Source organism: Canis lupus, chromosome 16, assembly GCF_011100685.1.
Source record: "Canis lupus familiaris isolate Mischka breed German Shepherd chromosome 16, alternate assembly UU_Cfam_GSD_1.0, whole genome shotgun sequence".
Lineage (NCBI taxonomy): Eukaryota > Metazoa > Chordata > Mammalia > Carnivora > Canidae > Canis > Canis lupus.
The window spans coordinates 40,147,028-40,218,612 of record NC_049237.1 but is presented as its reverse complement, the minus strand read 5'-3'; the positions used below and the strand labels follow the sequence as shown (position 1 = coordinate 40,218,612).

Below are 71,585 nucleotides of genomic sequence, written 5' to 3'. Positions count from 1 at the left end.
TATTTGGGGATTTGGTTAGTTTCCAATTGAAATCTATCAGACAGTAGTGCCGAGAACATCATTTCTGTTAGCTTTTTATGAACATGTGTATATTTTGTTATAACATTGCAGCTATAGAATGCATCTATTTACTTTTTCTGTATACTTCCAAATAGTTTGCCCAAGTTTTGTACTAATTTACACTAACAACAGCATATCAATGAGAGTTGTGGTTGCTTCAAGTATTTTTCAGGACTTTTTATTATCCATTATTTTTTGTAAACCATTCTTGAAGATGTGTAGTTGACTCCTATTACTTCAATTTGCATTTCCTTGAAAAAAGATGAAGTGGAGTACATTGTCACATGTTTATTGGACATTTGAGTATCTTTTGTGAACTTCCTATTTCCTATTGGCTTAACTGGCTTTACTTATTGATTTGGGGTTCTTCATATGTTATGAATGCTTTGTCAGATGTATTGAAAACGTCTGCACTCACAATATTCTTTGCCTTTTCAATCTCTTAATTGTGACTTTATTTTTTTATTTTTTATTTTTTTTAAGATTTTATTTATTTATTCATGAGAGACACAGAGAGAGAGAGAGATGCATAGACACAGGCAGAGGGAGAAGCAGGCTCCATGCAAGGAGCCCGACGTGGGACTCGATCCTGGATCTCCAGGATCACACTCCGGGCTGCAGGCGGCGCTAAACCGCTGCGCCACCGGGGCTGCCCTAATTGTGACTTTAGAAATAGTTTCTTAATTTTAATATACTCCACTGTATCATTTTTATGGTAAATATTTGTGTCCTTTATTTTTTTAATTTATTTTTATTTTTATTTATTTTTTATTTATTTGTGTCCTTTAAAGAAAATATTAGCCTACTACAAAATCACAGTCTTCTTTCTCTGAATATTTTCTTTTTTACCTGTAGGTCTACAAATTATCTAAAATTGACTTTTATGTTTGGTATGAGGTAAGGGTCAAGATAAATTTCCATATGGATATCAAATTATTCAGCACTGTTTATTGAAAAGATAGGCTTTCCCCCACTGCATTGAAATGTTATGTTTGTCATAAATCAGATCACCATGTATGTGTGGGTCTGTTTTCAACAGCTGGCTTACCTGTCTTTGATCTAATACTACATTGTCTTAATCATCATGCTTTATAATAGATTGGATTCTTGATACTTGATATTATAAGTATTCCAGCTATTAATTCTTCAAGGTTGAAGGTCTATTTTTAGTCCTTTGCATTTCTATATAAATTTTAGAATTGATTCATCAATTTCTTTAGTACAAAGACCTAGAATTTTGATTGGAAATGCATTGAACATGTTGAGTACATTTTGAAGAAGTAATATTGAATCTCTCCTTTTAGAAACGTGGTATATTCATTTATTTGCTCCTCTAATTTTTCTCAATAGTGTTATGCAGTGTTAAGTAAAAATGTCTTGCACATCCTCTGTGAATTTATCCCTAAGTATTTGATTTTTTAAAAATTATCATTAATGGTTTCATTTTAGTTTTCTTTTCTCTTTGTGGCCAGCATATAAAAACACAATGGTTTTTTGTGTTGACATATGCTATAACCTTGCTAAATTCATTTATTCTAATATTGTGTTTGTACATTCTTTTGGATTCTTCAAGCACTCTGTCATGTCATCTGTGAATAGTGACAAATGAATTTCTTCTTTTCCAATTCTAATGCCTATTTCATTTTCTTGCCATATCATACTGAGATCCCCAGTATAATGTTAAATAGAAGCAGTGATAAAGGATGTTCTTGTCTCATTCTTGATCTCAGTGAAAAGTTTTTAATGCTTTACCATCAATTATGTTGCCCACTGAAGTACTTTGTAGTTTTATTAAATGAAGGATCTTCTTTTCTATTTTTGAATTTGTTTTTATCATGAAAATTGGTTTTATCACAAATTTGTGGTGAATTTTATTAAATGTATTTTCTGCATGGATCAAGATATTCAATTTTTTCTTATGTAAACTTGGTTAATTACACTGGGTATTTTTCTAATCTTTCATGGCCCTTGCATAAAGTATATTCCTCTTGCCCCTGATGTATTATCATTTCAATATTGCTAGGTTCAGTTGGCTAATACTTTGTCATGGATTTTCCGTAAGGTATCTTTGCCAAATTCTTTTATTATTATTATTTATTTATGTTTAGAGAGTAAAAGAGAGAATCAAGCCCTATACAGGGCTCAGTCTCACAACCTTGAAATCATGACCTGATCTGAAGTCAAGAGTTAACGAGCTGAGCCACCCAGGTGCCCCACTAAATTCTTCTTTAAACTGAAGTGTAATTGATGTACAATATTATATTGGTTTCAGGTGTAACAACATAGTGATTTGACATTTATATAAGCTACGAAATGATCACCATACAAGGCTAACTCCTCTCTCACCATACAAAGTTAATACAATGTTATTGTCTATATTCCCCATACTGTCTATCATATCCCCATGACTTTTTTTTTTATAACTAGAAGCTTGTACCTCTTGATACTCTTCACTCATTTAGCCTCCCTTCCAACTTCTCCCCCATTCTGGCAACCATCAATCTGTTCTCTGTATTTGTCTTGTTTTTGTTTTGTTTATTCTTTGGCATATTTTTATTTTGTATTGTTTTTAATTTTAATTCCAATATTGTTAAATACAGTGTTAGTTTCAGGTGTATAATGTAGTGATTCACCAATTCCTTACACCGCACAATGCTCATTATAAGTGTACTCTTAATCCTCATCACCTATTTGACCCATTTCCCACCCAGTACCACTCTAGTAACCATGTTTGTTCTCTGTAGTTAAGTCTTACTCAGTTCACCTTCCCCCTGCCTTTTTTTTTTTTTGCCACCACTTTACTCATTTGTTTTACTTCTTAAATTCCACATATGAGTGAAATCATATGGTATTTGTCTTTCTCTTACTGACTTTACTTAGCATTATAATCTCTAGTTCGATCCATGTTGATCTACCGATGGACATGGGCTACTTCCATAATTTGGCTATTGTACATAATGCTGCAATAAACACAGGGGTACGTGTATCCCATTGAATCAGTGTTTTTGCATTTTTGGGGTCAATACTCAGTAGTGCAATTATTGGGTCACAGGGTAGTTCTATTAACTTTTTGAGGAATCCCCATACTGTTTTCCGCAGTGGCTGTACCAGTTTGCATTCCCACCAACAGTGCACGAGTGTTCCTTTTTTTCCATATCCATGGCAACACCTGTATCTTGTGTTGACTTTAGCCATTCTGACAGGTATGAGGTGATATATCATTGTAGTCTGGATTTTCATTTCCTTGAGGATAAGTGATATTGAATATCTATTCATGGGTCTTTTGGCTATCATTTATTTTGTTTTTTTTTAGATTCTCACGTATAAAGAAATCCTATGGTATTTGTCTTTGACTTATTTCACTTAGCATTCTACCCCCAAAATCCATCCATGTTGCTGCAAATGGCAGGATTTCATTTGTTTTATGACTGAGTAATATTCTATTATATATATGGAAATATATAACATACAGATATAGATATGCCTCACAGGTGTGAGACAATATTTCATTATGGTTTTTATTTGCATTTACTTGATTAGTGATATTGAGCATCTTTTCATCTTTTCACATATGCCTGTTGGCTATATATTTGTCTTCTTTCAAAAAATATCTATTCAGATATTCTACCCATTTTTATTTTTATTTATTTTATTTTTTTTTTCTGCCCATTTTTTAAACGGACTTTTTTGCTGTTGAGTTGTAGTTCTTTGTATGTTTTAGATGTTAGCCTGCTAAATTTTTTAAGGTTATTCCAGTATCATATAATAATTAGCTATTGTTTCCTGTTCTCCAGAAAAGTTTGTGTGCTATTACTATTAACAGTTTCTCATATGTTTGGAAGAATTCAGTAAAGCCATTGGGCTTAGAGTTTTCACTAGGGGACGTATTTTAAATAATCAATTTCTTTAATAGGAATAGACATTTTCAGATTTCCTATTTCTTTCTTTCTTTTTTTTTTTTTTTTTTTAGATTCTATTTATTTATCATGAGAGACACACACACACACAGAGGCAGAGAGAGAAGCAGGCTCTGTTCAGGGAGCCTGATGCAGGGCTCAATCCTGGGACTGCAGGATCATGTCCTGGGCCAAAGGCAGACACTCAACCACTGAGCCATCCAGGCGTCCCAGATTTCCTATTTCTTTTGTGACCTATTGTAATTGTATTTTTCAAGGAATTTATCCATCTTATTTACACTTTCAAATTATCAGCATGAAGTATTTATAATACTTATAATCTATATCTCTATAATATAGAGATTCTAAAAATGAAACTATGAGTGTATCATTTCTCTGCTTAGAAATTTCAGTGATATTTCTGGCTCTTAGTTTAAGATTCTACTATTGTGGGTTTTTTAAAAAACATTTTATTATTTAATTTATTTGAGAGAGAGAGAGAGAATCTCTAGAGGCCTCCCCACTGAGCATGGAGCCCCACTAGGGCTCAATCCCAGGACCTTAGATCAAGACCCTGAGATCATGACCTGAGCCCCAAACCAAGAGTCAGATGTTTAACCGACTGAACCACCCAAACACTCTAAAGATTGTACTGTTAAATTTTGTTCAAATTAACATGCCAATATCACCCTAATTCTTTCCTTGATCTTTTCTGGTGCTATGCTCTTTCCTTCATTCATTACTTTCTAGTCAAAATGAGCTTTTTTTTTTTTTTAATTTTTATTTATGATAGTCACATACACAGAGAGAGAGAGAGAGGCAGAGACACAGGCAGAGGGAGAATGCAGGCTCCATGCACCGGGAGCCGGATGTGGGATTTGATCTCGGGTCTCCAGGATCGCGCCCTGGGTCAAAGGCAGGCGCCAAACCGCTGCGCCACCCAGGGATCCCCTCAAAAGGAGCTTTTATCAGTTTCTTAAACCTCACATTCCTTATCCCATCATAGAGTCTTAGAACACTCTTTTGTTTCCACCAGCATGTTTTTTCTTATGCCACTCCCTTTATGTAGACAGTACTTATAGTTCTCTTGCAGGGCCCATCTCAAATATCACTTCTTCAAAAAAGTCTTTCTTAACACACTTAACGGTCCCCCTCTCCACCAATAAATCAGATAATCTGGAGTTGCTTCCTAGAATTTGCATTTTGAATATTCTTCAGGTATTTCTTAGGTATTCTGAAGTTTGGCTCTTAGTGCTTGAATGGAATAAAGCATACTCAGAATGAGATGGGTTCGAAAGATGAATGGATAAAGAAGATGTGGTCTATGTCTACAATGGAATATTCCTCAGCCATTAGAAACGACAAATACCCACCATTTGCTTCAACGTGGATGGAACTGGAGGGTATTATGCTGAGTGAAGTAAGTCAATCGGAGAAGGACAAACATTATATGTTCTCATTCATTTGGGGAATATAAATAATAGTGAAAGGGAATATAAGGGAAGGGAGAAAAAATGTGTGGGAAATATCAGAAAGGGAGACAGAACGTAAAGACTCTTAACTCTGGGAGACGAACTAGGGGTGGTGGGAGGGGAGGAGGGCGGGGGGTGGGGGTGAATGGGTGACGGGCACTGAGGGGGGCCCTTGACGGGATGAGCACTGGGTGTTATTCTGTATGTTGGTAAATTGAACAAGAATGAGATGGGTTTTAATATTGCATATGGAGGAGAGTAAGATACCTTATTTGTAGTGTAAAGAAACATGTGCTTTCTGGGCTTTCTTTTTTTTCTAACCCTTTGAGTGATCCCTTTTATTTTTTTTACTAATGAACACTATGTCATAGGGAACCTGACACAAGGAATAGAACATACATAATTCATTTAGGATCTTTGAGATATATATATATGCTGGAAAGAACACTATCTTTAGATTAACGAGAACAATTCTGCATCAATAGCCTTACTTTGCCAGTCTTATGGGATCATTGTTAGAATCAAATGGAAAAAAAAGCATGAATTAACTCTGTAAATTACAAACTGAAAGATCAGCCATAGATGGATAAACTATAGCATAACTTTTCTTGAAACTTAGAGAGCTGAGATTGTAGAACAAATTGCCTGAAATCTAAGGAAGGACAGGACACAGCCTCAAACAGAGAAATCATACCTGTTTGCAGGCTCTTCTCCATGGACCCAATAAAGTACTTAAAAGAAAGACTGAAGATAGAGTGAGACTCAGTTCCTGGCATATATATGGAGGGGTGAAGCAGCCTCTGAAAGAAGGACATGAATGCCCAAATGGGTCCTTCTTAGCTATGCATCTCCCTAGCAGCAGAGCTGCCTAACCGGGCTCACCAAGATCAGCTCATCTCCAGCTGGCTGCGCTCTGGGGCCAGGAGATGATTAATTGTAGCACTGTATCTGTGATATAATAATAATAAGTACATTTGGTCTTTGTCCCTGATTCCTGTCACAGAGCTTCAAAAACCCTTGAAATATCATAAGTGATAGCAATGTGCCTTTTGTTATTCATAACTAGTCCCTTTTAACCATACCTGAGTTTATGCTAACTAGGTAACTTATAGTAGGCCCCTAGATAGCATTAGGATGGGGATACTCACCAGAAAAACAAATGACGTGGTTAGAGAGCTGAAAGTATCAGTCCCAACTCCCTCCTCCGTGTATAGGGGAGGAACTGTATTTCGAATTTAATCTCCAATGAGCAAAGACTTAGCTATTCATGCTTATATAATTAAGCCCATATAAAACTGTGGGCCTCAAGGCTCAGTGGTGCTTCCAGCTTGGTGAACACATTATGCTGGGCAGGTGACCTGGCTGGATTCCACCTAGAGAGGGCTTAGAAGCTCTATCTACCTCTCTCTGGACCCTACCCTCTGTGTTTCTTCCACTTGGCTGTTCATGGGTTAAAATTTTTATGATAAAACTATAATCATAAATATAGCTCTTTTTGTGAGTTGTATGAATTCTTCCAGTAAATTATTGAACGTGAAGGATGGTTGAGTTTGTAGCCAGTTTGGACAGAAGTGCAGGTAAAACCTTGTGTTATGGATTAAATTGTGCCCCTGCTCCATTCATATATTGAAGATCTATCCCCTAACATGATGGTTATGGAGAAGGGTAGATAGTTAGGTTGAGAGGAGGTCATGAAGTGGGCCCCTACGATGGGGTGATTACTCTAAGAAAAGACACTAGAGAGCTGTGGGCTCTATTTCTCTGATTGTCTTTCTCCCCACACCTTTGGAACACATAGTGAGAAGATAGTCATCTGTGAACTGAGAAGAGAGCTCTCACCAGCAACCAAAGTTTGGCTGTCACGTTTATCTCAAACTTTCCAGCCTCCGGAACTATGAGAAAATAAATTTCTGTTAAGACACTCCGTTCATGTCATTGTGTTATGGCAGCCTGATCAGACTAGGATTCCTGAGGACCCCACTTGCTGCTGGTATCTAAAAGGAAAGTCCTGTGAAAAACTGCCCTTGATTTGTTGGGTTTTCACTATTTCTGAGTAGTTAGTATCAGAATATGATTAAACTACAATACGTATGCTTGATATCAGAGAATTGATGTTGAAATATAGTATTAAAAGTGTGAAAACCTTAAAGTGACTTTCTTTAGAATTCCTGAGGTATAAAACAGGACAACCAATGGTCTTGGTCTCTGAACTTACCTTCTGCTAAAGTATAAATACTTGTAACTTTCAGACTGCTTTAAATTCCATTGTGTGCGTCCTTAGCTCTATCCCTAGCGTATAGAAAAATGCTGGCACATAGTAGATGCTCAATAAATCCCTGTGGAATAAATAAATGAATAAAACAATTGCCTTTTGAATAAACCAATTGCCTTTTTTCAGAAGACTGGAGTGTAAGTGCTGTTAGTTTTTCAATGAGGGCAGTTTCAAACTTTTGAAATTTTTCTAAACCAGATTATACACTTGCTAGTTAGGTTTAATGCAGATGTATTATGGAGTGTTCTTCATAATATCTAGCTAGAATTTTCAACATAGAATAGTTTTTGTTATATTGCATCGAGCTTTATACAAAGCTTATTCCAGTTTATCAGTACACATACATATACACATGTACACACACTCCTATATCAAGCATTTTGTAAACTTAATAACTTCTAACAGATTTGGGGGTAGAGGTAAGTGGGAGCACATGCTATAGATTATTCTTTCTCCCCTGCTGCTGCTCCTTCAGATTCTCCTTTCTCTGAAGTCCTAACACCAGGTCATGCCCATGCCCTGTGGAGACTCATTTACTCAAGTGGGCTAATCAAGGCATTTTCCAAACAAAGGCAGCTTCATCCCTGAGTCACTTTTTCCCACCAGCTATGAGAACTCAATTTTCTCCCTCATTACATTCTCCTGCGAGCAAAACAGTTATAGCTCCTAGCAAATTTATTTCATAAATTCTCTCCCTGAACCTTAGGTGAGTAAAAGTAAAGAAGCACAATGATAGAGAGATTCACTTACTTGGCCCAGCCTAACTCCTTTCTTCCTAATCTAGGGCTGTGCAGGGCTCTTCTTTGAGGCCCCAGAAGACTATCCCTTCCAGAATTTTCCCTGTTGTTTTACTAACTACCTCTTTGGGCATTAATTGTCCATAAGGGCTCTTCTGTATTCAAACCCAGCGACTAGCTCCCCTGCTCCCTGAAGCAGCATTAGTGCTTATAGCCCTGAGGATGGACAAGAATTGTTCTGTGTGTCTAAAAATTTCTTTTATAGAGAGCACATGAGTGGGAGGGGGGAGGGGCAAAGGGAGAGAATATTCAAGCAGATTTCCCACTAAGTGTGGAGCCAGTCCAGAGCAAGACTCAATTCCATGACCCATGAGATCAGGACCTGAGCTGAAACCAAGTATCCAATTCTCAACTGAGCGAGCCACCCAGGAGCCCCCAAGCACCTTTAGATGTAATAGAAAAGACAAAAATTTACAAAGACGGATTCTCATTCAGGGTCTTGGAACACACTATTTCTATTCCCAAAACAAGGCCCAAACCCTTTGTGTCCAACCTCTACATATATGCAAACTATTTCAGGAATGTGAGCCTCCAGCTCAAGGGGGCCAGCAAAGGGTACTTCTCTCTAACCCCATCTTGAGTTTCTAACCTGTCCAATTCAAGATCATGGTGGAGGGCTACGACAGCAGCCCCATCATCTCTGTGACCAGAGCCCTTGGTAATATTGTGCTTTCCTTACCTTTCCCCCATACAGGCTGTAGTCTCCTGGATGCCAGGATATATGTGTCCATGGTTCCTAAGAATTCTATTTCTCATTATATTCTCCACATGAAAGGTAAATTGGTGGGCATAATCTCAGATGAAGTCACAGGGCTTATTCGAGGGAGTTGTCTAACTAGAGGCAGACGTCTCCTTCCTTCTGTTACCTATGAGCTTATCTGTTGGGTATTTAACCTCCAGAGACTATACGCACCCAACACATCCAGACCAGCTCTACCTTGGGTCTTTCCCCGATGGATATTCATGCTGCTTTCTTTTCTTCTGCCCCGTGAGATGACTTTCCTAATAGTGAGCCTACATGTGGCTTATTATAAAAGTTTATTTATAAATGTTTTAAACACACAGCAATCTTTTCTCCCACATGTAAGAGACTATCCAGTACTATCTAGTATCTAAGTCTCCATGCTTCTCCATATCGTTGATACTGGAGGATTATGGTCAGGCATTCTGTTCAGAAAGAGCTTGATATGTTGCTAACTTTGTGACCACATGATTACTTTTAAGAAGAGTGTCTAAAAGCTTTCTACCGATCATCTTTCCTTCTCTGCCTCCGAAGCTGGACAGTCCTGTAACATTTTCTAGTATATTCTTCCCAACTCGGAATCTTTGTCTCCAAGCTTTGACACAGCCCTGAATGCAAACATCTCTAGTTTTTCAGAGGAATGTCCTAACAGCTCTAAAAACTAAGAACCATGATTGGTATCTGTTTTCCAGGCCATTCTATCTTGCCTTTAAAGTAGGACAGGGACCGTTTGGGAGTCTCATATATCAGCCATAGGTTTTCTTTCTTTAATGAAAACTAATTTTTAAAGGAGATAATTACATATTTCTTCCTCTGATGCTTCTTCAAAGGGAAGCTTCATGAATTTTGTCACTCTTGTAAGCTTGTGCAATGTGGACCTTTATAATAAAGTCTCAAAAGCTATTAAGTCTGATACCAGATATCTTTGATTTTGAGGTAGTATTTCCAAAACTGTAATGCCTATGCAGGGCTGTCCTCTCTTCCCTTAAACCCGTATATCCAACTGCTTTGGAGGCATGACGTCAATGTATTTCTGTATAGTGTGGGCATTTCACTCAACAAAAAGTGAAGATGTGTACTCTAAGTTGATTTTTTTCCTCTAGGAGAGCTCCCAGACACAAGTAGGTGATCATTGAGATCACCAACCTTGAGATCAGAAGACAGTGCCTTGAACTACTAATTCTATAAAGTGCAGAGTCCAATCTCCTCCGTAACCCCGCTTAGTTCTCATGCTCTCACAGGTCGTCTTTACTCTTGGATCCCATGGCCTCAGGTATTTCACTTTTGCCCGCTGGCCATCCAGATGCAAAACCTCTCCCTCTTCGCCAGTCTCTCCACAGGCAGAACTTCACCAGTTTGATGACTTTAAAGTTCTGAGAATTTTTTTTTTTTTAAGATTTTGTTTACTTATTCATGAGAGACACAGAGAGAGAAGGCCGGGACCTAGGCAGAGGGAGAAGCAGGCTCCATGCAGGGAGCCCGATGTGGGACTCGATCCTAGGACTCCAGGATCACACCCTGGGCCAAAGGCAGATGCTCAACCTCTGAACCACCCAGGCATCCCAAGTTCTGAGAATTTGCAGGGAGGCTGATGCTGTAGCGTGTGTGATCTTCTAAGATCACACTGACCCACTCTCCCCATCCCTCACCCCTTGCTCTTCCTTCCCTTCTAAAAGCAAACAAATGGCACATTTTCTACAGCTATGTTGTTTTATTCTCTTACATGACAACCAGGTTCAGCAAGTATTCTAAACATAGCCTTTTCCAAACTCCGTTTGTTCTTAAATTTAAAAAACAATAATCCTTTTATAGTTAGAAAATACATTTATTATTTACAGAAAAGCACAATGAGGTCATTGTTAGTCAAAGTTCCACTGACGAGCAATAGCTGCTGTTACAGTAAATGGGTGAATCTAATTTTGATCTTTAAAAAATACATCTTTTTTCATACACACATATACACATACACGTCATAAATTACACAAAATTGTTTCTCCTTTTTACCATTTAACATCTGTCTTTAGATATTCTTACATAAACTGTTAGTAAGCACATAGCATTGGACTGCATTAATATTCCTTTATTTAAGCAATATTAAATTCCTGAACATTTATGGCTTTTTCCTAATTTGTAAGTTGCTATTAACAATGCTATGAAAAATATCTCAAAATTAGAGATTTCACATAGAAAGATAGGTTGATGCCATTTTAAGTTTAAGCAGAAAGATCAGTACACTCTGTCTACTATCAAAAAGAACAGAGTTAAAAAAGAAAGTAAGAAATAGATTTACAGGGACGCCTGGGTGGCTCAGCGGTTGAGTGTCTGCCTTTGGCTCAGGGTGTGATCCTGGAGTCCCGAGATCAAGTCCCACATCTGGCTCCCTGCTTCTCCCTCTGCCTGTGTCTCTGCCTCTCTCTGTGTGTCTCTCATGAATAAATAAATAAAATCTTAAAAAAAAAGAAATATATTTACAAATTGAGTATCTGAAATAGGGACTGAGAAAGTGTTTTTAAGAAACTGTTCTCTGAAGGGATTATGCTAGAACCTCTCTTTTTAAAGTAGAGCAGATAAACTACCAGAAAACATGATGGATTCACTGACAGAATTTATTTGAAGTATGACAACTAAACCACCTGTAGATACTCACTTGTAACGAGTGGTAGAATTTCATAATCCTTGTTTAAATAAAACAGGAGATCTGATCCCCAGAAGCAATTTTTTTCTAGACTTAAAAAAAAAAAAAAGGTTCTAAGGAAAATGATGTTTCCAAAGCCATGGCCACCAGAGAATTCCCCTTTTTAAAGAATCTAAGCATTGAAATCCTGAAGAATCTGAACATTGAAAGAATAGGCCAGCCATGATCTGTGTTTTGGATCCACGAAAATGTCAACACTTGTACAAAGCCACTGAAGAATAGCTTATCAGTTACGTCAGAAATCTTCCTGTATCTTATTATCATTGACAGATGTAAAACTACTTTCTTCGATGTGGGAAGACAGTAAAATATAATGTAATGTGTGTGTGCATCCTATTCTCAGAGAGAAGACCTATCAAACAGTCACAAGAGTAAGTACGATAACAATAAGAGCTATATAGGAAACTTCAAGTATAAATTCTAACTTATCTAAATTCTCATATATTTATGGACAAGTAAGAAGTATAATATGAAATATGTAGAATATTTTAATAAGTATCATGCACACAAGTACAAAGATACTTTGTTTTTATAGATTAGAGGAATATAATAAAGATCAATTCCATATTAAAGTTTTAAACTAATTTTCACCAGGCAGGAAATAAATTTCAAAAATATCCTAGGGAAGTTTTATATTTTCCTAAAAGATATGGTTTGCTTTTTCTCTTCCAAATAGAAAACTGTATAACAAATCAGGCTTCTCTTATAATAATTTTGAGCAAGCTCAGAGTCAAATGTAAAATTATGTTGAATATAATGGCTGACATCTGTATCATTTATCTTTGTTTTGATTTTCTATTTCTGTTGCATCACCTGTATTTCTTTTATTGTATACCACTTAAGGGATCTTTGCAAGAAAGATTTGGAAAATATAAACAAATTCATTGAACAACTAAAAACAGCTGTAACTAGGTAAATATATATAGATATAGATATAAAACAAAAGTTTCAGTTACTCATATAATACTTATTAACCAACTATTTTGAAAATGACTATGACTACAATAATTAAAAGAGAACATCTATGATAACCATCCTCCTCTCCTCCTTACCATTATCATAGGATTCATGATAGAAACATTTAAACTATCAATTATCAATAACTGGTATTTTCCTTCAATCTATAAATATATCTGAATATTCTACATAATTTTTATGAAACATGTATTCATACACTTCTCATTTGTCCATAGATCTATAGTCTAAAAGTCTACATAAATAAGAATTTGTACTTGAATTTTCTTTTTCTTTCTTTCTTTCTTTCTTTCTTTCTTTCTTTCTTTCTTTCTTTCTTTCTTTCTTTCTTTCTTTTTTTTTTGTACTTGAATTTTCTTACATAGTTCTTATTGCAATTGAATTGATTCCTTGATTGTTCAATACCTGTTTCTCCTCTTATAAGGGCAGGAATTATGCTTACCTTTTTCATCCATTTCCGTGTTCCTATATCGTCAATAAGTATTTTATTTTTATAGGGCTAGATGATAAATATTTTAGGCTTTGCCAGCTGGAAGCTCCCTGTCACAACAACTCAGGTCTACTCTTCTAGTGTGAAAATCACCATCGACAATAAGCAAATAAATGAATGTAACTACATCCAATACTATTTAGTTGATAAACACTAGTGACAGGCCATCATTTGTTGACCCTTGCTATGGAGTAGAGTTGGCAGGCAATATTTTTGAAACTGAATGGATGAAAATCTTAAACTTAACATGATGAGATCTAGGGAAAGGATAGACTTCATCTTTCACAACACTAGAGGAACAATTGTTTCTTTTTTTTTTAATTGTAGTATTCCTGAGTAGCAAACAATATTAAATATTGCAAAAGAAACTAAGTCCAAAGTTAATGTAATCACTGTTGACCAACTCTGGATGGTAATATAATCTAAAGAAATATTTCAGTGTTTTGCAATGTAATTTCAGTGGTTTGCTGTTACATATTTTCCCTAAAAGGAAATAAATTAAAATTGTATATCATTAAATATGTCCAAATTTGAAATTTTTTATTCATTTTTGCTTTCAATCATCTCCTCAAGCTATAAAGATTACATTAAAAAACAGATTTAGGGACACCTGGTGGCTCAGTGGTTGGGTGTCTGCCTCTGGCCCAGGGCGTGGTCCTGGAGTCCCAGAATCGAATCCCACATCGGGCTCCCACAGGAGGCCTGCTTCTCCCTCTGCCTGTGTCTCTGCCTCTCTCTCATGTCTCTCATGAATAAATAAATAAAATCTAAAACAAACAATCAAACAAACAAACAGATTTAGGGGCACCTGGGTGGCTCAGTTCGTTAAGCATCTAATTCTTGGTTTCAACTCAGGTCATGATCTCATGGGTAATGGGATCAAGCCCCACATCAGGCTCCATGCTCAGCATGGAGTCTGTCCGAAAGGTTCTCTCTCTCTGCCCCTCCCCCTGTTTACTTGCTCTATTTCAAAATAAAAATAAATAAATAAATAAAAAACAATTAGTAAGCTCCAAGTGAATAGTACTTCTCTTAATATAAATCATCTAAGATAAAATCTATAGTTGCAAAAGTATAGAAAAATAGAAAAGCTAAAGTTGTGATCACAAGAATTCAACCCAAAACAGTGTCCAACCACTTTATGAGAAAGTATTGTTTGGCCTGATTTCTCAGTGTGATTAGTCAGTAATGGCTATCTTCATTCAGCTGTATCCAGAGATAATTATAATAGCCCAATAGCAAATATAAAATATATGTATATTAATGTATGTGAAGAATGTCACCATATCAAGAAATCACAATATTGAATGAGTTGAAACAGTTAAAGCTTCTTGAAGTACTTGCCTCTTGATCTGTGCTTTTGGAGAGGAAGAAATGGATTGCCGGAAATCTCAGGGAGGGCCATTGCAGACAAGGCATAGTGGATAAAGGATGTATGGTAGGGCAAGCCTTAATTCTCCACTCAACTTTCCTAACTTAGGCCTCGCCTAAGTAAAAAAGTATTAAATGAATCCCTTCAAGTCATTTAGCTCTTAAAAGTAAAGCTAATTTGTCCTCAGACACAGCTTTCCAATAGTTAGCCTAAAAGTTGTTTCTGCTGCTTTTCACACAGACTATAACACACTATTGATTTCTGTAAGCTTTGCAATTTCTATTTTTTCAGTCTACCATCTCTTTCATGCTCTGGCTTAGAATTTATCTCACCTGCTGGGCATACTGCTGGTGGAAACATTTAATCTGAACTTCAGCCATTTTCCATCTGGGCCTCAAAGAAAAAGTTTTTTGATTTCTGTTCATTTATTTACTGGGGAAAAAATGTAACACATTGCAGAAAGAATTAACTGAACCCAAATTATGTTGAGATAGCAACAGATCTTGATGAGATACCTACCATGTTGCTGGCTTAATATGCTCTATGGTTTGTGTGCACAGATTGGCTCCTTTGCAAATTGTCCTGTTGGACTTAAAAAGTAGAGAAAACCTTAAGACAAGATTTTTGAGACTAAAACATTTAATTTGAAAGAAAAATTGTATAGAATTAGGAAAGAATTGTGCAAACCAGTCAAAGAAAATCAGAAAATAATTTTCAGTATTGATCTAACCTCTGAAGTTTGGGGTGGAAAGCAATACTGAAAAGAATCACCTAAAACTTTTGCAAATATGAGAAAACAGACTGGAACATAACTTTGTAAATAATACAAAAGTGAATTTGTATTCTCTTCTCTCTAAAGAGCTATCTATAGAGTCAGAAACATGGTAAGCAACCAATATATAAGTTTTAAAAAGGAAATAAAAAATATACAGGAGATGAATAGAACTTGGATGGCAAATATAAGGACACATCTCAACACTTATAAACAAAGATTGTCATATGGCAACATTTTGATCAAATTCATTAATCTGTTTTAGGAACACTCACCAATGTTAGTAAAGGTAGAGTGTGAAGCTGGCTGGGATTGAACATGCTGTTGGCATGAAACCTTTTTGGAAAACAATAATATATTTGGTAATATCTGCCTAGGGGTGAAAAAATGTTTACATTTGGAATAAGTTAGTCCTCTTCAGAGCACTTGTGCTGAGGAAATAGGTACCTTTGTCCAGTTAGATTGTCATCTGAAAATTTTCATAGTATTTTAAAATTAATAAAAAGCCATAAAAAACCCTAAGTGTTAGTAATGATGCCACATCCAGACATTTAAAATAGCATTTGCTAATACCATATACTGCAAGAAAAAATGCTGCTAACAGTAAATAAACTCTTGATTAAAAAAACATGTCCAAGGTTCTTGCATATATCTTAATCTTTAAGGATTAAGTATGATGGGCCTAGCTCCATTAACTTAAATTTATTTTTCTGTTTTTAGTCATAAAGTAAAAAAATTAGAAAATAATGATAAAATTCCCTGCCCTGATAAGCAAGAGACCTGGTTCTTATCCCATGCCTGTTAGAATTTTCTAAATGTGTACCTCCTAGATACCCTGTTTTAGTCTCACTTGATCTATGAAGTGGGACTAGTCTGGATGAGTTACTGAGGTTCTACTTTATTGTTCCTTGAAAGTGGGAATTATGGAACCACATGCATAATTGTAATTTTTTTCCATACCTCATTTTAATAAAAGTTTTACTTTTATTACTAGGAATAAAGCTTTACTTTTATCACTAGGGATATTTGTCTCCAATTAGGAATATTCTCAAACCTTAGATTTGTTACTAGAATAGAACTCTGAAGGCACAAGATATCTAGCTAAAAAATAAAAAATAGCCACAGCTTAGATCTAGTTTTGCTTTTGTTTGATTATTAAACATAAGTCACGGATATGCTGAATCAGCTTGGATTGTTCTAAATTAGCTGAGATTGTGCTAAATTTCCTGGGACTGGGGTGAGTCTGCACAAAGTATGTGGAGTCAGCATGGACTCAAAGGTAGAGATGCATGTAAGAGACCCTTGGCCACTCCCCCAAATCTCCCAACTCCATCAAAATTGTGTTCTTTATTTATAACTATTGATTTACCACATGCTACAAATAATATATCTACATCATGATTCGAGTTGTAATTGAAAATTCCTCTAGGGGCACCCAACTGGCTTAGTTGGTAGAGCAGGAGATTTTTGATCTCCAGGTCATGAATTCAAGCCCCAAATAGGGTGTAGAGCCTATTTAAAAAAAAAAAAAAAAAAAAAAAAAAAAGAAAAAGAATTTCTTTTACATCATCATGTTAGCATCTTGGAAGTCTCAATAGCCTTAACTATTCCGCCCCCGGGTTTTGATGACAAGATGATTTTATCTGTCTGTAAACACAGGATTGTCTTGAACTGAAAATAGAGGAGAAAACTGAAAGGAAAGCAAAATCCATTTTCACAGGAGAGACTCATCAACATGAGTAGTAAACACTCAAGCTCCACTTGAAAGTCAGGCTTTCTCTTCTCAGTGGGAAAAACAAAGATTTGAAGGGGGAATGAAATGTAAAGAGAATACAGAAAGGAGAGAGCTCAATCAGATGTCAACAGCATGGAAAAAGATCCAAGCTGACCTGGTGCTGTGTGTAGCCATGTGACTGCATCCTCAAGCCAGAGCCCCTCAAAGAAAGCTGTCTATTATAAAGCAGGATATGGATTAAGAACTCCACAGAAGCTTTAAGAACACTCTCCATGTTGGCGAGAATGTGATTAAAAAATAAGACTGATGCAAAAGTGCAGATGGAAATGACAACAAGGAGGATTCCATGCATTGTTAGTAACCTTTACAAGCCTGTTTTAGGGTTCGTATCCCTGGGCTGGCAGCCTTGCTGCAGAAGACCTGTCAGTGGCAAGGTTTTCCAGAGTGCACAATATTACATTTTTTATGGCTTTCTTTTTTACAGCAGATATTACCTAATTAGGAAAAGTTTTACTGCAGATTTCATTTTACTGTAAAAGTCAAAGCATTTTCAGGAAATGAGGGTAGCAGTTTCCCATGGTGCTCAGCTAAATGAGAATTTCAAAAATGGCCACTGGCAAAATCCTTTCCCTTCCTGTGAATGGACTGGTGAAAAGAAAAATAATGGAACAATTGTCTGCCTGAAAAACATAAATACTTATTAATGTAGATTAAATCTCTAGTATTGTAAAGTTGTAAAATTCTTTAGTAAATTTTATGCAGTTATTAAATATCATGGGAATGACAGATTTGAACTCACTTATTCCTTCAGTTTTGATTATCTACTATGCACAGCATTATGCTGGATGTTACAGATTCAAGGTGGCTCTACTAAGACCATTCCTCTCTCCATTTTCATTCTGAACCCATTAAGAAATATGTTAAAACAGAGACCTATCCCAAGTCACTGATCCCTTCAGAAATCCCAGTAAGTCTCCTTACATGATTTATAGACCACCGATCCTCATGCAGATTACTAGTTAACAGTTCTTCCATAGGGAAGTATAGACTACAAGTTTTTCATAAAGTTACTAATAAAGCAACATTAATACAATAGGAAAGGTTACAAATAAGGGAGGAGATTTTGTAGGTAGAGTAGTAAACTGTAATACAGGTCTGGGAAAAGTTCTTGCTAGGTTGATCTAGAGTCCTTCCTGCCCATCAGAAGCCCAGCAAATAGGCCTATACAGGTTTGCCCACTGTGCTCAGTCATTTGCTGGGACCAAGCTGTATAACAAAGGTTCAAAGCAAACCCAGTGACACCCAGAGAGCAACAGTGGGGATCTACTGTCCACTATGCCCCCAGCAGCAGATCAGGGTGTTGTGTTTCTGCAGCCACCACACATAGTATGGTCATTATGACTTTTTTTTTTTTTCCTTTCTGACTAAAGTCCAGTCAATATAGTTAAAATATTGGTGGAGAAGTCTGTTTTTCGTCTTTGGTTTCACCTGCTTTGAATATAATCACTGTGCAACAATATATTGACAAATATTATGTCTCAGTCCTTTGAAAATATCATTTCCTGGCTTTCTAGCTTTTGTTTTGTAGTAAGAGGTCAGATTTAAGTCTAATTCTCTATTTTAAAGTGTATGTTTCCTTCTGGTTACTTTTAAGATTGTTGTCTTAGATGTTCTGCAGTTTCAGTACAGTGTGCCTACAGATCATTTGGATGTATGTGTACTGAGACTTGCTGGCATTACTAAATCTGGGCATTTATTTCTCCTACCGACTCTAGAAATTTTTTTTTCCTTCCACTTCTATTATTTCTTTCTGAAACTCAGCTTAGAGTTTTATATTCAACTCCTTGCCCAACTGTTGGTAGGTATCTGAAGATGGATTTTGCTCAACTGAAGGAAGAGCTGATTAAAAATTAGATATTTTTAAAGATATCCTACGTTGACTAAAGAAGTAGTGAGAGCTTTGTTTTTGGTGTTAGAAATGAATAAGAATCTGGGCATAGTTGAATATCTTTTTGCTTATATTCAGATGTAATGGGGGTGAATTTATAAGATCTTTAAGTGCCTTCACATTTTGAAATACTATTAGATTTAATACTATTTAATAAAATAATCAAATTTTCTTTCAAAAACCTTCAAGGATTGTTAAATATAGTACTTTAAACTGAATCCCATAGTGATATGTGCAAATAAAGGATCCATCTTGCCATTCTTTCAATAATGCTGAAATTAACTTAAAATGTTCTAGATAGTTGACCTTGATGCTCACTTTACATGGATTAATGTTGACATGAATAGTATAGTTACCTGTCAAAACTGTATTTTAGATTGCCTCACTATTCTTGTGAAGCTTTAATCAATTTAAAAGCATGTGTTAAAGAAGCAAATCTTCCTTCTTTGGCTATAGTTCCTACTTATTGTTCTGTATTTCTTTTTTAAAAAAAATCTTCCTTAGGGAATGCCTGAGCAGCTTAGTCAGTAAGCATCTGGCTCTTGATTTCGACTCAGGTCATGATCTTAGGTTTGTGAGATGAAGCCCTGCCTTAGGATCTTCACTGGTGTGAAGCCTGCTTAAGATTCTCTCTCTCTTTCTCTCTCTCTCTCTCTCTCTCTCTCTCTCCTTCTGCCCCTCCCTCCCCCTCTTTCTCTCTCTAAAAAAATTTTTAAAAATTAATGCCTATAGGGTTTTGATAAAAGAAAAATGAAAAAAAAAAAGAAAAATGATACTAAAAGCTAAAGAAATAGAAAAACAATTGGAATTATGGAAATGAACTATTTAGTAATTAGGAAGAACAAATGCTTCTGTTTGTCCAAATGCTTGTCTTAAGAAGTCGTTTCTATCACCACCACCCCAGATTTCTTATAGTTGTTAGGTTCATAAGGTAATTCACATCAGCCTACTCCACGCCCCCCCACCCTGCCCTGAGCCCACACATTACTAAGCTGCTTTATTATCACTTCCTTATAAATCAAACCAAAAAAGTAGATATGCATATACATAGAACATTTAAAATGGTGCCTATAGGTAGATGCGGAAAGAATATGTCAGCATGTGGGAGCTCATGAAAGAAGAGCTTATGATACCTTTTGCCCTCTCTATGAACATTTGGATCGTCTTTTACAATGCCTTCCACTGTAACTGATGATGTACAGCCCCCACCTGCTCTTTGTTCAGTCCAAAGGACCCCCTTAGTTATGGCACAAAAACATGATTGTAAAGGCACCCACCCAGCCACACGGACCCTGGAAGACCCTTGTTTCCTAGCCATGAATCAGTATGTTGGGTGGCAGTGTTTTCTGCAAGGCCTATGACCTGAAACTTTTTAAAAAACCATCCACTCTTTGGGGAAGCATTTCTGAACTGTCCATAACAAACCATTTCTTCTAAAATATCTTCATGAAATACCCATTTGCTAGTTGGAGCTGTTTTCTAATTTGATGCATGTCTGGATCTGGATGAAACATTAAATTGTCTTTCTCATTTTTTTTTATCAGGTATACAGTTTATAAACTATCAGTGCCATTTTAAGTTTTCTGAAAACAATTTGGCAGTAAGTCTGTGGTTCATAGCATAGAATAAGTGACATCTAAACCAAAGCGGTGTCTATTATATAATGTTTTCAGGTACTTGGATAAATCAAATCTTTAACTGAAAAAAAGTGTGTTCAATAAAGGTTACTATACCACTTTTTTTCCCACTTTTTTAAAAAAGATTTTATTTATTCATGAGAGACAGATAGAGGCAGGGACATAGGCAGAGGGAGATGCAGACTCCTGACAGGGATCCCAAATGGGACTCTATCCCCGGATCTTGGGATCACACTCAACTGCTGAGCCACCCAGGCATCTCATTATTATTAGAACAGGTGTCCCTGTTACTATTCCACTTTAACAAAGCTGCCATATTGTACAACTCCTGGAAGCATCTATGTAAACTGCACCCATATGTTTATATAGTACACAGCTTGTATGGTTGTAAAGTGGCCATGCATAGCAAAGTATCTGGCAAAAAGTTATAACATTTTCTTGCAGAGTTGGGAAGAATGTTCTCATTGCATTGGTCATAAAGAAACTCAATAACTATTATGATCACTCTGAACCACTTCCCAGTAACATTAATTATTAATGTACATCCATTTGAATCAATATATTTATTGATTTATGTGTGTATGGTAATTTATAACTTTCAAAAAGTTAAAACTGAAATCTCATGCAAATATAAAATACATTCAGCAATTTTATTCAATTGGGGGATTAATGAACAAACTATTAATAGGTAAAGACTAGTTAAAAGAGAATTTGAAGAACATATATATGTGTGTGTGTGTGTGTGTGTGTGTGTGTGTGTGTACATGCTGAAACAAATGTGCTTAATGATACTAATCAAATCAGGTTAGTATCTCTTAAGGCAATAAAATGAAATCTTTTGTACATGGCAGAAATTTCTTGTATCTCCACAGAATGAAATTCATGTGTGTAACTACAGACAAATATTGTTTACATTTCCAATAGCTGTGTGCTAATTAATTTCTAAGTCACAAAATTATAAAAATAGCCTACAAATAGAAAATCAATTAAATGTGTACCCACATATAGAATGAGATAATCGCTGGAGGGTTTCTTAGGCAATGCTCACTGAAATCCTTTGCTCATTTCCAGGTCTTAATGCAGAGAACTCCTGAATACATTAGGGATATGAAAAATGTGAATATGGTTGAAAACACATGAACTGTATTGTCCTGGAGCTGTTTTCTCTCAACATATAAATGAAGGTTGAGTCTGTTTAATTACTTTTCATATAGTTACATTTATCTTGGAGCTAAGAGTACTATTTATTCTTGAGAAACATTTTTTTTTTCTGTCATATAGTCTTTCTGGGTTAGTACTTCGTGTGTGTATTTCTGTGTGTATATACTTTCTGTATATGTGATTACTTTTTTACACCCAACATATTAAAGCTATAACATCAATGAATATAAGTAAAACGTCTTTACCAGCAAGCGCAATGTTATGTTCACTTTTTAAGCAACTCCAAATAAGCTTATTATCCATTAATTCCATCTGCTGTGACACTTTATATAATGATTTAACTGAGTGTTATCTCATAAGAAGGAAATTTTTCTTTCAGATAACTAAAGAGTAAATTTATTTGTAAATTCTTCTCCTAGAGTTTAGGTATGATCCATGCTAGTATATTGCCTGCCTAACAATTGAGCTTGAATTTTTTTTAAGCTATCTTAAAGTGTTGATTTTTTTTGGTAGAGTGAGATCCCTTCTGTTCCTTCCAGTTTTCCATTCCTTGATCATATTCCATGGCACTGATTGGCCCATATTTATCAATGAGCAGAATTACTGCAGCCTGAAATACACACCTCTGTGTGCACCTCTCACTCCAGCTTCCTGCCGCCTCCAGCTGAAATCAGTAAGCCAACTAGTTCTTTTTGTGCTCTTGCTCTGTACACACAGCTAAAGCAGACTGGTTCTCACTCTGGATTGTTCACCCCTGTAGGGGGAAGCATATTAATAAGATTAGGATTTAGGCTAATGGAAAGGAGATGCTTTGTTCACATCCAGCACCCTGCATGCCCCAACAGTACTTTATCAGAACTCTGCCCTTGAGGTATTCGACTCTAGTCCAGGTAATACTATAGTGGCAGCTTCTTACCTAGCATTGTTGCCATGTTTCTTTGTGTACTTAGTTCCCTTGGGAAAACTGTGTAGAGAAGGAATGATTGGTAACTTTACTTACACACCTAATGATTGTGACTATTGATTTTTTTCCCTACAAAATGCATATATTGGTTAATGTTTGATATATAGATGCCTGTACTTTACATTAAAGTTGTTTGTGTGACATAAGAAGACTAATGTTTTTCATTAAAAAATAAGAATGGAAAAGAGGTTTTCTAAAAGCATTTTTCTCTATCTCTCCCCACTATAGCAGAATGTCATCAAAATACTTAATATACAAGAAAGAAAAGAAAGCAAAGCAAAATAAAGAGAATTTAAAGCAAAAGGGAATTGTGAGACTTTAGTGAGTTTCTTTTATGTATCAGGGGCTCTGGCACTCCTTCAGAGGCAGTATATTTCTATAAGGATAGGATTGGACTGTGAGATCAAATTCCCTGGACTCCTACTCTTCTGCCTCTTACTGGGCTAGGTAACCTTGGGCAAATTCTATCACCTCTTTGGTTCTCAGTTTTCTCATCTGGAAAATGAAAATAATAATGGTTGATTTTAGGATCAGGTCACACACTATCCATAAAGCACAAGTTAGATGATGTGATCGTGTCCGGTCACCTTCATTTTTCACAACCATCCTGTGAGAAACACATAGCATTTTAATGAGAAAAAGTTACCAACATGGAAGATCATTTCTAAATTATTAACACTGCTTCTTTCTGTAATAGATAGTATAAATATGTGTCTGCATTTTAAATTCGTTACAAAGAAATTAAGAGGTTTGGCCCAATTTGAAGGTCTTCAAGAGTTAGTAAACAGTAGTCTCTAAACATTTAGTTTATCTGTTTATCTCATTCAAGACATCACTAAAAGTGTAGTAAAGAGAAGTAACAGACTGAAGTAATTTTCTCTATTTTCGAGCCTGACAAGAAAAGACATTTCAATTGGAGAAAAGTTAAATCCCTTTTACTAAATCTCCTTTGTACTGTGGCCCCTACTTATCTTTTCCAAATCACTGTCATTAGTTCTAACATATCTCAATTCTCTGGGCAAATAGTGGTACTTTTTTTTTTTTTTTTTTCCATATGTGCTCCATTTTTTCTTGTCTCTGTCATAGATACTGTGGCATCTGAGTCAGCCCTAGAAAGCATTTATACTCTGAATTATCTTCATCATCCTTCTAGGTCAGCCAAAATGCAAACATTTCCAAGAAGTCTTGACTGATTACCCCAACTAAATGCAATCTCTCCCTCCTCTAAACAGACAGATCTGAAGATCTGAAATCAAAATCTGGAAAACGAAGGGAAATGCCAACAAAACATAGCTTGTTCCATATGTTAGTATGTTCAATACAACTCTTCTCTCTCTTGCTAGGACTTTGAGAGGAAACTTCACAGAGAATTAATCCCCACAATGGCCAACCTAGTACCATGGGTGATAATGTAAATAAATATTTGAGAAGCAAAAAAAATGAAAATGGAATAGTGTTTAACAGGATTTTTGATTTTTAGATCCCAGCTATATATCTGACAACAATGATGTATCTATTCCTTATTCATTATGTATACATTACATATGAGGAACTGTGTTAGGCACTGAGAGACCTAATTAATAATTATAACTGACAATGTGAAAGCAATGTAGTTTACTTAACAAGATGACAGATCTAAGGGGAAGTTAGAAATCAGGCAAACAAGTTATTTCACACTATTTTTATATCAATAACTCCATAGTTGGCCCTGAATTTCTTCCACTTTTTTCAGTATATCAGAAATTTAGGAAATAAATGCTTCCTATTATTGCAAAAAATAAAGCACAAATAACTTAAAAACTGCCTCACATTTTATCATTTATCAAAATAATGCTATGTATAATTATTCAAAGTGCAAATCATTTGTAACATAAGGCTACTTTTGAGAAAGGACTGTATAGCCAAATTCAGGAAATATCACCTCATATTTCATTTTCTTAGAAATTCACAAAGCATGAGCACATTAGAGACCCTAAAAGCAGTGAAGTAACTAATCCTACTGAACTGAATGAATATTTCCAAAGTTACCTGAGTAAAGAGTTTTTTCATAATATACTGGCCTTCTACTGAAATGAATTTGAAAAGTATTGTTTTTTTTTTCAAAATATTTAATTAGAATAAATTAAATTATTAAAATGCAGGGATTAATTTTAATTTTCTTATCTTTTTACCTTATGTATTCAAATATACTAAAATATGTATTTTAGTTAAAACTAAAACAATTAAGCCATAAAAATTTGAAGAAAATAACTGAAAATATTTAGCTAATATGTAATTATATTATAACTTGTGGGCATACCAACAATGAATATATATTTTAAAGTCAGTATATATGATTATGCTGATATAAAAATATCTGTACATGGAAAACATAATAAGATTGAAAAGCAAACATCAAATTGAGAAATTGGCCACACGTAAAGGTCTTAACCTATTATTGTCCACTATGAAGGTGTAAGAAGAGTGTGAGCCAAGGGATGCAGGGACCTCTGGAAGCTAGAAAAGAGAAGAAAAAGAATTCTCTCTTAGAAACTACTGAAGGACTACAGCCTTGTCAATACTGATTTTAACCCAGTAAGAGCCATTTAAGGCTTCTGATATGAAGAATTATAGCATAATACATGTGTGTTGTCTTGAACCACTAATTTGTGGTAATGTTAGAACAGCAGTAGGAAATTAATATATCAAGCATAACTAAATGTATTTTAGTATTTTGATGTACTTCTTCTACTTCTAAAGGTGGAAAGTATACATTCTAAACAATAACAACAAAAGGAATTTTAAAAAGTAAGAGTCCTCTTACGTTTCTGACATAAAGTTTGAGGTCCTCTAAGTTCTGAGGTTAACTACGGACTATGTAATTCCATATGAAGGGTGTCTCTCATTAGTGCTAATTAGTTCAAAGAAGAGTTTATCCACTGGGCAGATGACTATGATGGAGAACCAAGAAGCAAATCCACTTTCTGAATACTCAAAATCATTGTATTTCTATTTCAATATTAAATTAAGCCATTATTTTCTGTATAGTTATCTTTTAATTGCACCTTTTGGGATACCTCAGCAGGAGAGACATAATTATAAGGTGTGATATGAGCAATTTCACCTTCCTTTCTATTTATTCAGTGACTAAGAATGGTTGAAAATTGTCCTCTTATTTTTCTGGTGTAGTATTCAGATATTTAATCTGATTTGAATAAGATTGCAAAAGGTTTCTAAGCAATTACTTTGCTCACACATTGAAACCACAGCCCTCATTAAAATATAATCATCAAGTTCTATTTTGTACAAGAATGGAAACACACAATGCATTTATTGTCACTTTACTCTATAAGAAAAAAAGAGATTTATGGGAGAAAATCTGCATCTTTAAGGACAAATTACCGGTGGCTTTTAAATCCACAAATGATGGTGCTCTAACAACCGTTCAAGTCTATGAAAAAGTTTAAATTGACAAAATGAAGAATGGCTCAAATTTACTTTCAAAGTGATACACCTATTTGCCTGCGTAGCATAGATAGGTGTACACATTCTTGTGGAAAAGAACCATGTTTTTAAAGCATCATTGCTGTGGGTAATACATAATAAGTGTGGTGCATATTGTTTACTGAGGTTCACCAGTATATCTCATTGCTGGCCTACTTCACACCATAAGCCAGTGAATCCTGCAGAATTTGTAACACTATGATGAAAGATGTCGAGCAAGTACCTAAGCATTCCCTCATCTTTGCTGTCAAAGTAATAGGTTCTCACTAGATCTCAGTTGCTAAAAAAAATAGATGACTCCATAAACATGTAACTGCATTCAGTCAAATTTTACATTTTGAATCAGAGTCTTCACTTTAGTGAGCACCATTGAATATACACATATATGTGTATATTCATACATGCATCTACATATGTATATCATATATATGTACACACACCACATACACAAATTCCACAATTAAGGTTAAATGTGATCAGAATTTTTTTTCAGCCAAAATTTATTCTAGTAATTAAAACCTAGAGTTGGAAAGCAATAGGATCATATAGTTGAACTCTTTCTGCAAAAGGAAATCTAAGACCCCATAATGTTTAAAAACCAAGCTGTATGCAAATCAGGACCAAAAGTCAGGTCCTCTCATGTTTCCACCTGGTGGTTTTTTCTTTGCTTTATTCTCCCTCTATAAATAATACATAGTATGCATGAAGCCTATAAGTATGTGCAGATTTTACATTATTTTTTGTAGAAACACATCTGGCTTAAAAATTTTTCATTTAAGGAAGGATGCCTATAGAGTCTTCAGCTATAGTGAGAGAGATTGATCTGTGTGTGTGTGTGTATATCTTTAATCTTTGTATATATACATATATGTATACATACATATATTGTATATATTGTATACAATATATATATCTATATGTATGTATACATATGTATATATAAAGATTAAAGAACATATATGTATACTTATATATTGTATATGTGTATACATATGAATATATATATAAAGATTAAAGAACTACAAACTGTGTTTAACATACCTGACTTATCTGAACAATGCATTAACTCAAATCTTTCCCAGATATTCCTAATACAATGTATTTACCTACTGAATCTGTTTGATCTCCTATGTCTCCTTTCTTCCTCAGCCACATGTTAAATAAAAATTAAATGAAGTCACACAATTGTAGATCTTAGGCAAATGAATTAGAAAACTAAATGTTTTCTCATATTCTTTGATCTGTTTGAAGATGAATCTCATCGAAGGCAGATTTAAATATTGGGTATTTTCTAGTGTGTTTTAAAAAGCAAGGCAAGATAATTGATTTTTTTTCTTTTCTGACACACTACACTATTGGTAAGGTAAATTGTTCACTGTGCTCCAGAGAAACAATATTCTTTCTTTCTTGTACTTCTTCCAAATGTTTTTTTTTAATTCCTTTTCCCTTCTTCTTTTGTCTTCTATCCATGTAATGTACAGTCTCTAGAAGTGTTTTCCTCTCCCTGAAACACCAAAGTAGATGTATATAATTGCTTATATCTCACTAATTTGACTATTCACTAAGCCTGGCTAAGTCTATTCCAAGTGGTTTGAAGTTTCACATCAAATCTATGATTTGCTAATGTCACCATTTGGAAGTTTCTCATTGGCATTGATTTGTATGTATAAATATAATTCATTTTTTTACTTTTACTTTTAAAATCATATACAAACCACGTAAAGACAGTCAAATCACTTTAATCATATTAGTAGCACTATGCAATCCAGGGTCCACAGAGGAATGTTGTGGAAAGAAGAAAAACAACCACAAGAAATGTCAACATTGTTCACACTTTTTTTTGGCATTTCTTCAAACATATTCTTCACCACAACATCCCTTAATCACTCTCTCTTCTAGTAGCCATTTCTCTCTCACAGCTTCTCTGGTCTTTTCTTCCAGACGTTCCTCCTTCCTTAATTCATTAAACCTTCAGAAATCTTTATGGAACAAGTACTATCTATGTGCCAATCACTGGAGAGAGAACCATGAAGCATGCAGAAGCTTGGCCTCCTGCAGCATTTATTCTGATGAGATAATTTACATCTAAATAAGTGACCTAATAAAAAACAAAGCATGTTAAAGGACTGAAGAGTAATGAGTGGGCCACTGATTTCTGGAGCCCAGAGGCATTGAAGAGAAGCCTGGGTACTTTTGAGGTCCAAATAAAGAGACCTGATAAGAATCTTTCTATCCTCTGCAGAGGGTGGAGATGCTGTTGACTTCCACTACCTATGGGACTATTGTGGCCTGACCCTCTGCAGTCCAACAAAGAAAAGAATAATGGATCTAAAAGAGACCAACATTCAAGTAAAGAATGGCCAGAATGCATCTAGAGAAGTAAAACTGCTGAGGGATTGAGATGACAGTTGGTTAAAAATAATGAGAATATGTAAAGGAATTCAAGTATAAAGTACACTCAGGGAAAGGATGTTTGTAGATTAACAACATGATTTATCCACCAAACAATACCAGAGGTAAGTTGAAGGAGAGGATGTTTCCTACTCAGACGTGTGTCCTCGCAGATCAAGAAGTACAAGGAACATTCCAAATGCACAGAATAAAAATGGCAGAGAAATTAAAGCAAAACCATGAAGGGGAAAAAAAATCTTGGCGGATAGAATAGGAGACTTAATATAAGATTAAAATAACTACCAGGAAGAGAGAGAGAGAGAGAGAGAGAGAGAGAGAGAGAGAGAGAGAGAGAGAGAAGAAAGACTGGGGAGTCAATAAAAGGAAAAATAATGGGAAATTTTTGTGTGTGAACTAAAAACCTGGTGCCACAGATTAAATGGGCTTTCCGAGCCCCAGACCAGACTGATGAGAAAAGACATGATGCCTAAAGACATCCTGTAAAATTTTCGAACTCCAGGGAGAAAAAAGAGAAAGGAAAAATGTTATAAGATTCAGGGTAAAAAAAAAAAAAAATAGCAAAGGAAAAAGTCAGAATCCTCATCTAAAACCTTGGAAGCCAGGAGACAGTGAAAGAACAGCTATCAACCACTGTGAGAAAAATGGTACAGTTCAAGAATCCTGGACCCAGCTAAGATTTTATTTCATTTCAGGATTAAAGACAAAAATATCTGAGAAACTATCATCCAAGCACTCCATCTGAAAGAAAAAGTAGTAAAGTGTCTTAACTAAAGGAATCAGAATAGAAACTAAAAGATGGCAGAACAGAACAAGAGCATGTGTGTGAGTATTTATGATAAAAGGTCAAGTGCATAATACAGTTTTTCTCCTCTTTAATGCTTTCCTGCTATAATTTTGAGACCCTGGCTAGAGGCCAGTTAGTTCCTCTTCTTGTGTGGCTGATTGCTTCTACCACACCCTAGCCAATTCCCTTATCTGGGCCCAAAACATCTACCCTCATTTCCCCAGGGCCAGGTACCAGACTTCTAGAGACAGGTCCTAGGTCCAAGGGCCTAGAGAAGTTATTTAAATTAGCCAGCCTCCAGGGACACAGCCAAATCTAGCTAACCCCACCCCATACGGGTAGGAAAGCCGCTCTCCAGAGCTTCAGTTTGTTATCCTGTCCCTGTTACAACTCCCAAGTGGCCCTGCATGGTAGCTTTCTCTCATCCTGAGCTGTATGTAACAAAGGTTTCTGTCTTTCTTCTATTTGAGTGTTATTGTATTTGGTCTCATCAAAAGAATCTCAATCTTCTAGAACAAAGCACTGAAGTATATATATTTCTGAATACAAAATCATTAAGGAAAAAATGATTTGCTCTACCCTACTCATGCTGCCATTGAAAGGTAGAGGAGGACGATTTTATGAGACAGACTAATAGAAATGGTCTGGCCATGTAGTGGACACCTAGAGCCAGATGAAGAACACCTTTAAAGAATGAGAGAGGTGCACCTGGGTGCCTCAGTTGGTTAAGTGTTTGTCTTCAGCTCATGTCATGATCCTGGGGTCCTGGGATCAAGTCCCACACTGGCTCCCCCGCTCTGCTTGGAGTCTGCTTTTCCCTCTCCCTCCTCTCCTCTGCTCCCCCACCCAGCTCATGGTTGCTCTCCCTCTCTCTCTCACTCACTTTCTGTCTCTCTCAAATAAATAAAATCTTTAAAAATAAATGAGAGATTAACTCGATCCAGTGCTGCAGACAGTCGAGAATAGTGACTTGTATCTGGAAAGTTGGAGATCTTTAGTGACCTTGGCAGTAGTTTCACTATAGTGTGGACAAAATCCTATTGGAAGAGTTTTAGAGAGAATGAAAAGCAAAAGAGACAGTGAACATAGATGCTTTCAAAGGATTTCGCTGTAAGAGAGAATAATAAAATCAGGCAGTAGCTAGTTGGAAATATAGTATCTAGACAGATGTTTTATTTAAAGATGGGAGATAATGCCTCTTATTCTGATTTATTGACTTTTAAAAAAATTATTTTATGAGAGAGATAGCATGAGCAGGGGAGAGGCAGAGGGAGAAGGAGAGGGAGTCCCCACTGAGCAGGGAGACCGACACAAGGCTCAATCTCAGGACCCCAGGATCATGACCTGAGCAGAAAGCAGATGCTTAACTGACTGAGCTATGCAGGAGCCCCTTATTTATTTTTTTAAAGATTATTTATTTGAGATGGAGAGAGCACGCAACATGGGGGGAGGAGCAGAGGGAGAGGAAAGCAGACTTCATGTTGCTGAGCATGCAGCTCAGGATGGAGTTAGATTCCACGACCCTGAGATCACAACCTGAACTGAAATCAACAGTTGGTCACTTAACTGAGCCAGCCAGGTGCCCCTCCTTAGTCTGATTTAATGATGCCAGGTGGGGAAAATGTTGGAACAGTGGGGAGGAGTAGAGGGAAGAAAGGAAGAGAGAGATAATTATTCTTTTAGGGAAAAAATGCTTGAAAAGGAAAAATTCTCAACACAGTTCTATACTATCCAGTGAATGGTACATAAATAGAGGGATTAATTAGAAGCAGAAACAGTTCTTTCTTAAAACCTGAGGAAAGACTGATCAGGGTCCAGGTGCAAATAAGTAGGTTTGGTAGGAGAAAGTTAAGAACATTGTTTCCTAGTGGTCTTACTTTTTTTGTAATAAAAGAAGCATTTCCATCTGCTGAGAGAGAGGCTGTAAGATGTTGATGGTTTGAATAGGAGGGAAAAGTCTGAGGGTGGAAAAGTCTGAGGGTAGAACAGTTTACTGACTAGAGAAACAGTAAATGCTTGAAGGAGAGTGTTGAGGAGATGTGATAAACAGGATGAGAGAGAGAGAGATGACTGTACGTTTTCTTCAGCCACGGGCACTTGTTGGTGGTTCTACACAGGCTGGATGCTTCCGAGTTGGGTCTGGCCCGGTCAGTACAGTAGGGGTTCAGGAAGAAGGGCAGTAAGAGTGTTCCCCCATCTTGCTCTCAGGAACCTTGACCCTTGTATTGATTGCTCTTCTCTTCCCCAACTTCTCCAAATTCCATCTTAATATGAGTTGAGAAGACTACCAAAATTTTCCATGAAAGGCAGGGAATAATAAGAAACTGAGATCGCAAAGTAGAATCCTTCAAAGCAGACAAAGTGAGGAGAAAGTCTGCTAATCCACATTCCTTAGTAATTGCCCTGATTGCCCTTTTTCTAGTTTAAGCTCTGTGATTTCTAGTATAATTTAACCAATGTGGAAATGGAGCTAAAATGCTACAGTAGATGTTTGTAAGTTAGGTATTTTTGGTAAATATAACTAATCACCAAGTATAAAACTAAATATTGGAGATCCTGGGTGGTTCAGTGGCTTGGCGCCTGCCTTTGGCCCAGGGCATGATCCTGGAATCCCGGATCGAGTCCCACATCGGGCTCCCTGCGTGGAGCCGGCTTCTCCCTCTTCTGTCTCTGCCTTTCTCTCTCTGTGTCTCTCATGAGTAAATAAATAAAATCTTAAAAAAAAAAAAAGCCCAAAACAAACAAAAAAAGACTAAATATTTCTTAATTTATGACCTGGCACTACATACAGTGTCTGCTCCACCCCATCGTTTCAGAACCCAAAAAGTGGAATGAAATCAGCTCTATTAACTAAGCAGAAAGAGTTGCATGTGAAACCATTGTTTGACCATAAAGGTGCATATTCATAAGCAAAAAATTGTTTTGTTGTTTGTGATTTGGGAGTTCATTATAAACTATGGGCTAGAGGGCTTGTATACATATATTCGATATGCTCAATGTTAATTTTCTAAAATATACATTTACCACCTCGTTGTTGTAGAGCTACAATTTGTCATTAGGAGTCTACTGGATAGTGTTAATTATTACTTTCTTAACCTCTACACTGGGGAAGATTTTAATAATTATTACTACTGGGCACTGAGGGCTTTTTTTAACTTAATAACTCAAAAGATGATATATTAAGATAATTTTGCAATGTACTTCATTAGTTTTTTTTTGTTTTTGTTTTTGAGAATTTTGCAGCACAAATTACCAAGAAGTAACAGACCAATTATTTGTGTTTAGGTACAAGAAGAGCACGGAATGAGGAACCAAAGACCTAGCTAGAGCCATTTGCAGTAATCAAGCTGGGAATTTAAGAAACAAAGGTTCTAATGTACAAATAACTAGTTCAACTCTTTAATGTGAATTAGCCTATCTTCTCTGGGATAGACAATCTCTTCTAAAAATCTTTATTAATGTAGGAAACTGGACTATTTGGCTACACCATGTTTCGATCCATAGATTGCTTGGAGTTATGTGGCCAACCTGGCAAGGAAGTTTACACTGTTTTCCATCTTATTCCAGTTTTGTCTAGGAAAATGAGCTTCCCAGAAAAATGAAGACAGATTTTTCTCAATAAGTAACATAGTAATGTTTTCTTCATTCATAATCTCCAAACACCCCAAAGTAACCAACAGTGTATCATCATGCAATGAGATTTAAACATTGAAAGAACACTTGCCAGGAAATGCAACTCAAAATTAAAATACAAATAATAACAAAATAGAATACTTTGTGTAACAAGAGGGTAAGATATGTCCAGATAACCTGACTTAGGTTAATTTAAATTGTTCTTGAGAGAAGAAAGGAAAATAAGAACTATCCAAATCCATTTTTGTGGTCATAAACACAGTATGACAAATGTCCTACCTTCAAGAAAACATCTTGTGCTGAACATTCCACAGAAATAGAAATGAGCCCGCATATTTGTGTTTATACTCAGCTACCGCATTGTGTATCCACAGACAGTATCACACTGGGTTTTGATTGATGCTTCCATTAAAATGGCTTGTGCTGTCATTTTGTGTTCCCATTCTTACCTAAACGAACAATCGATTTCTTTTAATGTAGAAAAGCAAAGGGAATATAGAACTTACATGATATAATCTTCTTTAAACTAAAATCATATATTTTATAGATGTGCTGGATACTTCTGTAAAGATCTCCCTCATTTACTATGCATGGGGGAAGAGAGAAGAAAACAAGCCAAATAGCAATTGAGTCCTATATAGTAGTTACTTTATTTTATAAACACATTAAGCAATCTGTTTCTACAGAGCATTTTGTTGCTCTGCTTTCTGTCTGGAAAGCTCTTTCCCTAGGAATATGCATGGTTCTCTCTGTCCCTTTCCCCAAGCCTTTAAGACTTCATCCCCTCCCACAGGCTGGACTTGATCACTCTACCTAACATAGATGAAAAACAAAAAACAAAACAAAACAAAAAAACCCACAAAAAACCATAGATGCCACTTTCTTTGTTCTCCATTCCTTGCACTATTGTTCTTTATAGCCCTATTGCCATTTTGCATGTTGTATATTTATTTCCTTCTGTTTATTGTCTGTTCTTCCTCTGCTCATGATGATGCAAATCTCAGGGGTCAGGATCTTGTCTATTTTATTGCCTGCTATTTCTCCAGTGCCTGGTACAGAGCCTGACCCATATTTGTTGAATACATGAATAAATTCTTCATTCTCTTCTAAGTCCCAGTAAATCAAAGTTCCTTGCTTGGAGTTTTTAGTAAGCTTTCTGATTAATTGATTAAATGCTTTGTTGCCCCAAACTCAAGTTCCACAGTCCACCAAGCCTTTACTCTGATGTGCACTTAGAAGTCAGAAGAAGAGAAGGGGGAAAGTGAGTGTGTACCAAACGATACAAGTCTAACACTGGAGCTGTAGTCTCCTATAGAGACTGTGACTTGTGAATGTCTTTCTCATACATGTATGTATCTATTCATCCTTTTCTAATCAACCCATACTTATTTGTGATGCCTAGTAGGCATTCAAGCTGATATGTTGAGAAGATAGCAGGATTAAAGACTCAAGTTCCGGAGAGAGGTCCAGGCTAAAGATAAATATTTGGGAATCATCTGCATTTCAGTGGAATTTAAAACCAAGATACTGCATGAGATCATGCAAGTACAGATAGAGAAAAAAACCTCTGAAACTGAGGCCTGCACATTCCAACAGCTAGAAGCTGAAAGGTGAGAAAAAAATAGCAAAGACTGAGCATGATTGTACATCTCTCTTCAAAGAATTGTGAGAAAAACCAGATGAGCATGGTCTCTGGAAGCCCCGTAAAAATAGTGCATGAAGTGTGTGCGCTGAGAGAGCAAGGATGTATCTGAGTTAAATGCTGCTAAGTCAACTAAATACAGGGACAGGGAACCAGCCACTGACCTATTAATGCAGGATATTTCTGGCTTTCATTGTGAGCACGTTAGATGCAGCACTGTGGGCATGTGCATGAGAGTTGGAAGAAACAAAGATTATAAATGATTCTTTTGAGTACTTTTTGTATAAAAGGAAAAGAGACCAGAAGCTAGAGGAAGAAGAGAAGGTTTTGGTAGTCACTGTCATTTTAAAAATGACAATTTTTTTCAATTTTAAAAATAAGAGAAATAATAGTGTGTTTTTTTCTCCTAAGTCTCCTTTCCACAGGCCAATGGCAGAAAAGACTTACCGACTTTGATTTTATACAATTATAGTACCTGTATAAGTGAATAATTAATCTGTTCACTTCAAATGCCAGAATTCACATTTCTTAAGAAGTACACTAACACCTCATGAGTCAATGCATTGCCTTCTATAAGGCAATATTGGTTTTCCAACATATTGGAGAGAAAAGAGCTTAACACTGAAGAGAAAGCCATTTACCTGGCCTAGTTTATTTTATTGAAGTAGAATGAAAATAAGTATATTGAGCCAGATACCACTAAAGCACTAAGAACTCTGTTTTTATTATACAATAGTTATAAAATTAAAAGTTATAACAGAAATGGATTGCTTCATGGCACTTGGAAACACAGATAATGTCGGTTTTTAAAATATTGGTTGAAGTCTCCAAAAACCAGGTTTGGTGGAGTTTTTAATCCTAGCCAATTTAGAAGGCTCCATCCCCACCCCTTCTATTATATAAATACCCTGGGAACTATATTACCTTTTAATACATCCTAAAAAATAGGATGGGCCCTAGTTGCCAGTGTTGGATCTGTGCTTGGCTCCATTTGGTCAATGAATGCCAGCAGCAACACTGGAAATTTTTTTCCCCACTGGATCAAGTTTGAATACAGGAGGCTCCTGGCCAAGGCTATAGAGCTCAATGTTCGGTACTCACTGGCCACCAAACAGACATCCACTTCCAGAATTCATTTTCCTTTAAAGGAACTATGTTTGGGCAGGTACAATTCTGTGACACTTAGAAAACCCCTATCCTCTTTTCCAGTTATGAGGACTGGAGTCCTCAGTGCCACCTCTTCAGAGTCTCCCCCGTCACTAAACATCCTCTGACTTTGGCAAGTCCAGCTTAATCACTGAAGTAGTCAGTCTAAGGTCTTCATATTAAAAAACAAAACAAAACAAAACAAAAAAAACTGATTAGAGATTTTCTTCTGGGCAAACTATGCACCTTAAAATTTCTCTTTTCTGCCAACAAATGCACAAAAAGACTTATTTGTGCATCTGGAATGTACAGGCATTCAGAATAAAGTGTCCCAGGGAAGGGCAAAGCAATGAATATGGCTTCTCAAATGAATCACCCTGCTGCACTGGCATTATTAAATGTAATTGTAGGGTAAATAGGAGTCAGAAGTTACAAACTACTGTATCCTTCTCTGTTATTCTTAATTGCTTTTCTTTTTTTCTTTTTCTTTTTTTTAACAGCTCTGAAATTCAGAAGGATTAAGGAAATTGTCCTTAGTCACTGCTGGTTGAATGTAAGTCCTACGGTGCAGTATCCTGCTCATGGACCAGCTGCTAGCTCTGCTCTCTGAAAACATGAAGTGGCTGGGTGTTAAGGTGATGTGGTGTCACAAACAGTACAGTAGAGGATACATCTTCCAATTCAACCCAACCCCACACATTCTTAAAGACCAAACTGGTTCTATGCAATATGAAAGATAATCATTATTTGTTCCTTATTTGCACTTGTTAGTGAATGAGATGGATAAGAAAAGTAAATGAGGATCATTAAGAAAGGGCTAAGTATGGTAAATACTCTGAGAGGCAGAATGTGCTTCTGCACAGAGAAGCAATAAAAGCAGCCTTAGAAGAAGGAGTAAAGCCAATATTTGACATCAGTCTTGAAGAAGTGAATTTCAAACTCTAGGCCTTAACTCTGGTGGTAGAAAAATAAACTTATTGAATACATGCAGTATTTTAAAGAATCAAATCAAATTGAAAAGAGAATGTCAGAGGGCATCATAAGTCATAAGGTTAATTATTCTTCCTCAAATTCTCATTTCAAAATATATGTACAAAAGTATCTCAGTGATCATGTAAAATATTCTTTTTAATTGGTCTTAGCTAAAAAATAGATAAGGAATGTTTGTTACTGTTGCATGGAATCTGATCAGATCCAAGTGAGAGACAGTATGTCAGCGGTACTATCATAACCAAAGCTCAGACAGAGTAAAGATGTAGAACCTGCTTAGAGGTGATGACTGGTCTCATTTATCTAAATCACTGAGTAACAAAGACTAGTGAGAGGTAATAATATATATAGATATCTTAAGAAAATAAAAATAAACACCTCAAACTTAAAATGTCTAAAAATAGATATTTTCTTTCCTGTCCCCATTTTTTTTTCCTTTAGTCTCACGATCTCTAATAATTGGCACCTCCCACTCTGTTGCTCACGCCAAAAAACTAGAAGTCTTCTTTGGGTCATCACTTTATTTTCACTCCTCCCCACACTAATCCATCAACAAGTTCCGTTGCTACTTCCAAAATATCTCAAAAACCTCCACTGATCTCATTACAGCTAGAATAAAATCCTAAATTCATACCATAGACTGCAAGTCCTACACAATATCATTTCTGCGTATCTTGCTAAACAAACCACTTGTCATTCTCATTCCTCAGTGACCAGCTTCCTTTCTGTTCCTTGTTCATATTAAGGCCTAAATTGGGGCCTTTGCACTTATTTTCTTTGCTTAAAATATTCTTTCCCCATTGCTCTTCCTTCCTAGAGCAGGTCTATTTAAATCTCTTAAGAAAACATTAGGCTACCTCCTCAGAGAGAACTGTCCTAGTTATTTTACATATTTTCAGCTTGTTTTCATCATTCATCATAGTTACCATAATCTGGACTTATGTAACTTATTAGTCTGTTTATTGACTGGAGTGTTTACTGATCATCTATCTTCTCTTCTGGAAGATAAGTGTCTTGTCAACCTTGCTCACTACTGTACTCAAATACCTAGTAAGTTCTTAATAAATATGTGGTGAATGAATGAACCCCACAAAAGAGCTAAACCTACAGAATTGGTGAGGAAAGAGTCTTAAAAGTATGACAGACAATAGCCAATGTGGAGAAATTGAATATTTATAGGAAGTCATATGATCAGGTGCTTGCTTTTGAAAGATTAATCTTATAGCTCCCTATATACGCAGTCTAGAAAATTGAGATGGAGAAATATTTAAAATTGTATTGCATTGGGGAAAGCTGGAGGCACGGTACATGGGAAGCTATGCCATTTTGCAACTTCCCACGAGTCTATAATTACTTCAAAATAAAGAGTTAAAAAAATTGTAGTATTCCTCAGGGGCTGTAATAATGACCAAAATTACAAAAGTAATGCAATAGAGTTTTACTTGGAAAAATAATTAAGGGAAAAAGTAATATGTCTTAATTTAGTATGTTTTGTTTTACACATTTGCATTAATGTGAGCTTTCTATTTACATACTTTATTTGCATGCTCAACTTGAAAGCTTTGAACTTCAGTAGCTAACAATACACAGAAATATATAATGGGCCATCGCAATATTCTATGTCTATTAACCAGAAACCGTCACCTATAAATACGAGCTGTATTCGGTGGCTTGGTGCTCATGTCACACTCCCTGTGCCCCCCGCAAATTCCGTCCACCATTGTCACTGTGCACTGACAGCATTTGACCTCAAGAGCACTGTCCATCTTTCCACCCTCTCTGGAACTGCAGGAAAATTATAAGTGATTCATATACCCAGAAGTCCTCAAGAGTATGAGACCAATACAAAGTGGATTAATGTCCCAGCCTTCTGTCCTTCAGAAGGATAATTCTAGAAGGTTAGCTATACATTTCTCAGGAGGTCTCCATGGAATCAATACCCCCCTCTGCCCCAACCCACAGCAGCAACCCATTTGATTCTTGCTTTTTCCTTGTTTCACCCTTCTTTTCCCTCCTTTTTGCTTCCTAGGACTCTCTAATTCCTAAATAAATTACCCTTACCCAAATCCTGGCCTCTGCTTGCAGGAACTAACACAAGGTTAGGGTCTGAAGTGATCCTAGAAAATAGAACCCCAGGTTAGGATACTGGAGATGGATCACTTGCCCATCAGATGCCAGCAAAGATGGTAGGGTGGTGAAAAGTGAACCGACATTGGCCTTTGGCATGCTGGCATCACAATCCTTTCATCTCACATGGATTGAGACGAAGTACAAGTGGAAGGGAGAGTGTTGGATTACTTAGTAGCTGTAGCACATGAACAAGACGAGAGCAATAGAAATTATGAGGATTGTGTGCTGGCAAGTTTTCCGTATCTATCTTGGAATCAATCATCTGAGAAAAAAGAAAACATAGGCTCTGATGAGTAAACTATGATGTCAGGGCTTTCTGGCAATGCTATAAGTGCTGTATGGCAGCATTTAAGGAAACTCTCACCATTTGCAGCATTCGGTTGTACCTTGATAAATATCCAGCCCAGGTTTTAATTAAAAGATTAGCAGGAATACAACACTGGATGTACAGCTCGATAGACTTTCTATACTAAATTCAGTGCTTTGTCAGAGAAAAGGAAAGATCCTGAGACCAAGTATAAGTATATTTTTGTGGCTGTGCCTGAGTATCAGGAAACCTCATTACTCTCTATTCCACAGGGCTAGCAGAAGTGATCCTCTTTCCCCTAGAATTGAGAAAACCAGCTCACCTGTGTCTGGATGCCTTACAGGAATCTTCCCTATGTTATGTCTTACAAAACAATGTTTTGTACTTTTCCAGATACGTTCCATCTTCTCTCATTACAAGCAGGCCAATAGCTAGAGTCATGTCTCAGCATGGGTCTAAAGGGGAAACACTCTTTCTACTTTGCGACTATCCACTGAGAGTTGGGACTTGGCCAATTTATATGGGTGGGAAACAGGGGAACAGTGCGGAAGTGGATCTAGGACTTGTTAGACTGGAAGGGAGGTGGAGTATCAGGTTTGGAGAGAGTTTATTGATGTGGAGGACTTTCCACATCTCAGTGTCTTGAGATTTTTACCTCCTAGATTGACAGTAGATAGAAACATTAAGAAAACTCTTTAAGTTTGCTTAGTTTGGACTGCCTTACCCTCTTGCCTGGCTTTAAGTCACATTCCCAAATATCTCATCACTTTTTTCTCCCTCCAGTTGTGTTTATGTTTAAAACCTATTTCTAGGATGCTTAGAAAAAACCTGGCCAGCTCAGGAAATGTCTCATCAAAAATCTATGGCATCACCAACCATCTGCATTTATTTATGGTAATTTTGCCAGTAATGTAGTACTCCACGTTACAGGAAAAATAAATAAAATGGTCGACCTGTACCCATTTTTGTTTTAATATTTGATTTTTCTTCCATTAAATTTTAAGATGTGTTTCAGCCCTAAAATTCTGTAACCTGAGTATAAGATTTTAAATTGTATTTACATATATCAGCTATGATGCCTTTAAATAGCTTTCAATGGCGATCTCAAATATGCTCTAAAAATAAGAAAGTGCATAGTCTCTCAGAACAAAAGCTCTAGAACTAGGTTGGCTCTAGGTGAGTTATGATCATTAAGGAAATGTCACCAAAGAACCAGGTTATTTCCTCTCTCTGCTTCACCCTCTTTGATGTTTTGCCTTTGCCCTTGGGTTGACTCCCTTCATTTTATGAGGCCTACAGAATCTCTAGAGGTGTTAGTTCTAAATCAGTAACTACAAAGCCACAAAACACAGCTCCCCAATATCTCCTTAAGAGCTAGAAAACAGATCTCGGAATCCCTTCCAGAAGGGTCATCAGCCTCATCTGGGTCACTTGCCCAACCTGAGTAACAAAAGGCATGAAAATAGGACTACCATGATTGTCTTAGTCTAATTGGAATTCACTCCAAGCTGTGGATCAGGTCATTCCTTTGATACTGTGGTAGTGAACAAAGTCAAGATTTTAGAAAGGAACACAGGGAAATGAAAATGGGTTATATAATCAGTTGTATCTCTTATACACAATTCTCAGAAAGGACCCTGAGGGCAAGGTCATGAATCTGTTATCCAAGCAGCCTGCAGCACAGTTGGCTAGGCCTGAGTTAGGTACCCCTCAGCATTGTGATCTAAGGTTTGCTGTCTGCCCTTCTGACTGGGCCACAGAAACAGAGTGAGTTGGCACTTTACTTCTGCTGATCAAGGGTCCCAGAATGACCAGAGCTTTATGTAACTTAAACTCAATGTTAATATCTGAACTCAGTCTCTGAAGGCAACCAAGAACACTACCAAAAGCAGATAATAAATAACAGTGGGGGGATCCCTGGGTGGCACAGCGGTTTGGCGCCTGCCTTTTGCCCAGGGTGTGATCCTGAAGACCCGGGATCGAATCCCACGTTGGGCTCCCGGTGCATGGAGCCTGCTTCTCCCTCTGCCTGTGTCTCTGCCTCTCTCTCTCTTTCTCTCTCTCTGTGACTATCATAAATAAATAAAAATAAAAAATAAATAAATAAATAACAGTGGAACAAGCAGCCTTATTTTGTGGTTCTGGCAACAGCAAATGCACTTGATATATGGCATGTGCTTGCAACTCTCACCACAGGTCCCACATGATCTTAAAGAATGATAGAGATGTTTTGCACAGCTGGTTTTCCATAGGCTTACATCCAAGCCAAATACCTAATACAAACAGAAGCCTTGGAGAGGTGACTATACATGTGTGGGCTTGGGTATATCTTTCTTTAGGTTTGCAAAAGAGGTCTTTAAAACTGTTTTATCAGACAAAATACATTTTCAGTGAATTGTTGCTTTAACTGTCTTGAGCAAAGCTATGAGGGAAAGTAATCCCTAGTTCCCTAGTTCCCTAGTTTCCCTATGAGGGAAAGAAAATCCTAGTTAAAGTAAATAATCCCTTCTTAATTCCTCCTTTGTGCAAATTTAGATTTATGTCCTTTGAGTTTTGTTTTGTTTTTTTTTTCAATTCAGTTATCTTGAATTTAACAGTTCTGGACAGTTTAAAATATCTATCTCCTTGTTAGAATAATGTCACGTATTAAAATACCTATCAGAAATAGAACTAGTTAAATTCTGTAAGACAAAAATACATGAAAACATTTCAAAATTCAATTACAAAATTTGAAATACAAAAGTTATCCAACCATTTCAGTGAGCTTGTATTTCAACAATGCAAATTTGTATGAAAAATTAATATACATTTTCCATTTTTCCTACTCATAAAGCAAAACTATCAAATTATATACATAAGGTTAGTCAAAAATACAAATGCATTTCCATATTCATCCTTCTCAATTTTTTTTTTGAGTTGCTTAATTCAGCCAGATTAGAAGACATTTCTGTTCAGAATCACATTCCTGCAGATTGCAACAACCCTCAACCAGCCTTTGATAGGAGAATTAGCTTGCAATTGCTTTCATCAACAATTTTAAGCTAAAATGTAGAGAGCTTTAAATTAGTTAAAAGATAGCAATTATCTTCAAAGGTCCATCTGAATAGTTGACCCTGTTCTAATTAACTCATGCATGTCACCACTGCCCCTCACAGCCATGACAGAAAAAATTATGGTAACTGTAAAGCAAATCAGGAAACAAAGTCATGGAGAAATTACCATGCTTAATTTTTGGTTAAGTTTCTTTGAAACTGGGGAAGAATTTAAAATGTGAGACTTTCTTTTCTGCTTTTTTTAAATACAGAAAGTAGGTTATTTGCATATGCTTAGGTCTAGGAACACCCAAAATATAACTATTTGTCAGACATAATCTGTCAGCTTTATAGAAGTTTAGGGCTGAAAGCTTATTAGCAATCTAATTTAAAGTCCTTTGTTATACAGAAGATGGACTCACTAGGCATTTAGTGGCAGAGCTGAGGCCCTCCTCATTTTCCTGGGTCTGTCCAAGATTTCATTATGCCCAGTATTCTGTGGAGTCTCCAAAAGTGATGTTTCCTAGAATGGTTCCAAGACCACTATTCTATAAGATATTGTTAACCTGAAAATAAGAGCTGCAATGGAAAGTAAATGAGCTTTTATTTTGGGATCAAAGAATTTCAGGTCGAAGAGTACAGATTTAGGTAGTAACCCAAATAGTATCCCACCTGGAGAGTGAAAGCAGAAGAGAAAAAGGAAAGGGAACAATTACTTGAGGTAAGAAAAGAAGAGGGTTTTCTGTGGGTGTTAACAAGCTAAGTTACTCAGGGTTTCACATTAATTGACTTCTGATTCTGTGGGAAGCAAGTCCACAGCCATTCTTGTGATCAGGATGTCCGTTCTGTAGCAGCTGTCCAACAACTGCTTAAAACAATTGTTGTTTTGCCTGGTCCAAAGGTTCTGGCCCAGTTCAAAGGCAGGAAAGGCAGTCTCTGCAGTGGCTGCTCCAGCTCTATTTTAAAATGGCTCCAGTGGGGCACCTGGGTGGCTCAGGTGGTTAAGCATCTGCCTTCAGCTCAGGTCACGATCTCTAGGTCCTGGGATCAGCAGGGGTCTGCCTCCCCCTCTGCCTCTGCCTCTTCCTCTGCTCATGCTTTGTATACTATCTTTCTTAATTGAATAAATAGAATATTTAAAAAAAATAAAATGGCTCCAATGGTGTCAATTATTCATGATATTAACAAGTGTTTCACAAGAAAGTGATCATGGACAAATAGTTACTTCTGGGAAGGGTTGGGTCAAAGTTAACCAGCCTTCATTTACAGAGCCTTTAATTTGCTCCTATAGACTCTGGGTGTTCACAAAGTCCATGTAGTCATTAGATTGAAATGTGTTACAGACTTAATTGACCTCCTTGGTTCTTGTTTTATCTTGCTGTTGTTTGTTTAGTGGAGTTTTGGGGGTTCTTTATTTATTTACTTTTTAATCAAAACACTCAGCATAAAAATAGTATTCCTCTGGATGGCAGAAAATGTTATTTGTATCACTTAGAATTTGTTTACTCCATGTTACAGGAAAAATTAAAAATAAAAGAGGCTTAAACAAAATAAAATTTTATTCTTCTCTCAGGCAAAGGAAATCTGGAGTATTTAGTCAGAGCTGTGGAGGTTCCAATCCTTAGGACTCACATCTCTTCCATCTTTCTGTTCTACCTCCTAGCTTGTAGCTTCTATCCCCAAGGTCAACTCATGATCCAAGTTGACTGCCCAAATTTCTGCCATTTTGTTCACAGTCTAGGAAGCTGCTGAGCAAGCTTCTTTTTAGCAGCATTCCCAGGGGGCCACACAACACATTTGTTGACAATTCGCCAGGACCACTAGAAAATGAAATAGTTTAGATGACTACATTACTTCTGATAAAATTTGAGTTCAACTAAGGGAGAACAAAAATGTGTAATCATTAGCAAGCAGTGTTTTCTGGATGGTTCTGGGGTAGAGAAGAGGAAGGAGGGGGATGTGGATGAGGAGAGGAAGGAGAATTGAAGAGAGAGGAGGCAGGAGGAGGAGGAGAGGAAGAGGGAGAAGTTGTTTGGAATGCTTTTTTAAAAAAGATTTTATTTATTTATTCATGAGACACACAGAGAGAGGCAGAGACATAGGCAGAGGGAGAAGCAGGTTCCCTGTGGGGAATCCAATGTCGGACTCAATCCCAGGACTCCGGGATCAAACCTGAGCCAAAGGCAGATGCTCAAACACTGAGCTACCGTTGAATGTATTTTCAAGTACACTTTATTACACAACAGGGATCTGGAGGTAAGGAAACACTTTATTGACCGTAGAGATGGGTTATCATTCCTGTCAAGATGTCTGCTCAAACATATCTCAAAGTTTGACTGATATCTTCTAAATGCTCAAATGGATGGCTCAAACTGTCTTCTTAATAAGCCCTAGCCTTACTTTCTGTACCTTGCATACGTTTACCAACTGCATCCATTATTATAATGAAAAAAACCAAGTAGGTGACAGTTCAATTATGAGATGTAATAGGGCCAAAGAGGGGTAATCACATTGGAAAGTTTGTTTTTTGACAGTTTATAACACCTTGTACTGAAGTGCTTACTGATTGCCAACTACTTTTCAAACTTAAGCCAAATTTCTCTCAGTAAACAGCAGAGAAAATGAAAATATCAAGGAAGAATTACACTTTGGTTATTGCAAAGGTTTTCTGTCAGTTCTTATAAGCATCTAAAAAGGGAAGCAAAACTTAACCAATCTCTAGTTTTCTTGAAGATAATATATATGCTGTTCAGAAGTGTTTTAAGTGGATCTCTTTGGAAGAAGTGTTCATATATGATTTTTTAAAAATATTAGTACATTTCTTCTTTGATAGAGTCAGAGATTGAATGTCACAAGATAAAAGGTACAGCACAGAGAATATAGTCAATGATACTGTAATAGCATATGGGGATAGATGGGAGCTACATTTGTGGTGAGTAGTGAGCATAGCATAACCCATAAATGTACCCAATCATTGTTGTACACCTGCAACTAATGTAACATTGTGTGTCAACAGTACTTCTATTAAAAAAAAAAGCAGAGGGGCATGTAGGTGGCACAGTAGGTTAGGTGACCAACTTTTGGTTTTGACTCAGGTCATGATCTCAAGGTTATGAGATTGAGCCCTGTGTTGGGCTCCACACTCAGTATGGAGTCTACTTGGGATTCTCTTTCTTCCTCTCCCTCTGCCCCTCCTGTATGTGCTTTCTCTCTTTCTCTCAAATAAATCTTTAAGGAAAAAAAAATGGAAATAGTAAGATCAGAGCAATTGACCTAATTGGGGGCAGAAATAGCAATTATCACCAGAGTATATGTGGAAGAAGGTAATAATATCAACACAAGTATGGTTCCATAGTTTTTGGTAATACTTAGGGATTTCCCTCTGTCAGTTGTGTTAAAGCTTCCTTGCACATTTCCTATTTTGAGCTCAACTTAAGTGGTCTGAGAGTGGTGGAAAAGAGGGATGAGAAAGTATCATGCATATTTCTGTGTCAGGCACCATATTGAATGTTCCATGCATATTTTAATATTAATATGCCATAATTAATTTGAAGATATTTATTAGTCCTATTTTATAGATGAGAAAAATAAAATGTAGACAGAATACATTTTAGGGGTGTGTGTGTGTGTGTGTGTGTGTGTGTGTTTAACAGGCTTATGCAACAGAATTGTGTTGCTCATCATCTTGGTTCCAAAGACATTTCCTTTCTGCTCTAACATGCCTGGCATATTTGCTTAGGTTGTTAGTTCCCCAGGAGTTATGCATTTATTTCAGACAGAATCTCTTAAAAACAAACAAGGTAGAGACTACAGGAAGAAAGAGGAAATGCTTTCCTTAGCAAGGTCTAAGAACTAAATTTACTTCCTACTAGAAGGTGAACTGAAAAACCCAGAACTCGGTATCTTTGGAGTTAGTCTGGTGAAAATTGACTCCATTGCAGCTCCTAGACAGGACTATCTGGATTCTGGAGTATATTTTTAAAATAAAGATTTCTTTATCCTGAAGAATAAATGACTAGTTGACTGGAGTAGAACCAGAGAGAACTCATGGTAGATACGCTTTTGGGACGGTGATGGTGACATAGGGATTCCTGGAATTTGGACTGTGACAGAAAGCTGAAAGTATACTCACAGTAACATAAATACCAAAAAGAAATGAGCCCCAGGGACAAAAGCAATGAGGAAGAATTTTGTCACCAGGTGAACTTACCAGAAAGCCATTGTGAACGAGGTACAAGCATGGAGCATAGCTTCTCTGGGCATCATTAAAGCTATTGGTCTCTTGACTAAATATACATACTTTAGAAGTAGTCTGAGCACTCTGTCAATATTTATGAATATGGAGGTACATGGAATGTGGAAAACAGCTTGTGAATCATTTCAGGAATCTCACCTGATTAAAGTATTTAGATAGGTTTTGAATTCTAGCAAATTTGAAGGAGGCGAAACTGCTTCACGAGAGAACACACACATACTATACACCACTGTTTCCTCCATCTAAAATAATTTTGCTTTCTAACTCTCAATTTTCTGTGGAAAAGGAAGAATGAATGAATTTAACTAACTTCTGTTGAACAAAGCCATTGCTCATTTCCATTGTGTCCTTGTTGCCTAACTAGGCTGTTTATGAGGAGGAAGAGATATGGAGACGAGGGGCCGAGAATGGTCAGGTCACTTTCTTTGGAATGTACTGCCTATTGTTATGCCTTTTTAATTCTCCTTCTTCAGGAAGCCACTGTATTATTGAATGCACTAAATTGGTTATTTTGATATTTCCTTGTCCAAGGAAGCTGAAGCAATCTCATTCCTCATTATAGCTTTGAATTTTTCACATATTTCCCCTGCCTATCCACTTTTCATGTGTTACAGGAAACCCACAAAGAAATAACTGAAATTTTTATGGAAATATTTAAGGGTAATTGTTTCTAGGACTGTGTATATTCAGATTGGCTTTTAGGTTACAATAAAAGATGAGGGCAGCAACACAGCTTTCTGTACTCAGTCCACAATTTCATATAAGTGAATACCTCTAAATAAAAGAAAGCAGAAAAGAATAAAATTAATAGTTGCATTTACTGAGTGCCTTTTCCTTCCATTGTAGTGGACCCAGAAAATACTGTGGAAGTATAATACATAATGTAGCTGAGAACAACTGAACATTACAGTTGAATATGTTTAATCCAGAGGAATAAATACTTTATTTCCAGAGTAAGGAAACAAAATTTAATATTTAAGCAGTTTCTTCAAGACACAATAATTACTCCTATTGTTAGCAGGAAGAAAATTTACTTCCATAAAACCATAAGGTCTCAAATATGATCTGAGAAAATAAATGGCATAGCCATACTTTAGAATGCCATCAACTGTCTCTTGGCTCTCCATTGTTCAAAGGAGGCGAAACAAATGCTGTTTCCATTTCCTTGTAATAAAGGAACATTGGGTGTCTGGTGTCTTGTTTGGAAAAATATAAATCATATCAGTGGATCTATCTAGAACTTGGACTTGGTGAATGACTAGAGAGTACTACACATTTCCATCAACCAACTGAGCCTCTTTCAGAATGTTACAGATGAAATGGACCCGTGGTTCATTTACTGCAGAAATGCTGACATTGGACCACAAATAAATCCTGGCAAGCCAACTAATCACTTGTTAGATAACATAGGAACACACAGGGGATCCTGGATCACTCAGAGTCTGGATCACACACTCTATTCCTAAGGCTAAAGCCTATGATTTAAGAAAAGGAGTTTGCTAAGCATCCACTACATTGTTTCTTCTTGCTGCCCTGAGCTCCAGACTCTATTCTTTGAAGTTTCAATTAGCTAAGGACCTTTAGGGAAACCCCGAGGGAAATCATGTGTCTATGTATATAATAACTGAATATTGCTAGATTTTTCTTTCCCTGAGAAGGAGTTAGGGTTCAAAGCCTTGATCCTTATAAGTGAAGAACAACTACCATATTGACTTATTTATCATCATTTCAGCAATTCAAAAAGGAAATATTATTCACTAACAAATAAGTAGTTCATACAATATGTCTGGATCTGGGCTGACCCATCAGCTTTGCCCTTTCAGATTTTATATGCTTTCATCTTTGCAAGATTTTAAGCAGACAGGTGCCATAGAGGGTAAACAGACTCAGGAAAACACAGAAGTGGGAACAATGATCTCTGTATACTACACGGAAGAGGTGACATTTTAATTCTGAGTATAAGTTTGCTGGATGGGGATTGGAGTTACAGATTGGGAAAGGCATTACAGAAAGGCAAATCAGCATTTGCAAATAAATTCCGGTATGTTTGGGAAGTGGTCAGTCGTTCAGTCTGGCTGCAATATGGTATTTATAGACAAGAATGGCAGAAGATGAAGCTAAAGATGTATGTGAGATGTATGTAGTGCCTCAGCAACTATTCCTTATGCTGCAGTGACTGGTCAGTGGAGATAAGGTCATGAATCTCTCCCCAACTGGCTACACTTTGTGTCTTCCACCATGTTCACTTCATTTCACTTATTCGATAGAGTCAGGATCAGAGTGGATGGGCAGAAATGCACAGCATCTTTGGAGATGAGAATCTTCATCCTTGAAGTGCTAAGGGCATGAGTAAAAACAGATCTCTTGGAAGCTATCTGAGCTATCATTATTTGTTAGCAGAACAAATTTAATCGAAGTGCTACAAATAGTCTAACAGATGAAGGCGAGTGTTTAACTTCATACACAAAGACCTGAATTTCTGCTTCTATTTAGTATGTAGAAACCCACAAAGAAAACCCACTCCCAATCAACTCTAAAAGAAATCCATATAAAATACAAATCATAAGTTTTTATGAGCCTATCAGAGATGAGGCCACAGGGCAACCTCATAACCTGAATTGCGAAGGGAAACAGGCCCTTCTAAGCATAGGAACTGTATCATCCATGGCAGATCATGAGGGAAGTACCAACTACCATAATTGTGAATAAGAATCAACACAATTTCAACAAATCATTAAAGTATAGGTGTATACTGGTGTGTCAGTCTAGAATAACTGGAAGCCCAGACACAAGGGAAGTTCATACTTAGCCCTGACAACTACCAATTTGTTCTCTATTGCTATGTGTTTTTTCTTTTAGATTCCGCATACACATGAGATCATACTGCATTCGTCTTCCTCTGACTTATTTCACTTAGCAAAATGCCATCATTTCATCCATGTTGTCACAAATGGCAGGATTTCTTTTTTGTAGCCGAATAATAGCTCATTCTCTAGACACATACCACCTTTTATCCATTCATCGGTGCCTCGACACTTATGTTGTTTCCATGTCTTGGCTCTTGTAAATAATGCTGCAGTGAACACAGGGACGTGACTATCTCTTCAAGACAGTGATTTCATTCCTTCAGTTATATACTCAAAAGTGAAATTGATGGATTATAGAGTAGTTCTATTTTTAATTTTTTGAGGAACCTCCATACTGTTCTCCAGAGTGGCTGCCCCAGTTTTTACTCCCACCAACAGTGCATGAGGGATCCTTTTTCCCCACATCCTCACTAGTACTTGCTACCCCTTGTCTTTTTGGTACTAGCCACTCTAACAGTTGTGAGGTGACATCTTCTTAGGGGTTTAATGTGCATTTCCTGCATAATTGATATTTGCACCTTTTCACATACTTGTCAGACATTTAAATACCTTCCTTGACAAAATGTATATTCAGGATCTTTGCCCATTTTGAAAATGGATTATTGTGGTGTTTTTCCATTTGTGTTTTGTTTGTTTTTGCTGTTGAGTTGTATGAGTTCCTTATGTATTTTGGATATTAACCCCTTATTAGATAAATGGTTTACAAATATTTTCTCCCATTCTATAGGTTGCCTTTTCATTTAGCTGATTTTTTTTCTGTGCAGAAACTTTTCAGTTTGAAAAAGTCTCACTTGTCTATTTTTGCTTCTGTCGCTTGTGTTTTGGATACCATATCCATAAAATCATTTCCAAAATCAATGTCAAGGAGTTTTTCCCTATAGTCTAGGGATTTTATGGTTTCAGGTCATACATTTAAGTCTGTAATGTGTTTTCAGTTAATTTTGTTTTGTTTTGAGAGAGAGAGAGTGTAAGTGGTGTGGGGAGGGGCAGAGGGAGAGGGAGGAAGAGAATCTTAAGCCAGCTCCATGCCCAGCGTAGATTCTGACTTGGGGATCAATCTCAGTACCCTGATATCATGACCTGAGTCAAAATCAAGAGTTGGATGGTTAGCCAACTGAGCTACCCAGGTACCCCAATTTTTGTGAGTGGTTTAAGCTAGTGGTCCAGTTTCTTTCTTTTGCATGTGAATATCCGGTTTTCTCAGAACCACTTATTGAAAAGATTGTCTTTCCCTGTTGAATATTCCTAGTCCTCTTCTCAAATATTAGTTGACCATGTATGCAAGGGTTTATTTCCGGGTTCTTGATTTTGTTCCGTGTGTGTGTGTTCTTTTTTTTTCTCAGAGTTGTTTGGCCATTGGGGATCTTTTATGGTTTCATACAACTTTTAGGATTGTTTTTTTGTATTTTGGCAAAAAATGCCCTTGGAAACTGGATCGGTATTGCATTGAATCTATATAGTTTTGGGTAGTATGAATATTTTAACAATATTAATTATTTTCTATGAACACAGGATATATTTCCATTTATTTGTGTCTTTTATGTTATTTTCATCAAAATCACAGTTTTCAATACATAGATTTTTTTCATCTACTTGGTTAAACTTGTTCCTAAGTATTTTATTTTTGATGTTTTATAAATGGGATTATTTTCTTTACTTCCTTTTAGGATAGTTTATTATTAGTGTATAGAAATGAAATTGGCTTTAGTATACTGACATCATATCTGCAACTTTATTTCCTTTTCTTGCCTGATTGCTCTGGTTAAGACTTTCAGCTCTATGTTGAAAAAAAGTGGTGAAAGTGGATATCCTTGTCTTGTTCTTGATGTTAGAGGAAAAGCTCTCAAACTTTCACTGTTAAGTATGACATTAGCTTGGGTTTATGAAATATGGCCTTTGCTATGTTGAGATATGTTCTTCTATACTCAACTTGTAGAGACTTTTTATCGTAAGTAGATGTTGAATTTTGTGAAATGCTTTTTCTGCATCTATTAAGATGAGTATATGATTTCATATTTTTCATTCTATTAATGTGACATATCACATTTACTGATTTGCATGTGTCATCTTAAAACTTTGAGAAATAAATAACATTTTAAAATAAAACTTTTTAAAAAGGAATACATTAATTGACTTAGAGGTAGACTGCATTTCCAGCATAGACTCCAACCATATTTTTGACAAATGTAAGGCAAAATAGTTTTAACTAAAGTTATCCAGAGGAATAAATATGCAGGAATAGTCAAGGAATTTTTGGAATTGTACTACCAGATTTTAAGATATTTTGTAAAGGTATAATAAAGACTTTGAAACTTGTGTAAGAATAAAGAATTTCTGTAAAAAACACAAAGTCCAGGAATATGTTTTATTATATAAAATATTGTAAGTTAAAGTAAAAGTGACATTTCAAAACAGTACTGAAAAAGTAAATTATTCAACAAATGCTGCTGTGATATTTGTTTGGGAGAAAAAAAAGAGTGTGACTCTATGTAAACTGACAATATAAAATACAGATAAATTAGATTTAACTTCTGTAAAAGTATTTTCATAACTGAAAAATAAGAATATAAACACACCTATCAGATTTCATGATGCAGTATATTTGTAAGATAAATGTCTAATATTAGCAATATGTTAATTAAAAATACAAGTAATAGAGGCACCTGGGTAGCTCAGTTGGTTATGTGTCAGACTCTTGATTTTGGCTCCGGCCATGATCTCAGCAAGATCAATCAAGCCTCACATTGGGCTCTATGCTCAGTGTGGAGACTGATTGAAATTCTCTCTCCCTTTCCTTCTGCCCCTCCTTCTGTGCTTGCTCTCTCTAAATAAATAAATTCTTAAATAAAAGTAATAGAAAAAACAATAAGAGTAAAATGACTATCCAAATTAACTTGGAAAAAGTTAACTACAACTTGTCTTAAAGAGGCAAAACAACAAAAAGAAAAAACCAAAAAGACAATAAACTTAAGGTATTAAGATAATCAGAATTATTAACATTCACTTTTATTAGATATCAAATAAAATCAAACCACACTAGTGAACTGAAAGTTTCCTACTACAAAAATGTCGTTTTTAAATTGTAAACCCTCCACTTGTCAAACAAATGATAGAAAGTGCCCTCCTATATTTTAATGAAAAGGATGTAAATTGGTTCAGCCTTTCAAGAAACCAAATTAAGAGAATATATCATAAGAAGTAATGTTCACACCTCTTGACCTTGTAATTCTATTCCTGTGGATTTATTCTAATGAAATATAATCAGAGATGTTTACTGGGCTTTATACATGATGGCATTTATCATATCAGTGTCATTTATAATGAATAAGAAAACAACCCAATACTAAGGGATTAGTTAAATAAATACTAGTATGGCAGTGGCATGGACTATTGCTTTGTAATAATTCAAATCTTGCTTTTATAGAATAATTAATGACTGAATGTTTATGATATAAGCTTCTTTAATAATATACACACATGTAAGGAAAGTATACTGAAATAACCACAATTATTTTTAAGTAGAGAGTTGGAATTTTTAAAACTTTTTGGTTGATTTTTGTATATACATTTTAGCTTTTCACATAGTTGTCATTTCATTTTCCGATTCCACTCCATCCCTTCTAACTTAAATGCACTCCAGTTAGGGTTTTTCCCGTGAAACAGCTTTAGTAAGGTAGGCAACAATGATGCCTACCTTGCTAAATCTAACCACTAATGTTTAATTTTTACCTTCACTTGAACACTATAGCATTTGACCTGGCCAATCACTTCCTCTTCCTTGATATACTTTCTTCACTTGGCATGCAGGAGGACATCACCTCTGCTTAGTTTCCTTCCAATTCACATTAACACCCTTGGTGAACTTATCCAGTCTTATGAATTTTAATAACCACCTTCAACCCCATGGCACCCAAATGTATACCTCCAACCTGGACATTGTCCTCTATGTTACAATCACATATTCGACTGTTAAAATCCATATAACTACTTTAATATCAAATAATAGACATATCAAAACAACAAATCTAAAACTGGACTCCTGGTATTATCTCCCCAAAGGCTGCTCTTCCCACATTTTAGTCTCCTTTATTCCTTTTATTCTCACCTTGACTTCTAATCTCACAGAATAGATCTAGCTGACTCTTTCCTAACATATATTGAAAATCCAACTGTGTCTCCTCTGGTCTATAACCTACCACCATTTGTTTCCTAAATAACTGTAATAGCCCAATAACTAGTGCCTCTGACTCTTCCACTGCTGAATAACCTGTTATCAACATATCCATCAGAATGCCCTTTGAAAATCTAAGGTGAATCCTCTTATATTTGTGATCTGCAAAATGTTACCCATTTCATTAAGTGAAAGGAATGGCATTATAGTGCCACACAAGTCCCTGTATAATCTCACCCCCAACATCTCTCTGAGCTCATCTCATTTCTTTCTCTCTCACTCATTCTGCTCCATTGTACCCTAGCCTCTTGCTGAACATCAGATATGCAAGGCAGACTCCTACCTCAGGACCTTTGCACTTGTTATTACTGTCTACCTAGCATACTCTTCTCTAGAAAACTTATAGTGAACTCTCCATTTTTTATTAAAGTCTTATTCAAATTTTCTTTTCAAGTGGTTACCTTGAAAACTCAATTTCAAAGCAGAATCTGAAGGGCACAGGGCAAAAGATGGGCAAAATGAGCAAAAGGGAGTGGGAGATACAGGATTCTAATTATGGAATGAGTAAGTAAGGGGAATAAAAGGTAGAGGTAATATAATCAATAGAATTATTATAACATTGTATGGTGAAGATGGTAGCTACACATGTGAACACAGTATAGCAAATGGAGTTGTGGAATCATTATGCTGCACACCTGAAACTAATATAACATGTGTCAACTATACTTCAATTTTAAAAAATAATAAAATAAAAATAGAACCTGCCTCCCAACTCCAATTCCCTGATCCTTTTTAATCCTCACTAGTTTTTCCCACGATATGACCATGTTTAGATACAGGCAAGAGAGGCCCCTGACCTAGACTCCACATTTAGAAGATATCATGCTGACCTTTCTCCAGCTGAGTCTTCTTCATGGGGCAGGGGAGTCAGTCCATGGGCCCAGGGAGATGCCCACATGGAAGCACAGGCCTTTTTTCCCTAGACCAAGATCCAAACAGCAAGCATCCAAAAATGATTAATCAACCATCCTGTGAGATCCTCTTCTCTGTGGGTGAACCTTCAGGATATCCACGACACTAGTGTATGTGAGAAGTGGCCAAAGAGAAGCTGCTGAAGGAGTGATTTGAATAGAGTTTGACAAATGTAGACCAGAGAGGGATGTGGATGTCATAAAGCCCCTTTTCCATGTGAGGTGAAATAGGGCTGGGAAGCAAAGGGGGCTGAGCCAGGACCCAGCTCTCTACTTGCCTCTGCTCTCTTGAGAATCATAAATTGGTTTTTGGAAAACAGATATGTTGTGCAGCAGATCTGCAATCCATTCATTCCCTTTATGAAGTTGTGGCTAGAAAATTCTTGGTGGAAAAAGGAGGCTTATTCCATAACTCACAGCTGTGATTGGTTTTCATCTAAAGCTTTTTTTTTTTTTCTTTTCTGCTAAGCTGACAGTAGTAGTCAAATATATACACAGATATGTTTTTGACAAGGAAGGCATTGTCATATGTTGCTTTTGAGAATATAAAACTTTTCTGGAAGATAATTTGACAATATGCATCAGAAGTGTTGAAATACCACTTCTTCTAGAAATGTGCCTTTAGCGTAAGTACACCCCCATGGATCATCCTTGTTTGGATAATATTAAAAATCACCTTATCTAGTATTATATCTACACTGAAGAGCCCCTTTCCTGTTTCTTTATTGGAAAGCAAGTATACTGTTCTTCACTGATGACTCATAAACGTTTTTTGTTGTTTTCCTTGACCACACAAATTTCCACAGACAACTAGTGCCTCCCGATCTTACTATTACTTCATAGGAATTTCACTTTATCTAGAATTTTAGGCATAGGTTTAATTGCTCAAGTTTGTCCAAAATGAGAGTGTTCCCCCTTGGAAGAAGGACATATATTCTAGACCTGCTTATGGCTGTATACTCTGCACAAGTCACCTTAAAACTAAGAACTTTAAGTTCTTTCTCTGTCATATGAGGGGATTAGACTAAATATTCTTGAGGGTGTCTTCTAGTTCTGGTCTTTATGAATTTGTTCCAGATTTGTTCCTGATCACTTCAGAAAAGGTTGTCATAATCTTTTTCTTTTTTTAATAACTAGAAATGTGTACCTCTTAATCCCCTTCAATTATTTCACCCTCACCCATTTCCCTTCTGGTAATCACTAATTTGTTTTCTGTATTTAAAAGTTTGGGTTTTTTATGTTTGTTCTATGTTTGTATTCTCGGGAATCTGACCAATAAAGTCTGTTTGGCAAGAGACATGCCCAGTGATGACCAGAGCAGGGCAGAAAGTATTAACAGCACCCGCAACAAGGCAGGCCTGGGTGTTTGATATTCTACTTGACAAAGAAAAAGGTTGGTTCCATAGCTAGGATGATTCTAAGCTACAGAAGAGGGGTAGTCTATAATTCTAGCAGAAGAAAAAATTTGGCCTTTAAAAAAATGAGACTATCAGCCTGGGATTCATCCATTATTTTGTGCTTTTTTCCCCTTCTCATAATTTGGCTCTACCAAATGCATCCACTCATCTCCACATGCCCTATGAATCCCCTACTCCAAGTCACCATCATCTCTTAGGTGAACTTCTGCAATGGCTTCTTTACCATCCCTCTAATAGTTGGCCAACTTCTGTTCATTCACCACATAGAAGCCAGAAAAATCTTATTGTAATCAGGTTATAGAACTCTTAAATGGCTTCTCACAACTCTAAGAATACAAATGAAACCCTGTTCATGGTGTGTAAGTCCCAGCATCACAGTCCAGCCTAACTTTCCAAATGTATCACTTTTCTCTATAGTCTACACAGCAGTGTATCCCAGCAGTGATTCAGACACTGAATTTGTGTTCTTCCAACAACTCCAGGTTTTTCTACACCGGATCCTCTACAGTTGATTTTTTCCCTCTGGAACTTTCTTTCACCAGATCAGCATGTATCAGTTTGATGAAAAACCATTTGCTCACTTTCGTCTCAGAAGTCAGTGGGGAAAAATTCTTAGCTCTGAGCACCACCAACCTTTCAATTTACCCCAAATAGAGAAATATATTTGTAAATATAAATATGTAATAGCATTATAAATATGTAATATTTATATATTAAGTATATACAATTATCTATTTTCTTCATTCTAATTTTTAAGTAGTTCAATTTGTTAGGTTTTTTTTTTAGTTCACTGAGGTTATAAAAATCTCAGATTATGTATCAGATTCCCTAGCTTTCCCACCAAGAATGGTTATCCACCACCACCACCACCACCAGCATGTGCTCACACGTGATCTACTCTGTCTTCATAACTCATAAGGATTCAGAAATCCATAAAAATTTTCTCAAATGGAAAAAAAATCTATACCACTTATATTCTAGCAATTATTACCAAAGCACACCTAAATGAAGTGATTTGATAGCTAACACAAATATTTTAAGTGTTATTTAGAAAACAGAGAAAGGTGGAAAAATACTCTTGTACGAGAAATTTCCAACTAGGACTTTTGTAAGGAAAGACTATAATAATCTTGGTTTAAGTAGCTTTATTCTTTAGATATTTCCACTGTAACAGTAAATTTTACAGAACAATTTAATAAACTGCCTCAATTTCAATAGCTATGTTTTCTTCCTCCTTGAAGACATCCCTCTTTTGTGATTAGTGCTTGAAGAACAGTAAAGCAATTTCTGCACTAATCTAGGAACCAGCAACCAGGAAAGCATGATGCAAATTTTTAAATGAGTCTAAAGTTCAATCCTCTCAGGAACTTTTAGGAAATCAACAGGAGATTGTTATAAAACAAAATCAAGAAAATCTCATAAAGTAATCTTTTTAAAGATCTATTAATGCACTGTGGTGTTAGTTTAACTCTACAACACGGTATATCATATCACTGGATGAAGGGGAATAATTCCACAGAGCCACCAAATAAAATACTACTGAGCCTTTATCAGATAGTTATTAGTTCATTAAAGCCACCAACAATGTATTCCTAAGTAACTGACACGATTTTGTTACTGTTCTGAAATAAAATGATGTATGGCTGCCCATTGGCTATAGTAAAGGCACAAAGTAATGTATCAAAAAGTAACAGAATCTTAAGTGACATTCTCAATAGGAAGGTACATTTTTGTTTGCAGATGTAATAACACTTTTTTAAAAAAAGACTTTATTAATTTAAGAGCAAGAGAGAACACAAGTAGGGAGGAGAGGGAGAAGCAGACTCCCCACTGAATGAGGAGCCTGATGTGAGGCTCAATCATAGGATCCTGGAATCACGACCTGAGCCAAAGGCAGACACTTAACCAACTGAGCCACCCAGGAACATGAGCAGTGACACTTTCATCCAAAGCCATGACCTGAGCAACCTAGCATGCAATCCTTGACTACAGAGTTTTTACTGAACTTGCTTGAGTATAGGATTATAATAAAGAAATGGCAAATTGAGTACATGTCTTCAGTCTGTGAATAAATAAGCAAGTTGGAAAACTGACCGTTTTAGATTTTCTTCTTCTGCTCCTATTCCTCCTTTTCCCTGTCTAATGGAATATATTTTAGTGTTCATAAAAGCTCATGGACTGACAGCTCTGGAGACAGGTACTCATGATTCCACAGGTACTGATTGGTAATTGGCAGTATGTATTTTGCCCAGGAGATGGGTTCAGTCTCTGTGCTCAATGAGCTGTGGGTTTGCCAATGAAGTTATTGACAAGGATAGCAATTAGTGTCAGGCAGAAAGAGGTCAATACGACAAAATTTAAGAAAATAACTGACTTTCTGTTTAATGTACCTAAATATGACTTCAGGAATATAAACCAAAATTGAGGAACAAAGGAACAATAATTCTATTGTTCACATCATATTACAATACGGATACTATGTCACATCATTTTTTGATCTTTAGAATTCATTTTCAGATTGGTAGAGGAAAAAAGGAAGTTTAGGAAAAAATAGAACAATATTTTATTATTCCGATTAAATCAGCAATTGCTCTTCTGCATATCCTTTTTTCAGGTTCCTGTCTACTATAGGTTTATCTTTTTTTGGATACTCAAAATATTAGGAAGAAAATTAATAGGCACCAAGCAATAGAACCTATGGGCACTATAACCAATCTGAAAAGATACTGACTGTAAATAACCAGTATGATATCCTACAAAATCACATCAATCTATGATTTTTTTCATAGTTTCCCATTTCACCGGCTCATCATTGTGAACTTCTCTACTTTTCAAAATGTCAAATTATTAAAGTCGTTCAGGCCACTTGTGAAAAGCTAGGAAACTGTTGTCAGTGTAGTGTATTGAAAAGACCACAAACTGAAATCAGTAAGACATGAGTTTGCTAGACCAAATCTACTCAGCCCAAATAAATGACTTTGGACAAAGAATATCACCTCCACAAGCATCCCTTTTCCGAGATGTAAAATAAAGATACAATAATAGAGAGTTGTTTAAAAATAAGACAATGACTGTAGAAAGTATAGTCATCCAATAGTGGTGTATAAATGTTAAAAATGTCATGCACTTTCTAGTCAAAGCCTTCTGTAGACAGTATATACAAAAACTAATGAGTTGAATATTTGTATCTAATCAAATAATGGTTTTCAATTTGACTATGTCAAAACATGGAGAAGGGGAATAGTAAGGTTGGTCAAAAAAAAAAAATCTCTTCAGCTCTTCAAAAGTACCACCTATCACTCCTATTCAAAAGACTTGGAGTAGTTACAACATCTTGGTGAATTTTCTTTAGGAAATTTTGGGTTATCATCAGATAAATGTATGATAACATAAGCTAACTGTAAAAGAGTCGAACATAGGTAAATATGAAATAAAAATGTTTTCAACAGCTTCAGCTTTACTGTTATGATCCATTTAATGAATTGATAAATAATCCCTTGCTAGATTTACCTCACAACCTGAGCTTTAATTTTGCTGCAGGACCAATTCTCTTCTTTTCTCCCCCACTTGACCTTGTTGAACAGTGTTCTTCATTGTTTATGAACAGGGTATGAGCTTTCATGGTGTTTAGTAGGAGTGGCTCATTACTTAGCTGAAGACAGGTACGGTGGCATAGGAATTATGTAGAATTTGTATTGGGAGCCCTATCTTTAATACTAGTATTTAATTTTTATAAATTTCAGAAATTTCTAAAAAGATTTTTTTATTCATGAGAGACACACAGATAGAGGCAAAGACATAGAGGGAGAAGCAGGCTCCTTGTGGGTGAGCCTGATGTGAGGCTCAATATCAGGACCACGGAATCATGCCCTAAACCAAAGGCAGATGCTCAACCACTGAGTGACCCAGGTGCCCCTGGAATTTTGGAAAGTAAATGAAATTGGATGATATAGGAGAGAAGAGAAGTCCTTTGTGATGACTCTAAAATACTACTAGGAAATCTGAGGTCCATTGCTTTTTATCATGTTATCCTGGCTAGTAATGCCCACTTACTAACATTGTACCCTCATTATGCTGAAATTAACTACCCTTTCTTTTAATTCTTTGAGCAATATTGAAAGCAATTTGGCAGCATATTTGTGAGCCTTAAAAATAATCCTAATCATTGACATCATAATTATACTTTTATATATATATATACAAAGGAAATAATCTTAGATATAGAAAGAAATAATCTTTATACCATTTATTAATTTTATGCCATTTTATTTATCCCATAACTATTTATATTTCTAAAAATATGGAAACAATTTATATGGCCAGCAAAAGATAAATACTAATATAAAATTAAGTTTATTTATAAAAGGGGAAATTATACAGCTGATAAAATGTTTATAAAATTTTATAGTCAAGGGCAGCCCTGGTGGCTTAGCTGTTTAGCGCCGCCTTCAGCCCAGGGCGTGATCTTGGAAACCCAGGATCAAGTCCCACGTTGGGCTCCCTGCATGGAGCCTGCTTCTCCCTCTGCCTCTTTCTCTTTCTCTCTCTGTGCTTCTCATGAATAAATAAATAAATAAAATGGAAAAAAAATTTAAAAAATATTATAGTCAAGACTATAATGATATTACAATATTAAGTGAAAAAGTCCCAATAAAAATTTTTGTATACACTATGATGTGAGAAATATTCTGAGATAAAAGGTTGAAATAAATATATCAAAATATAGATGTTGATTTCTTGTATAAAATTTTTTCAACTTCTTCTTTGAACTCTTATGTTCTTATTACTATGTATGTATTCCCTTCCTAGTCAGAAAACAACCTATAAAAGATAAAGTGATTTGGGCATCATTTAGCTTTAGAAGAATTGGCAGTTAAGGGAAAATTTTTCAAATGTATAGTCATTTAAAGATTAGATTCACAGGAAATTGAACTTTCTAAATAATACTGAAAGTAGAGTCTTAGCGAAAAATGTCTTTGATTCATTACTGAGTTATTCCTCTGGTATACTGGTAGATCTGATAATAGGACTCTGAAAGTCTTTGAAACTTCTATATCAAAAGCATCTTTTTGCTCCCTAAATCAACCTGAAATTTGAAGAAAAACATGTTGGTGATTTTTTTAAAGTGTACAAGTCTATGTACCACCTTTAGAATGCTTGCTATGGGTATCTGACATTCCAGTAATATATCACTGTGGTGTGTCATCCAGAAAAGACATCCTGTTGAGAGATCACTTGCAAGACATTGAGCAGCTCCTCTAATAATATGCTGCTTGAATATATCCTTGATATAACTGATAGCTAGAGAAGGAATTTTTTAAGAGCCTTTAAGAATCTCAAGAGAAAAAAATACATGTTTTAATTTTTCAATTATAGATTATCTTAACAGGGAGAAACACTGGCATGAATGTGTGTACAGTGTATAGGCAATATGTATTAATAGACACATACCCTATTTTAACGTGCTTCACTTTATTGCACTTTGAGGATACTGCGTTTTTTTACAAATTAAAGGTTTGTGGCAGTGCTGAGTCAAGCAAGTCCATTGTCACCATTTTCCCAACAAGCTTTGCTCATTTGTGTCTGTGTCACATTTTGGTAATTCTCACAATATTTAAGCTTTTTCATTATTATCCTATATTTATTATGACAATCTGTGATCAGTGGTTACAACTCACTGTAAACTCACATGATGATTAGCATTCTTTAACAATAGCATATTTCTTAAAAGAACTGTACATCTTTTTGCTGTTGTACACTTAATAAACCACAGTATAGTGTATACATAACTCGAATTTTTGGGAAACCCAAAAACACATTTGATTCATTTTATTGTGATATTTGTTTTATTACAATGGTCTGGAACTGAACTCCCAATATCTCCAAGGTGTTCCTGTACAAAGAAAGTCTACCCACAGAAGCATGGCTTGGAAAGGAAACTTAGGTATGGCTATCGACTGAGTAGAAAGTATTCCAAATAGAAGAGAAACAGTTATGAATAAAAAGGATTTTCATTGTATTGCTACCTCACCCAATTCACTCTGAATACACCCTGTGGACAGAAAGTTGTTCCTTAAAAAAAGGTAGTGGATTTTGCATATTGATTTACAGCATCTCTCATGCAGGACAATAAAGATAACTTAGTGATTGAGAAATGAGATTTTATTCCAAGCGGATCAAATGTGGAGAAGATAGCTTCCAAAGTTGACGTACATAATATTTATAAGACTGTATGTCTTAAGTGAGGAAACAATTTACTACATAAATTATGTATAGGAAGAGCAAACAAATGAGTGTGGATAGTTTTTAATGATACCTGATACATATGTATGTATACATATATACAATATATAGTATACATATATAGATATATATGTGTATAAAATGTATATATATTTTCTCCCCCCAAAACTCATGTCCCAAGAAGTGATAAGTTAGCACAATTCAACAATCTATGTAACTATTAATAGCTCTAAAAATGGTTATACATCTACAAGAACACAGAGAAAGAAAGGTCTTTTCCTGTCCCAGACATATCTGAGAGGTCAATTATTGCCAAGATTCTTACTCTACTTTTGTCTCTGCTTCTTTCTGCCCAGTAGTTTGTCTTCCTTCCTTCCTTCCTTCCTTCCTTCCTTCCTTCCTTCCTTCCTTCCTTCCTTCCTTCCTTCCTTCCTTCCTTCCTTCCTTCCTTCCTCTTTCTTTCCTTTTCTTCTTTCTTTCTTTCTTTCTTTCTTTCTTTCTTTCTTTCTTTCTTTCTTTCTTTCTTTCTTTCTTTTCTTTCTTTCTTCTTCTTTCTTTCTTTCTTTCAAAAAATATTTATTTTAGAAAGAAAGCACATGAGCAGGGGTTGGGGCAGAGGGAGAGAATCTCAAGCAGGGTCCATGCCCAGGGCAGAGTCTGACGTGGAGCTGGAGCTGAATCTAAGACTCTGAGATCATGATCTGAGCTGAAATCAAGTCAGATGCTTAACCAACTGAGCCACCCTGGAGCCCTGGTTTCTTTCTCTCTTACTGCAGACTGACTTCCTCATACAGTGAACAGCATGGTCTCCAATCATCTCCAAGCCTCCCTTCCAAATGTCCTAGCACCAGGCTAATTCTCTTCTCTTCTTATATTCAAATGAGAAGGAGTCTAACTGCTAAATTTTGTCAGATAATCTTGTCTAGATTTGGGTAAATTTGTAAGCTCTGAAATATTCTGTTCATAAGTAGCACCATATCAAGTATTGAAAACACCAAAGGAAATAAAGCAAGCCCTAACATTGAAAGTTCCTGTCCATCCTATTCAAGAATTATGATTTTTATGAGCCTGTGTACACTTCATAATAACCTCTTCACCTCAGAGATAGAAACCACAAAAGTAAGTTACTGCTCAGATTAAGTGTTAATTTCTCTAAAAATTGCCCGAGATGGTGTTATTATACTTGCCCTTATATTAATGTTAAATATTTTATTTAAGAATTAATTTAAAAATATAAATAAATAATCTTTTTAAAGTAAGCCCCATGCCCAACATGGGGCTTGAGCTCACAACCCCAAGTTCGAGTCACATGCTCTACCACCTAAGCCAGCCAGGCATACCTTTACTAAATATTTTATAATTAAACTTTTTATTTCGAAATTATTATAAATGCATGGGCATTTGTAAATAATAATAAGGATCACAGGTACCCTTTATCCAGTTACCTCAATAAAAATCTTGGAACAGTGTAGTACAATATCAGAACCAGGATACTGCCATTGACATGGTCAAGAAAGAGAACAGTTCCATCACCACAGGAATTCCCCATGCTGCCCCTCAGAGCCACATCTTATCCTCCAACATCGTTTCTATATCTTTGTCATTTGAATAATGTCATATAAGTGAAATAATATACTATGTAACTTTGAGGGGTTGGCTTTTTTCACTTACCATAATTTTCTAATTTTCATAATTTTCATAATTTTCATCGTTTCTATATCTTTGTCATTTGAATAATGTCATATAAGTGAAATAATATACTATGTAACTTTGAGGGGTTGTCTTTTTTCACTTACCATAATTTTGTTGAGATTCATCCAAGAGGTTATGTGTATCAATAGTTAATTCCTCTTTACTGGTGAGTAATATTCAATGGTAAGGATACACTACAGTTTGTTTAACAATTTACACAATGAAGGACATATGGCTTGTTTCCAGTCTGTGTATACCACAAATAAAGCTACATTTGAACCATTTTTGTTGACATTTTTATGTGAACACAAATTTTCTATGGGATAAATGCCCAAGTGTGCAGGAGCTGGATTTACATCATATCTGCATATTTACTTTTTATAAGAAACTGCTAAATTGAGGCACGTGGGTGGCTCAGTTGGTTAATCATTCAACTCTTCATCTCAGGTCAGGTCTTGATCTCGAGGCTGTGGGTTTGGGCCCCATGTTGGACTCTGCACTAGGTGTGGAGCCTACTTAAAAAAAAAAAAAAAGCAACAACTACTAGACTATTTTCCAGAGTGACTGTAGCTTTTTATATTCCCACTAGCCATGTGTAAGTGATCCAGTTTTTCTTCATCTCTATTAACATTTAGGGGTTATCGTTATTTTTAATTATTTTTTGGTTTTATTTTTTCTTTTCAAATCTTTAAATTCTAGTAGTTAACATATAGTGCAATATTGGTTTCAGCAGTAGAATTCAGTGATTCATCTACTTTTTTTTAAGTCATTATGATAGGTAGAGATGATAAGGAGTAATTTATTGTCATTGCTATTTGCATTTTCCTGGCAACTAATGATGTTGAACTTCCTTCCATGTGCTTATCTGCCATCCATCTATCCCCTTTGGTAAAATGTCTCCTCATGTCTTTTGCCCAGCTGCTAATTGAATTTTTCTGTTGTTGTTGTTGTTGTTGTTGTTCTTCTTCTTCTTCTTCTTCTTCTTCTTTTTTTTACTATTAAGTTTTGAAAGCTCTTTATATATTCTATGTACTAGTCCTTTGCCACATGTGTGGTTTGCAAATATCTTCTTTTAGTCTGTAGCTTATATTTTTATCTTTTTAACATGGTCATTTACAAAATAAATGTTTTTAGTTTTGATGAAGTCTAATTTATCAGTTTTCACCCAATATTGTCATGCTTTCAGTGTCAAGCCTAAGAACTGTTTGGCTAGGTTCAAAACTTTTTCCTATTTTTTTCTAAACAGTTGACAGCTTTACACTTCAGATTTTTTTTTTTTTTTTTTTTTTTTTTTTTATGAGAAGCTTAATTTGGGAAAGGCGCCTCCTGCTCTTTTCTAGATTCCTTTTTTTTTTTTTTTTTTTTTTTTTTAATTTTTATTTATTTATGATAGTCACAGAGAGAGAGAGAGGCAGAGACACAGGCAGAGGGAGAAGCAGGCTCCATGCACCGGGAGCCTGATGTGGGATTCGATCCCAGGTCTCCAGGATGGCGCCCTGGGCCAAAGGCAGGCGCCAAACCGCTGCGCCACCCAGGGATCCCTACACTTCAGATTTAAGTCCATAATTTTTCTTGAGTTAATTTTTGTATTGAGATTCATTTTTTGACCTATTAATGTCTAATGGTTCTAATGACATTTGTTGCAAAGGCTATCCTTCCTCTATCAAGTTACTTTTGTGCCTTTGTCAAAAATCAATTGAGCATATTTGTGTGGATATTCTCTATTCTGTTCCATTTATCTATTTCTATCCCTCTGCCAATATTACTGTCTTAATTACTGTAGTTATATTGTAGGCCTGAATATTGGGTAGAATGATTTCTATATTTTATGCCTTTTTAAGATAGTTTTATCTATTTTGTGCCTTATTCCTTTCTATATAAATTTTAGAATAAGTTTCTCTATGTGTATAAAAAAGACTTGCTGAGATTTTGATCATGTTAAGTTTTCAGCTACCCTTGGAAAAATAAACTCAGAACCTTTCCAAAAGAAACAAAAATAGAACACAATTTTTTAATAGAAATTCGTTAACATTCTGTGCAATTTGGATGCTCAGTATTAGAATTCCTTGTGTAGGTCGAATGTTTCTTGCCTGAATCTCTAATTTATGCTCTGTAGCAGAAGCTGACAAGCTTTGGCCTGTGCCACTTCTGTTTAATAAGCCCTGTTAAGCAAAAATGGTTTTTACTTTTTTAAGGGTTGAAAAAACAAACACAGAAGAATATGTGACAGAGGCTTATGTTGGCCACAAAGCCTAAAATGCATCTGTCTCTTTACAGAAAAAGCTTGCTGATCCTTCTTTATAGTGTTACACATTTGCATTATAGAGAACAAAAGGAAATAAACTGTTACAATATAAAAAATGCAGAAGTTCCTCAATAATAACTATATTTACCAATATATAAACTTCTCTTCAGCCAAGTTAAGATCATCAAGTAAATGAATGTGTAGGCTACTGAGTATATCCTATTAAAACTATGTAACAGACAACCTATGTTTCTAATTTAAGGTAGTTGTGAAAACCAAAAAGCAAAATACTCTCCAAATACAAGGCATTATTATTCACATTATAAAGCAAGATAATTGTATGGAGGCAGCAAAGAATACTGCAAGAACATGGATTTCTGAGTCAACTGTTCTGAGTTTGAATCTCAGCAGAGGGATTGTGTTCTTGGCTATGTATTCTAACCTGTCTGAGTTTCGGTTTCCTCATCTATAAAATAAGAATGAAAACAGTACTTCTATCAGAGCATCACAGTGATGCTCAAATATGTTTAGTGCATGGAAAGAGTACTGTAGAGGTTGAAATAATGTTCTGTGTAATTTGTGTTTCCTAGTAATATTTTTATTTATATGCTATAGAGCTCATTAACATGGTCCAAACTGTGGTTTCACTGAAGAGTATAGACGGAAGGCAAATAACACAGCTTATTCACATCACCAAAATCTTAAAGAGATGATTCTTTTCATGGAAATTTGTATTTATAATATTTAAATTAAGGCATATCACATCATTATTCATTTAACAGATATAGCTTATTAAGCTATCACAGCATCAGGTGCCATTATGGTAGAAAGATATATATTCTCCCCTCAGGAGGACTTTACAAAGTGTACCCTTAAATTGGTACAGTGACATACCTGCATATATTACTCAATGTAAAGACAAGTAAATAATATTCCATAAAATCTAATTGCCAGTAAGCTACAATGTACTTAAGTAAACATATCAGCATAATGGATTTTTACTCCTTATAAACCAGAAATCATGAAAATATAAGCAGGAAAAGAAAATATGAACATTACCACAAGCTCTGTGCCTCAGAGATAAATCATAAACCTTTCTAATTCTGGCACAAAATTATTGTAAATAATTTTTATGTAATAGTAAAGTGGACATGCAAAAGAATGCTTTGTCATCAAGTTATCTAAATTGCATTTATGTAAGAAAAATTCATGACTGTTATAAGCAAAGTTACACCAAGCTAATAAATCAGAGCAGGAAAGCAAACTAAATTTTTTCAATATCAACTCTAAGTCTCAAGGGTTAGCCAACTGTAGGCTAAAATGTAGCTGAATACATGAATAAGCTTTTCTTTTTGTACTCATATTTTTTGGTATAGTTTATTGTCTCTCGAACTCAGATTTGATAACTACTTTAAGCTTAGGATCATTATTTTATTTTTCATTTTTTAAAGATTTTTTTTTTTTTTTTATTTGAGAGAATCTTCAAGTAGATTCCCTGCTGAGGCCTCACAGGGCTTCATCTCAGGACACAGGACATCATGATCTGAGCCAAAACTAAGTTGAACACTAAACCAACTGAGCCAACCAGGTGCCCCTATATCATGATTTTAAAGAGATAAAATGTTATGTCTGCCTTATGTGATGGAAAGGGAAGCTTTTCCCCTCCATTTCTTTCCTTAACCTGCATTGTGTCTGTTATTCAATCATCCATTATAGTCAAGTTCTTTACTTTTTTAAAAAAGATTTTATTTGTTCATGAGAGACTCAGAGAGGCAGAGACACAGGCAGAGGGAAAAGCAGGCTCCATGCAGGGAGCCTAATGTGGGACTGGACCCCAGAGACTCCAGGATCTGGGCCGAAGGGAGGTGTTCAACCTCTGAGCCACCCAGGCATCCCTAGTCAAGTTCTTTGTACTAAACAGCTAAAACCTTTCCAGCAAAAAGAAATCATTTTATTACTGAAATATAGGAAACATAAACATATACGTTTGCAGGCCAGTGAATGAAAGGATGTACCAGGTTGTAATTCAATAATTTTTTTTTCCATCCCAAATAAGGCAATCCATAAGAAATATCTGGAAGATTTAAATAAATTTTCTGAAGTGTTATTTCCTGTTAATCACTTTGTTGCTAAAATCTTTAACTTGGGGTATATCTTTCGCAGTCTGAAGACATAAGGCTGCTGACACCAGCACACAGTCAGAGGCAAACCAGATGGAGAGGGTTTTGAGATTTGTGCGTATATTAAGCAGTAATACTTCACTTGAGATACCCTTTGCCTTTGTGCTTCATAAATACTTCATTAGGGTAAAATGGGAATCCTAACTTCTTTGTATAATAGGAAATACCTCCTAACCTACTAAATCTCTAGACAAAAGTCATTCAATCTGGCTTTTGCTTAAGTACAATGTATTTAATCCTATACCAGACACATCCCATGTTCACTTTCAAGACCTCAAGGAGAATAATACCTTGAGGAATACTAATAAAAAGTTTCATGATTTAAATGTGCTTCAAATTTCACTTTGCTCTTAAAATAGGACTTCCAGTTTCTGAAATTGTGAAATGATTTTCATGGCCCATGTCTCAAATGATTTTAAAAAGTAATTACATATCTTCATTAAACATGCAATCATCATTGAACTGAATTTTCCTGGTTTGTCAGACACTTAATGATCAAAGTTCATTTGACTTTAAGTGAACTAATGATGTGTATATACTAGCTGAATTCTAAAGACCTCTTTTATTTGTAGAAGCATCCTCTTAAACCCAGATTTCCTAAAAGATGTTTTTCTGTCACCAAATTGGAGGTAAAATAACAATGCAATAATTTGTTTGTTGAAACATCTGAATATATTCAGCACCATAAATGCAGAGAAGCATAACAGAAAGTAATTACAGGCCCGTGTTTATATCCACTTGTTAGTAAGACAAAGCATATTGTGCAAGCAAGGGGTAACTACACACTTTACATTTAACAAGTTATCTCTCAGGCAGCTGTCATTCTAGTTAAGATAAGGGAGCCACACATCAAATGCAAATTACTTTTCACCTCATCGATCAGAGTCAAACAGGAGCACTTAAAAGTAAACAAAACCACCAGGCTGCTCAGCTCTCCCTGTGATTTAAGTCAACAGTTGGCATGAATGCTGAAGGGGAATAAAGAATTAAAAGCACACGCAGCTCCCTCTTCATCACTAGACAAACTTTCAGAAATTTAATTCAATTAGCCAAATACGTATTAAGTACCAACCATGGAGAAGACAGACTAGGCTTCTCTCCTTTCAAAAGTCTAGGATCTCTTAAATGGGTAAGGAAACAGGCTCCAGAGTGAAGAAAGAACAGCTATGAGAACGCAAATGACTACATCATAAAATAAATATGCACACTGCCATGAGAATTCAAGTGAAGAAGAGACTGCGTCTAATAAAGAAAAAGTAGAGGCCAAGTTCACATGGTTAAATCAGACCCCTAGTCTTAAATTTTAAGAAAATAAATGCAGTGTGGTATAGAAAACTTGACGTTTCATGGGACGCTCTGACCTTCAAACAGTATCAACCAGGAGTCCCCAGTAAGTCGGTTGACTACGGAGTTAACAATTCTGAATTAACAAATTGGCACAGGAAAACGTACCCCCAAAGAAGAGGTCCTTGCTAAACGACTTGTTAACAGTCCTTCAAGGATTATGGCTTTGCAAAATTAAAATTGTTGGCTGAAAGAGAACTGTTGGCTGAAATTAATCAACAAGTCATGTACTTACGGGTCTGAGCACCAGCCTTTACAAATACTGATATAACTAAAGCAAGTTTTCATGAGGATGGAATTAAATCCCACGATTACATCTCTGTTTAATGATACTAGTTTCAGAATCATCAAAGCAATCTCCTTTCAGTGACACCAGTTCTGCATTTTTATATTCTATTTATTGTATGGGTTGAAATGGTTCTTTTCAATATGCCATGCAACTAGCTGAAAACAACACTGTAAAAAATCAAATAAAATAGAAGTTGTCTGCATCAGACAGAATTAAGTTGAACCACATATAGCAGAGTCAGAATGACAGTGGTTTAAACAAAAGAAGAGTTGATTTCTCTCTCGTGTAAAAAACAGAGGCAGCAAATCCAAGCCTGTAAAGGAAAGGCTGTTCAGGGACCCAGGGTCCGTCTTAGTCATCCTTCTAGAGCTCAGCCCTTGTTTTCATGACGTAACAATGACCATGACCTGCCATCACATCAATTTCTAGCAAGCTCAAAGGAAAAAAGAGTAAAGAGGAACATGCAAGTGGCATCCACAAATTATCTTCCACAAACATTCCCGGAAGCTGCCACACAACACATTTGCATGTCATTTCATCTTACTAAGCAGAGCTGAGTCATGTGGCTATAATTTTGAAAAAGAGCCTTAAAAATATAGTTTTTCTTCCACATGGTCCTTTATCAACTGAAGTTTAGGACTTCTCTGAGAATAAAGGCAAGAACAGATTTTACTCTCTTCCACATTGACTGAAAAAGTTATAAAATAAACTTTTTCATTCATGGCTAGACCATAACCAGCTGAAGTATACTTGACTAAGGTGAAAAGTATTTAGAAATTTTTATCCAGCAATTTCACTCCTGGGAATTTATTCTGAGCAAAAGCAAAATGCACAAAGATGTCTATCATCACAATGTTATGATAGGGAAAAGTAGAAACGTTAAATGACTAACAATAGGTACATAGTTACATAAACATTGACAACTTCAGGGGCATCTGGGTGGCTCCGGCGTTAAGTGTCTGTTTTTGGATCTCAGGGTCCTGGGATCGAGCCCCAGGTTGGTCTTCCTGCTCAGTGTGGAGTCTGCTTCTCCCTCTTCCTCTGCTCCTCCCCCCAATTCATGCACTATCTCTCTCTCAAATAAATCAAATCTTTAAAAATATATTGATGGGGCAGCCCGGGTGGCTCAGCGGTTTAGCACCGCCATCAGTCCAGGGCATGATCCTGGAGTCCCGGAATTGAGTCCCTCCTCGGGCTCCCTGCATGGAGCCTGCTTCTCCCTCTGCCTGTGTCTCTACCTCTCTCTCTCTCTCTCTCTCTGTCCCTCTCTGTGTGTGTCTCACATGAATAAACAAAATCTTTAAAAAAAAAACATAAATATTGATGAATTTCATATAATGAAATAATATGCAGCAATAAAATA

General features: G+C 36.0%; 1 long non-coding RNA gene across 3 annotated transcripts; it reads left to right on the top strand.

Annotated features, from left to right (window-relative positions):
- The first annotated feature begins 12,185 nt into the window (after positions 1–12,185).
- Positions 12,186–33,856, top strand: LOC111090176. Of its 3 annotated transcripts, XR_005371106.1 has the most exons (6): positions 12,186–12,305; positions 21,935–22,047; positions 22,564–22,697; positions 28,714–28,987; positions 29,576–29,705; positions 32,953–33,856. It is a non-coding gene; the product is annotated as an uncharacterized LOC111090176 (long non-coding RNA). The 3 variants fall into 3 exon arrangements; XR_005371105.1 differs by lacking the exon at positions 22,564–22,697; XR_005371104.1 differs by lacking the exon at positions 22,564–22,697 and having other exon boundaries at positions 28,413–28,987.
- Positions 33,857–71,585: the final 37,729 nt, after the last annotated feature.